At 40.1% G+C, this 72,089-nt stretch overlaps 3 protein-coding genes across 5 annotated transcripts in view; 1 reads left to right on the top strand and 2 right to left on the bottom strand.

The window, feature by feature from the left end:
- Positions 1–24,603: 24,603 nt before the first annotated feature.
- Positions 24,604–43,010, bottom strand: elmod1 (ELMO/CED-12 domain containing 1). Its single transcript, XM_020655805.2, has 11 exons — positions 42,855–43,010; positions 42,404–42,475; positions 36,575–36,720; positions 35,503–35,531; positions 35,273–35,370; positions 34,894–35,023; positions 33,709–33,842; positions 33,359–33,427; positions 30,629–30,679; positions 30,010–30,143; positions 24,604–28,988 (listed from the first exon to the last, which is right to left on the bottom strand). The coding sequence occupies exons 2-11, from the start codon at positions 42,418–42,420 to the stop codon at positions 28,813–28,815; spliced, it is 984 nt and encodes a 327-aa protein (XP_020511461.1). The 5' UTR covers positions 42,421–42,475; positions 42,855–43,010; the 3' UTR covers positions 24,604–28,812.
- Positions 43,011–44,164: 1,154 nt separating this feature from the next.
- Positions 44,165–51,547, bottom strand: LOC110000516 (solute carrier family 35 member F2). The gene is made up of 9 exons (XM_029281614.2): positions 51,211–51,547; positions 49,828–49,934; positions 49,248–49,420; positions 47,828–47,955; positions 47,297–47,456; positions 46,895–47,051; positions 46,709–46,761; positions 46,479–46,633; positions 44,165–44,890 (listed from the first exon to the last, which is right to left on the bottom strand). Exons 1-9 carry the CDS (start codon positions 51,241–51,243, stop codon positions 44,687–44,689), a joined length of 1,170 nt encoding a protein of 389 aa, XP_029137447.2. The 5' UTR covers positions 51,244–51,547; the 3' UTR covers positions 44,165–44,686.
- A 2,997-nt stretch (positions 51,548–54,544) lies between these two features.
- cul5b (cullin 5b) overlaps positions 54,545–72,089 on the top strand; it is a 17,604-nt gene continuing 59 nt past the window's right edge. The window contains exons 1-19 of one of the 3 annotated variants that reach the window (XM_020655812.3): positions 54,545–54,644; positions 56,451–56,560; positions 56,659–56,758; positions 58,176–58,352; positions 58,470–58,611; positions 60,057–60,202; positions 61,934–62,014; positions 62,999–63,092; positions 64,982–65,112; positions 66,006–66,113; positions 66,205–66,269; positions 66,363–66,495; positions 67,304–67,435; positions 67,560–67,683; positions 69,204–69,379; positions 69,496–69,657; positions 70,351–70,469; positions 70,812–70,935; positions 71,113–72,089. The exon at positions 71,113–72,089 is cut by the window's right edge and continues 59 nt beyond it. In XM_020655812.3, coding sequence (XP_020511468.1) covers positions 54,621–54,644; positions 56,451–56,560; positions 56,659–56,758; positions 58,176–58,352; positions 58,470–58,611; positions 60,057–60,202; positions 61,934–62,014; positions 62,999–63,092; positions 64,982–65,112; positions 66,006–66,113; positions 66,205–66,269; positions 66,363–66,495; positions 67,304–67,435; positions 67,560–67,683; positions 69,204–69,379; positions 69,496–69,657; positions 70,351–70,469; positions 70,812–70,935; positions 71,113–71,307 — 2,343 coding nt within the window. In that variant the 5' untranslated portion in view covers positions 54,545–54,620 and the 3' untranslated portion in view covers positions 71,308–72,089. Of the gene's footprint in view, positions 54,645–56,450; positions 56,561–56,658; positions 56,759–58,175; positions 58,353–58,469; positions 58,612–60,056; positions 60,203–61,933; positions 62,015–62,998; positions 63,189–64,981; positions 65,113–66,005; positions 66,114–66,204; positions 66,270–66,362; positions 66,496–67,303; positions 67,436–67,559; positions 67,684–69,203; positions 69,380–69,495; positions 69,658–70,350; positions 70,470–70,811; positions 70,936–71,112 lie in introns of all 3 variants that reach the window. The other 2 variants (XM_020655811.3, XM_020655809.3) reach the window with 2 other exon arrangements.

The raw sequence follows: 72,089 nt of genomic DNA, 5'->3' as shown, positions 1-72,089 counted from the left end.
GAATTTGATTGTGGTTCGATGAGAAGTATAAACATATACCATTCCGACACACTATTGGTTTGTACGCGATCCATCGCACCTGCACATGACACAAATCACCTCACACTCCAGCAAGGAAATAGCAGACGTATGTAGCCTAGTACCAAGATGTCCGTGACAGAGACAACCATACAAGGGTAATTGTTACTAAGCCTGCCCTGGGGTACACCAATTTTCTAGTCCAGTTTTGTTATCTTACATCCGTTGCCCTCACAGATTCCTGCAGCTCAGCTTGGATGTACATTTACATTCCAATAAAGACTATTGATAACATGCCTCTGAAGTTTGACTTTTTGCACCATTACAATACTTATAGGCAACTAGTCATGATATCTTCCTCTCCATGAAACACATGTTAATGCTCAGTCGTACACATATATGGTTCTTTAATGTATTTGTACTAAAATGCGTTCATTTTGAAACAGGTGCATAACATTATATTCATTATGGCCTTCCTCTCTTGGTACCCATCTCCTGTACACTCAGCTGTCTTTGTCTGTTTTGTGCTCCCTTAGCCCACCCCCCCCCCCACCCCCACCCCCCCCTCGCCATAAGGTCCTCATTCATGCACACCCTTCTCCCTTACACATTTTTCCTCTTGTGTTAGCTTTCCATTTTCACCTCCATATGCTAAAAAGGGCATTTGTATTCCAGAGTCAGGTTGGCAGGGTGCGCTTATCACTTCAGAGAGGCCTTTGAAAAGTCTCTGATTCTGCATGAGAAAGGAGATTCCAAAGGCAACCTGGGTGACATCCCAGGACTTGTAACAGACGGAAGTTCAGAGCCGGGGCTAACTCGACAGCTCCTGGCGGCAGATCCTCCTCGGGTTCTGATGGCAGATGAAGTCTTCGGGGAGCATCAAAGGACTATTCAGAGTACACAGGGAGAATGAGGAATTTTCTAGTACACCGGGGTCTTTGCTTTCAAACATGTCAGAACATACGGCTGCTCTCATGTTGGGACACCATCAGTCATAGAAGTTAACCGTGTGAAGGTGAAGGTAGGAAGTTTGTGAAGAGTTAAGAAATCAGTTCACACAGTGGGCTACCTTTACGTCCACTCAGCCTGCAAAACTTAAATAAAATTTCATGATATTGTAACATTTCAAAATCTGATAAATCTTTCTAACACAGCTTCCGCACTAATCATCCGCTGATTACAAAAAAGAGATTGATGAGGACATTGGGCCAAATTCCAAGATGGAAAAAAAGGCTCAGCGATGTAATTAGATAAGAAAAATGAATCATGAGAATGTAGAAAAAGAAAAGCAGGGACAGATATGAGCACCTTTTATTTTATGGGAAATAAAAACTGAGTTCCAGACCTCGGTTACCTTAAAGTTGGAAGAAATTAAATGGCAGACCTGCTCAAATGTTTTGCTCGAGGCTGGGGGTGGAGTCCATGGGTGGAGATACCAGGGGATGGGGAGGGATTTTTTTTTAGCAGAATCCCACTGTGACATCACAAGGAGAGCACATTTGAAACGGAGCATTTTTCTCTGTGTTGTAAGACTTATGCAAACCACAAACAAAGGACTGGATGGGTTTATTTCACATGTTGTGGGTCAGTAGACTCTCAGGTTACCCAGATATATGTTCAACAACAATGTAGAAGATTATTTTTCAGAATATGTCCCCTTTAAGACTTCTTTAATTAGTACTCCATATAAAATGCATATGACTCCATACTTGAGCATTCATGGCTGCTGGCCCTCTGTATCCCCTTTTGGCTTGTGTGCGGTGTGTATGTCAGTGTGTGTGTGTGTGTGTGTGCCCGTCCGTCCCTGTGCTGACAGCAGTGTAATGTGTGGACAGACTTCAGGCCTTGGCACATCTCTTCTTTCATGCCCTCCTGCATCATGTTTTCTCAGAGATGTAAAAAGCTGTCAGTGCTTCGCTGCTTACTGAGGGATGTATCATGCAACGCACCGCGCTCTTCTTCTCTTCTTTTAATAGTCCCTGTTCTACTCCCACTCAATCATTCTTTAACTCTTTTAGTCTATTAACACGTGCGCCCTCCTTCTCCCTCTTCTTCTTCCTAATGATCCCCCGTGGGAAATTACTTTCCAGGAAGAGAATAGAATCGGGCTCACTCAGACAAACCAACTCTGATTTTGAACGATTGGTTTGTTAAAGAGTTATTGTTTTTTTGTGTGCGGTGTTGGTTACTGTTTAATTATTGAAGACCTGATCAGTACAGGGTTTAATATTCTTGTGTAGTATGGAGCCACATGCAGCCACACCCCAGGTTTTCATTGTTCAGATTAGTTTAGTTTTGGTTTTGCTAACTGATAGCTTTTTTTTTTTTACCAGTTTGAGAAAACATTCATCCAATTGGAGCATACTAGTGTTGAATAAAATCATATTTTGCACATAAACAAGTCTATCTTCTTTATGCCTTCTGACCTTCATCAGTCAGAAGAGTACAGGGACTTACAATCTTCGATCCCAGGACCTTTTCTTACTGTCTGTTCCAAAAAGCAGAACTGAACCGGAGGAAACGGTGTTATATTTGCTGCTCCCGTTTCTTGGGAAGAATTACAAAAAAGCGCTGAAACTTAATGAGCTGCTCTCATTGGATGCTTTTAAGAGGATGTTAAATGATCTGGCTGCAGATGTGGTGTGTTTGTTGATGACAACTATTTGATGTTGCAATTTGCTATTTGTGTCTGTTAATGTGTAATAATGTATTTTTTTGTATTTGTTTGTTTGGCTGCTCGTTGTTTGTGCGAAACTCTGTTAATTGTTCTGCTGCCTGTCTGTCTCGGCCATGACGCTCCTGAAAAAGAGATTTTTAATCTCAACGAGTTTCAAACCTAAAGACGTGATCTTGGTCGGTTTTTTCATCATACTGATTTATTTTAAGGTTTTGAAGTAGCAATAGCAAGCTAATTTTGTTTCCAGCTCATGCTACAGCTCTAAACTTATTTCATGTCCTGGTTTTTTTTTTTTCTATCAACTCATCTGATTATGTCTGACTGTCATTTGTTAGTGTCTGTCTCTATATTGCTCTCCACTATTTTCCTTTATTTAACAATGATGTGAAAATGAAAAAAATAAATTAAATTAAATTAAATTAAATTAAATTAAATTAAATTAAATTAAATTAAATTAAATTAAATTAAATTAAAATAAAATAAAATAAAAAATATGTATGTATGTATGTTGTATCATCATCCAACACTGTTTTGTAAATGTAAAAGTAAGCATGGCATTAGCTTAGCTTGTGAGATAAAGCAGAGTAACATGTGGTAGCTAGCCATCAAAAAGCATGAATTTTGGGTTTCCCCCTACTTTCCAAAGATGCCCACCAGTATATGGTATCCTATAATATCTATTCATGTAAAAAGGTCAGGAATTTGACAGCAGGACCATTTGGATGTATTCACCCTAAAAAAACATCATTTCATCTGTATTTGAGCTGTAACCTGAAATAAGTGTCATGTCCACTGGATTTGTTAAGTTTCCCTTTTTGTTATCATCAACACAGAAAAATCAACCAATATGAGGTCTGACATTAAAGATTTGGCATATAGGGAATTAAAGCGTGTTCATATTTTGATTATTTGGTTGAGTTGGTTAAGTTTGTTGCTTTGTGGATCTACAGCAAAACCACTTTATCGACTTGTTGTTTTCTATTCCACAACTCATATTTAGATGTGTCCTCATACACAGGTTGATTATTGCAGTTGATGACACATTATGGAGAGAGAAAATTCAGGACTTTCAGGACATAACACAAATTTAATCCATTCATCAAATATGGCCTACAGTATACTGACGTCTCCAGTCCACAAATATCCACCCTGCTGGTGTTTGTCAGTGTTGTGCCCTCCAACAGAGCATGTCAACAAGACATTACCAGGAGGGGAAAGCTGAGTGCTTAATCAAATGAAAAGTGTGAAACTGATGCCAAGAATGTGTCGTATCTGGAGGAGAGGGACGGCGTACACTGCTGTCGTTCCTGCAAACATATTAATCACTGTCAGTATCTTCTTTAAATGTAGGACCAGAGACCTGTGACGGAGAAAATATACCTTAAAGACATGCAGTAAGGGACGCCTGGCATTTGAGTCGGGGGCATATTTATACTCTGATGAAATGAATTTCTACCACATTGTGAGAATTTTCTCTCTCAGCAGAGCGGAGCAGACGTTGCATTTTGAAGCAACATCTTGCCTTCACTTCCTGGTCTTTGCTTAAACAACAATTTGCACCGAACAAAATGCAATTTCTCATTTTTTCTCAAGAGAGATTCAGGTCTGCAGGGATACGTCATTGAAAGAGGCTGCACAGAAACAGAAAAAGTTGTTCTCCCAGGAGAAATCAAAGGACACCCATTTCAAAGGAGCCAACCGCTCATTTTACAAGTGGCTGTTCCCTTTTCCGTATATATAGAAAAGTGGCTGGGCTGGAAGTGAAAGCACACCTTGGTGACCCTGACTGCATGACAAAACATCAAGTCAAAGGAAACCTGTGTGGAAAGGTTAAAAGAAAATGAAAACAGCACATGTACAAGGATAGATATCAGACTTTCAGAACCAGTCGGCGCCTCGTTCTCCCCAGCTGTAAAAGAGCAACACTTTTCTGAATCATATCTGAAAGTGAGTTGGAGAAACATCGATGGAAATTTGAGGTGATGTCACAGTCATACGTGCTTTTAAGGTGTAATATGCAACAGTTCATAGATTATAAATATTACAGATATCAAATACATCCACACTAAATTATATCGTTGAGTAATAAAGCTCTAGCGTGAATTCAGTCAGGGAGACTATAACCTTCACCATTGAGTCTTTCTTAGTCATCCTTTTTTGCACCCTCACTCACTTTTCCACCGTCATCCTCGAGCTGTCATTTTCTCGGGCTGTCATTGGATAATAAGCTGTCTCGTCAGCGGTCTCATCTAACCAATGGCATGGCGTTCCTCCCTATCATCGTTCTGCTCTCCTTTTAAATATGTTTCTTTCTCTGCCTTTAGTTCCTTCATACTGATGTTTCATGAGCCCCTCCACCTCCCCAACACCGCCCGTATTCGCAGAATCATCATCCATCAATTCTCATCCCATATGGTCTCATCAAGTCATCAGCTTCACCACCACCAGGGTCTGGACCCCATGGGGTGGGATTTATTCTGCTGACGCTCCCAAACACATCGCCCAACCCCATAGAGTCCAAGCGCCAAAACTATTTCTGTCAAGACACAGTTCCATGTAATTCAATGTAATAAATGATTTTCTTAACTCACTTGTCTGTCCTGATTGAACTGACTTTCAACAAATAGTTTGAAGTCAAACTCCGTCTGGGTTTGTTGTTCTTAGCTCTGTGTTTACACGAAACGGGACGGCACCTCTTTCAGCTTGTTCATGTGTCACTCAGGCTTAAACACGTTCCATGCATCAAAGAAGGGGAATCCACGCTTCAGCTGACGCGTCTCAGACTCAGGGACTGAAACTCTTCATGTGTTTTTAGTTTTGTGACATTTTTTTCATCAAAAAATTGGAAAAATAAAAAAGCCTTTCTTGGAAGTTTATAGCATTAACCTTTCGTGCATAAAGTTTGTGCTCAAACTCTTTTAAAGAGTGGAGTTATTAGCATGTAGCAGCATGAAAACAAACAAGGCACCTCGAACTCAAGGCTTCAATTCAAAGCAGTTCAAGGGACACTTTAAGGAATGAGTTTAGGGTTTAATCTCGAGGCCCAATTCTCTAAAGCGGCTGTTCGGCTGTGTCCAAAACCACATACATACTGCCTCCTAACTACTCAAAATATATATATATATATATATATATATATATATATATATATATATATATATATATATATATATATATATATGTATACTGCATACTGTACACTAAGCTGACTGTTAGTATGCCGTTGGCAACATACTTAAACAAGAGTCACTTGACGTACAGTACTTTCTGTCAACGAGCTAGCATGAGGCTATCGCAACAGTAGGTCTGAAAAAATATAATTTAACAACAGTATTTAAACATGAATTACTTATACAACTACCTAAAATGTTTTTCAGCACAGAACTTTTATTTAAAAGTTGGCTGGGGAGCTCTGCAAGTCTGAGAGCCGCAGTGCATTGTGGGCCGGCTTAGTAAGCTCCATTTCATACTAAATAATTCTGGCCAATCTAGTAAACATCCGGGTATTTCTCGCATACACAAAATTGCAAACTATGATTTGAGTACATACTCGTCACATTGAGTATGAGGTTTCAGACACAGCCTTCATCTTTTTGTAACTGTGTATTTAACAGATTCACATCCAAACCATATAAGTGTTTCAAATAGGAGTCACTTAATATTGCTCTGGAGAAAATAAAAACTTTTAGGCAAAAGCGTTATGGCATTTTGGGTCCAAACTCCACCCAGAATCATTTTGACCACTCACTGAGATGGAACAGGAAACTCCATCACGTGACGCTGCAGAAACAGGCACCACTTTGTTCTGACTGCCCTCCCTGGCATTACTAAGCGTTAAAGTGCAACCCAGAGACAATCAAAAGCTAATTTCTTTTGACTCCACTCCACTGAAAACTTTACTCACTGAACACTTCCCTCCTTCCCTGTGTTCCCTCTAAATTGGGTTTTGTTGCCTTATTAAGAGGGGCAGGTTGTTTTTGCAGTTTCATCAGTCAGAGGGGAGCAGAGCTCTGAGCGTCCTGGACGTGATGTCAGAGAGCTGACAGCTCCTCTGTGTAGCTGAGTTATTGCTTTGAGCACTCCAGTTGCAGGTGCAGCATTTTTTGACTACACTAAACACTGAGTGGGATTTATAATACCGTGCAGAGGAGGGACTGCTTGATAGAGTCATTTCTGTATTTGGTCACTGTGAGTCCTCTCAGATGTTTCGGCAATGACTCAAAGTTTTCCCATTTGTTTGCAGACTCAAATTATTTCTTTATATCCGTTTGAAGAGTAACTATACAAACATCTAAGTCTCCTAGAAATATGTTGATGACTACAACCATTTAGTGCTTTAGGTGGAATGTAATGTAATAAAAATGACACCAGCTCCCCAAAAGTAATGCAAAAGCTAAGTGCGGGTATGAAATTTAAAAAGCCTTTCCAACATTTGGGTTACTGCTGTGAAATACTCTCAGCAGGAAGGACTGGTCTAAATCTGCTAGCATGGTGAAGCCTGCCCTTTTTTGTAAAATAAAGATGAGACAATGATATCGTTTAGTAGATTGTTTTGAATTTTGGTTGAACCAAGAGGAGCAACTGACCCTGATGGTTCCAGAAAAAACACGCAGTATCTCTAAATAGGCTTGTATTTCACAATCGACGCACTGTAACATCCTCTTCATTTACTCCCGAGGTGTAAATGATTGACAGGTGTTTTGGTACGCCCCCCTGATTTGCAGATCATTTGAGCTAAATTCATTCAGACCACAATCCACCAACTCCTGACCCATGACACATTTGAAGCGTCAGAGACTGTAGATGACTAAGAAGCAGTCTATTTTATCTCATATTGTCAATTAAAATAGATCGTTTCTTAAGTTAAAATTAACGAGATTGTGATGCTAATTCTGTTAGCCTGGTAAGGGAGTAATTGCGCCTCCAGCAGCAACTGAGTCTCAATCTCTTAAGGTTAAGGCATCATAACTGGTTTGTTAATGAAAAAAAGTTTGTAGACTGGGTTAAAATAAGACGCGGTAGATCATGACGTTAATTACCTTTGGTGTTGAAGCCACCGTGTCTTTTGTATATGGGGAAGCTAATCAATCAAGCGGGCTAACAATTTGAAGGCCAAGCCAACAAGCATGCTAACAAGTTGTCGTGGAGTTTTCCGATGAAAGGTGAGCTTACAAACTTGCTAAAACTTACACGCTAGGACTTGTGCTTGTTAAGGAATTCCCATGACATTGAAGCCATAACTGACCTCTGATAAGCAGAAGAATGGATGGATGGGTTGAAGCCATAAGCCTGCCAACTAAACATCGTTTAACAGCTTTATTTATATTGTAACATACTAGCATTTCAACTGCTAGCGTGTCTCTTACATGCTAGCATGTCTCCTAGCTACATTTTCCTTTGCTAAATTGGCAAGAAATGCCTCTGGACGAATATCTGCTTCAACTATTTTTGATGAACAAAAATTTGACAATCTTACAGATATTTCTAAGTGCACAGAGTGGGTCTACTTCTGAGTCCTCTCTACTTCCAATCTTTATGCTAGGCTTGGCGATCTCCTATAACTTTGACATAGCTTTGCCATCATCCAAAGAAAGACATTCAGTATATGTATTTTTCAAAGGTTGAACACTTCACATAAAGAGACAATGCTGTTATTTACACCTCATAGTATTGCTAATGAGTTTTTGGACAGAATTCTACTTTATTATATCTCTCCCTGACTGCACATACAAATAGGCTAACATCAAGGACTTTTCCTTTCACCTATTACCACTTTAAGGAGCTTATCCTCGCCTCTCTGTGCTTGATGAAAGATCACTATGTGTGTCCTGAATGCTAATACGTCCTGACCAGCCAACTGCTCCTTCTTTCATTTAAAACACTTTTGTCAAGGTTCGAATTAAAATCTACTTCATCAATTATATTTTTGCAGTGTGGGTGAAGTGTCTGCTCGAGGTCTCCACGGAAGAGTCTGAAAAGATTTTGATTTTGTAATTTCATAGTTAGCTCCAGACCTCATCGTCCCTCAGCCCCATATCTCATTATTGTGATGTCCCTCAGTTTCAGGCCTTATAATTTTTCATCCCGACCAGACTTATTAAATATGAATTTTACCTAATATTGCAAAAATATTGAATGACTTTATAAAAAGAAGCCTGATTTAATGTTTATAGGCTTTCTCAAAGCTAGACAGTAAAGCTAACAGTATTAAGTCTTAGTCGCAAAAGTCTGAACTTTTTCTGGATTTCCCTGAAGAATTTGTCACTGTAAAACTGCAACAATTAACACAAAATTAAAAAACTTAATAAAAAGAGCCGATATCATACTAATTTTCTCCTTACATGTTGTCAGACTGCGACACTAGAGAACATAGAGAATAGAGAAGCTTTGCATGATTTGCAGACAAAAAAACTCTTTTATCTTATAGTGGTATCTGTAAAAACCAGGCGGCAAACTCTGATGTTGAAAATGAAGCCGATGCAAAAGTGCAAAATCCTGCAGTTTATCTGGTGTCCACTTGAGGCTGGTTGCAGAAGTACCAGAAGTCACATACATATCCATGTAGAACAAAAAGGAGCGGGGGGGGGGCGGTGAAAACTCATCTATTTAATTAACTTATTAAGTTAATTTGCAGTGCGAGCACCACCAGTCTTCGGTCCTCCCTGCAGATGAACATCCACTGGTTTGTGTTAAATGTAGTTACGCATTGCTCCTGCGGATACCCCAGTTTAACCTGACACAGCCTACCTACAACTATATGTCCACATTGCAAATCGAAATGCTGTCAAACTGCGCTGCTCCAACGAGATGCCATCAGTTCCCTGTGTTCGTTTACATCCAGGCAGTAGAGCGAGGAGAGCAGGCTTAATAACTGGAGCTACAGCCAGTCTATGTCTACAGACCCGGCGGGAGGCTACATGACGGCTTGGACACAATGTTTGATCAGCATTGAGGACCAACATGTGAACATATTATTTCAACCGACTTGTGATTCTGGTGATTCACAGTAATGAGCGAGACAATGTTTAAAGGCTTAATGTGATTTTTCACACTTAAATGTAGAAATCAAGTATCTCCTCTGAAAATAACTCTGTGAGTCATGACTGTCTACAATGGGTGTAACACCCTAGTCCCACTGTCTGTGATGTTTTCAGAGTTTTCAGAGTCCTATCTTCAGTTTGTTTACATCGCCCGGACGGCCGGCTGACTCCTCCCCTCGTGTATAAAAGTTGTTTAATTGAGGGACTAGAGAAAAGAAGAATAACATACTGTACTCACTGCTTAACTGTGTTTCTAGATCACGCTCATTTCAGGTAAATTTACATGCAGTGTGAAGATACGAGCATAATAAAGATCGCTAGCATTAGCATGCTAACACAACAATGCAGCGCGAGTTGTTTTGGTTTCATGCTGGTGCTCAAGGGCTAACATGCTTCTAATGAATATGCAAACACACTTGTGATACTAAGCAGGTTTGAGTTTAAACACCTTTAATTAGCCTGTTAACACGTTAATTTTGCCAACTATTTAGCCCTTAACATAAAGTACACCTGGGGCTCATCTGCAGATGAATATTCATGCAGATACTGGATTATAAAGCATTTGGACAAATTCAACTTTTGCCTTGATCGTGGTCTGTGATGCATACCAAATGGATCGCCAACATCAGTAAAATAATACAGGAAATACTATCTGCACAGTTGTAATATTTGTGCTCTAGTGTTGGACTGTCCACTTGACTGACCTTGTAATGAGGCTGAACTGCCGCCATAGCCCCGAAACCATCTGGCTGATTAAACCCTCCCCTTTCTGCCGCGCTCATCCACCACATCTTTAACCTCTGACCTCCAGCACCATGCCCTCTCCTTTGAGTCCGGTGCTATTATGTCCACCTGAGTTTGTGGTTTGAGACATCCTCATAATGTCAGGTGACCGCAGTTCCTGTTGTGGTTTCTGCAAACCTTCACCTGCTCGACATTGTGTTTTCCGCTGACTCAGCTGTTCCCCCCTCACTCCTGCTTTGATGAAAGCATTGCTTGCCGGGTGACGGGATTACAGTATCTTTCATGTGATGCCTCAGCACTAAAGCCTGCTGTACCTGGTTGTGGTTGTCCTGATAGGGGCTCTTCTCCTCCAGCTTTCAGACACAAACGGATGTGTTTTTCTGACGAGTGCGGAGGCTACTGCGGCATCAAAACATGCCGCCTTTTTTAACGAAGATATATTAACCAAATACCAAATCTTATCTTTATATAATAAAGACATTAAACCTCCCTCCTGAGTACGAACATGAGCCTCCTGAAAATTCACCAAAATGGGAATCTGTGGTCTCATTAATATTTTCTACTGCTGCCTCATTAAGGTGAATACATACTTGTGTGTCTTGGTGTACAAATGCCTCCAGCATAGGAATACATTTACAGTTCAGCAGCTGATTTTCACTTATTTTCTTCCTATTAAAACTTCACAAAAGTTTTCCAAAAAGAATGAGAGAACACTCTTTTTGAAACTTTAAAACAAACTAATTTGCAAGATGTAAAGAATCTGAAGTCTTGGTGAAGTCCTTTGAAAGTGAAACAAACAAATTGTAAGTCTTTGAAGCACAACTTCATTCAGATTTTGTTTTTTTCAGTACACAGTAGAATCCCTAAAATATGTAAATTACAGATGAAACTCTAAGTAGGAATTGTTCTTAAATTTAGCTCAAGGTTGAAGGAATGAACAGCTGGTTTACACAGGACTGTAACCCGTATGTTTATGTCAAGCAGCAACCTCCAGTGTTAAAAAATGAAGCCAATGTGGAAGTTCAATAAACTGCAGTTCCTTAAGTATCCACTTGAGGCTGGCCCCTAAAATCCCGACAAGTCACATACACCCCATGTTAAAATGCCTATTTTGACAGCAAAAACAAACATGATTACAACCTCTGTGTTTACATTTTTTGAAGAATAAGATTTCTGCATAATTGTATGACAGGTAGTTTAGACCAAGCATTCTGATTGGACAAGAGGCATGCCATGAATGATGGGAACAACATCACTGAGACTTTTAACAATATGTATCACTCTGCCTCATGAATTAATTTACACTTCAGGGACTTTCAGATAGAACGCGGTGCGTTCATTATCTGTGTTGCTCTGGGCAAGAGCGCATCTGCGACCTTCTGAGCTTGCCGTTCTTGTGTGCTGCGCTGAAGTTAAAAAAAGTAAAACTTGACGCAGCGCTCCGCGACGCAACCTCCACATTGTTTTGGTAACCTAGCAACGTGCACCGTTGCTTTTTTGGTCGTGTGCGTTCCCCTTCTGCTCTGCACACAACGCTCACGGCGTCCTAGCTGAGAGGCCCTTTACAGCTCACAGTGTTTGTCTTTATTAATCTAATCTCACTGATTTCGTTATAACATTTATTTTAACATACACGTAAATGTTCATGTTAAAAAGTAGCTGGTCTGTGGTAACATTGGAAACGAACAGACAAACAGGAGAATATTTGGGTTGCTCGGCAGCAGAATAGTTCCAGTTAAATTGTTGAAACTATTTGAGTTGCTGGAGTTAAAAAAAATATCTGTTGTTTTTTACTTTATTCTGCTTGTATAACTGTTCCAGTGTTAATCTTCACACCATTTTCTAATTTAGTCATTTCTAAATGTCCTTTTATATTTAGTCAGATATTAGTCATTTGTTATTGATTTAATTTAGTCAATTAGTCACTGACTAAAATTGCACATCATTTTAGTTCAATAAAATCAGACGCAAGCTTTTTTTTCGATCATCAGAAGCTGCAAACACTTCTTTATCAAGTGATAATCCTCACTTGTAATGTAGTTTTCATTTCGTCACATTTTCATCAATTAGATGATGAATTAATATTATTCATCAAATCGTCAAATAGTGGAGTTTCGTCTCGTCATCGTCATAGTTGATTAATTTAAAAAAAAACCTTCGTCAACGAATATTTTCATCATTTATTTAGTTGACGAGATTAACTCTGAACTGTTCACACTCGAGGTTGAGATGTTTTACTTTTAGTACAACATTACTCCCTCTTGTGTTATATTCCTTAATTAGGGATGTGTAACCGAGATGCTGCAAGTGGGCGCATTAAAGCTTGAGGCTCCACCCCTTTAACAACCAATGAGTGACATCACTGAGCTTACGTCCATGTTTTATACAGTCTATGGTTAATGTCAAACATGGTCAGTGTTTCTTCAAAGACGACTGCAGTGATTAATAACCACATCAGGTCCCCTCAGCTAACACTTCTGCATATCGGGCCTCACTGATGATATTCTGTTTGAGACGCTGACAGGATGTTCTTGCCATCCCTGAATAACTGTCATGGCTGCTCACCAAACGTTGCTGACTCATGGATTAGAAAAAACACAAAGCCAATCCTTTTGTTTATGAAACCCTGAATGTTATAATTTCCTCTCATCTTGTTGTTATTTTCCTCCTCCCAAGGAGCTTTCCATGATGATTATTCAGACATTTAAAGCCGCTCTGTTTTCACACACACCACTTGTGCTGCGCTGCACGAGAGCACACAGACCTCTTGAATCACTGCGGCGCCTCGACATCCGACGTGAGAATTACCCACACTGCACTGCTCGGGCAGATAATGAATCACATAGCATTTGCTCATGCTAATTACTAATTATGATAAGGAGCGCAAAATGAACCCAGAGTGATGAGGTAGTGGGTCGTAACAATGATGACATTGTGACGGCGATAAAGAGAGCGATCCATTGATCCCAGATGGCAACAGTGATGAAGAAAAGCGACGCTACTAGACACGACTGGATTATTATAATGCCAATATGCAGCTCCATCCAGCATATTAGCTCATCCTCCACTCTGATGAGCATGTATAAGTGCAGTGGTGGGATTATGCAAATGGAAAAATTGAAGAAGCTGGCGGTTTCCCTGGCAGTCGACTTCAAAGCTTCCAGGACTGGAGATGGAATTAGTGCTCTGCCTAATCCCACTGGAGGAGGGCTGGGAGGGGGGGAGCTGCACTTTATTAATGCACCAGCAAGTTTAATCAGAGAGAAGAAGAAGAAGAAGAAGAAGAAGGGGAAGAGGAAGGAGCGGCGGGTGGAAAAAGAAAAAAGGTAGAAAATTGAGAGAAAATGGGAAAGTAGCGGAGTGGATGCTGGTGTGTTTCTGAACAGGGGGGGAGGGGGAGTAAAAGTTCAACACAACATGGATCAAAGGGAATTTTTAAGGCAGACCTGCTACCCTATATGATTCACGATGCCCAAACACAGATCCTTCTCCTGCCAAACCATCACACCTTCAGACATTCACTCTTAATAGCTGCAGCAAAAAAAACCCATCAGGACCGAAACAGAAGCTTAAGGGCAGATCGATACACACACATACACAGCTGAAGCTTGTACTGTATGTTCGCCCCGATGTTAGGAAGTGGCTCTCTGTGTATTTGCAGAAACTCTAGATAACATACACACAGCAAACTAGTCCTGGATCTTCCAAGCGGCTCCTCAGTGAATTATAGAGCATGACTTTTATTATTATCAGGATCTCTGTGCAGCATTTCAATGAATCAGGGATTCTGTAGGATGAAATATTGGCCGTTTAAGATCTCATAATTCAGAAATCTTAATAATAATAATAATAATAATAATAAATTAGAGTGATATAGCACTTTTCTAAATACTCAAAGACACTTTAACAGGAAACAACAAAAAACAAAGCAAAAACTAAGAGAACAATACAACATAGAAGCAGTGTAGAGGGAAGAGGATGAGAGTCAGTGGTTGTAGGCGGTGATGAAAAGATGAGTTTTGAGGGATTTCTTGTAGGAAGTGAGTGTGGGGGATTCTCTGATGTTTTTAGGGGGAGAGTTCCAGAGGGTGGGAGCGGCAATGGAGAAGGCCCTGTCCCCCCAGGACCAAAGGTTGGTCCTGCAAGGGGGGGGGGGGGGGGGGGGGGACCTGAGAGATATCTTAAAAGTCTGAAAAATGTCCCAACAGACAGAAATCTCATTTGTAGGACAGGACAGCCTATTGTACAAAAAAAAACATTCTGTAGCCCCAATAGTTCGATAAATGATCCAGTAATGAAGACTAACTGATCCCAAATTTTACTCTCCCTGTTGTTAGTTTAGTGACTGGTGGCGCTGTCCATGGTGCTGAATTAGCACAGCTCGCCCCAGTACTTAAACATGTTGGAATTCCTTTGGTTAATGGTTTTATTAATACTAACTTTATTTATATAGCACCTTTAAAAACACAAGTTTACAAAGTGATTTGACATACACAGCTAAAGCATCTAAATAAAAAGCAACAACAACAAAACAGAAGAGCCCGTACAACAAACCCAACAAACATATTTATCCAAACTATCATAAGAACACTGTCTCGCCTCCAGCTAGTCCGAAATGCAGCAGCGAGGCTTCTTACTGGTTGTAACAGACGACATCACATCACTCCAATTTTAGCTTCATTACATTGGCTTCCTGTACGTTTTAGAATCGATTTTAAGATTTTACTCATTACTGTTAACGCACGGACGGGGCTGGCTCCAAGCTATATAACAGAGCTACTGACACCATATGAGCCAGCCCGCAGTCTTAGATCCTCAGGTGGGGGCCTCCTGGTCATTCCAAAGTCTGGGCCTTTTCAGTCAGGGCCCCTCGACTTTGGAACGACCTCCGTGAGAAGATAAGACTCGCAGACTCCCTCAATTCATTTAAATCTCTTCTTTAAACATACTTTTCTAGACTTGTCGTCTTCTTAATGTCTTTTCTTACTGGTTTTACTATTTTTAGCTTCTTTTACTTCTTACTGTCCTTTTATTTATACTGTTATTTTAACTCCTCTTATGTTTTAACTTGGTAAAAGCACTTTGTAAACCTGTGTTTTTAAAGGTGCTATATAAATAAAGTTATTATTATTATTATTATTATTATTAGAAGAACCGAACATGAGCTGAGTCCAAATGGACAAAAGACTGAAGATGATTTGGGAACCAAACTTGAGTTGGTCTGGGGGAAGCTTCTTCAGAGATCCACCGTGGTGCCCGGACTTGATGAAACCCCTTGACATATGAAAAAGGACAGAAATAAACGAGAGACAAACTCTCAGTGACATCTCCCATTGGTTACTGATGGGCGCTTTGGAAGCCAATTGGAGTCACCATGCTGCAAATGTTGTCTCTTAGGAGGCTTAAAACAGGCTGTCGTGTTACAGAACATTACGCTCTCCCATCAGTGAGATCAGCCAGGTGTCTTATAATGAATAACTCTTATCCTTCATAAAATCCCCATCATGAAGAGTGTGTATCCACAAAGACAAAACTCTTTAATAGCCTTGTTTTTTTTAACAAGGCTATTAACATGATTAGTGCTGTAATAACGGGTATTTGTGATTGATTGGTCAGCCTCAAGTGGACACTCAAGGAACTGCAGGTTTTTGCACTTCTGCATGGGCTTCATTTTCCAACACCTGAGGTTGCCACTTGGTCATGGTCTGACCTATCAACGTGACCAGACTATTTGGTTTGTTTAGATCAGCATTTGATTTACTTCACTGTCCTGGAATGAAAATATTTTTTATCCCAGGATTAAGACTTATAGTCATCCATTACAATGAGAAAACCAGCTTTGGAAACATACAATGAGAACAAGAAGTCGAGACCTCAAGAAAGCAAAGAGAATTTATTCATCACAGAAAATGGAGCAAATCAAAAAAATCAAAAAATGTATGGTTGCATGTCCGCTTTAGGCTTCCGTATTTTTGAGATTCAACCAGTACATGAGGACTCATCAATGTGTTTCTAATTTTCTGATAACTTCTGTACAGAGAATATTTTGGGGAATTGAGCTTGGCATTTTTCCATTTTTTACAAGTTGCAAGCCTGAAAATCCAACATTCAGATTTAAGCATCTATTTCATTAGCATATGCATCTTTGTTTAATATGTTTCACCAGCAGTTGTACTTCATTTCCTGAGAGGTACGGTTACAATTCATCTCAATTAATTCACATGCTGACAGTGAGTCTCCCGTCAGTCTTGAATAATGCACGACTTGCTTTAGCAGGACTTCACTGAATTTTCATGTAATTAATTGTTGAAGCTTGAGACCATTTATTTATGAAAATTATACAGTAAGTATACATAATATACAGAAGACTATGTCCAGTGCCAAACTTAGCTCATTAATGTCATTGTGAAGAAGAAGAAGAAAAAGAAGACAGGACCATCTTAGACGGAGATATGAGACATGGTCATGCCTCAGAGCGTGAACAGTTCACATGTACTTTATTTATAAAATCCTGGCACGACTCCTGTCTCACACATCAACCCGTTTGGACTCACATATTGACGTATAAATCAGCCGGCCGAGCTGGTGACTCTTTGATATACACAGTTTGATTCATGAATCCGCTGCCTCATACTGCTGTATAACATTATATCTGTATGAGAGCCCTGCAGTGCTCTGGATCATCTGCAGCCTGCCAGAGCTCGATCAATAAGGCAGTGTTGATGAATTTAACATAATTAGAGCTGCAAATATGAAATCTCCCCCTGCTTCTTGGCATAAAATTGATTGTGTGAGAAAACAGCAAAATTGATTTTTCTTGGAAACAAAGTGCTGTGCATTTTAAAATGCCTTTTTAAAAAGCGAGCAGATCAACATTTTTACGAATACGTTTGCATGTTTCTCAAGTTAATCTTTCTTTAAAGAAACAGCAGCGTCAAGACAAACAGTGGTTAAAACTAGTGGACTGCAGACTCATGTACCTGACAGTATGCATCGGATTGTGTGGATGTCTGCAGGATCAGCACGCTGCTGCAGTCAACTGAATCAAGTTATGTTGCACACCAGCACCTTCACATGGACGCTTTAAGGTACTGTGCAAACCACTGGAACAAAAAACTGCAGTAAAGATCAGACGAACTCAACAGAGTCATGTTACATTTTGAAACGCCGAGACTTTTTGAATAAATCCATGAGAGTCAAATATCATTATTTCTGCAGATTTCTTTGGCTGAGGTCGATAAAAAGAGTGATGTCATCGGTTTATATCAAACAGACTTTTTACACCGTGTTTGTAAAATATCCCAAAATGATAGATCCATTGAAGGGTCTAATTTTTTAAGTTATTGCTTCTGTTTATTCTTTTCATTTTTACGGTTCACAACCGAAACGTTGGGATAATTTCTAATAAATTGATGTCATCTTAAATCTCTTATCTCCTTTTATCCTTTTTTATCCTTTTTTTGGTTTCAATCTGCTTCTTTCATTCCTTCTTTCTTTTTGGTGTTTTTATATTGACTTTTACTCTTTCTTCTGTGATTTCTTGCTGCTTTTAATTTGTTCTGTATACTTCCAAAAGGTGCCTATTCAGTGACCAAACCCACCAGTTTGGGTGTGTATGAAAGGCCCGCCTACTGTAGGTGTGTGTGGACGAGGCCTCAGAACAGAACGTCGGATTTGCGCTTAACCAATCATCTCACCTCAGCATTATCACTCAGCATACATTCACGCTTTACAAACGATGTGCCTTTGCTTCCTTCTTTCCTCAGGGAAATGCTAAGTACAACTTAAATACAGCTACAGTTACTGCTAATTAATAAGATGCTTGAAAGAAAACAAACATGTTATTTTATGTTTATTTTTATGTTGCCGGGTAACTTCTTCTTGGACTGAATAAGCTTCTGCAGACTGCGACAAATGTCTTAACTTCAGAAGTATTCACATCGAGTTTTTTACCGCCTTCCAGTTGTCCTAAAAAATAAGTTATCAAAGATTTAACCTTCAGATGCAGTTAATTAAAAGTGACAGTCGCTGGAGGAGACCCACACCCATCACACTCTGACAGAAGGACGCTCACACCCCTGCATTACTTGAATCTTTTCACCATCTTTCCCAGCATGCATTTCATCTGATAGCTCGTCTCCTCAGAAGAAAGGTCACAAGAGAAACGCGGAGAAGCCGTGAAGATGAAGCGAGCCGGCTGCGCTCTTTGAACTGAAATGTCGTTTGCTCGCAACATGTCGAGGTGGCGTCGTGTAACCGAGGCTCCGCCCACGCCGGATCCCCTTCTGCCTGACTTTAGACAGCTGCTTGAGTTCTTCTAAAGCTCATGTTTTTTCTAACCACACAGAAAAAACATCTTGCAGGAATCATCTTTACTTGTGCCAACCATTAGAGGACATATTCTCCTCGTGCTTTTCATGCTTTAGCTCATTAAAAGTGTGAAGCGTGCAGTTTGATCTGCGGTCTTCAGTGAGTTACAAAAATCAGCTTGAAGAAAAATCCATCACGAGAACATTCTGTTTGTTCTTTAGATAAAACTTAGAGAGGTGAAGGGATTGTAAAAGTGGTTTTATAAAACAACATTCTTTCATTGACAAACTTTGGTTTTCACAGAAATAATGCATGCGGAACAGCAGCACAACTAGAGTGAGTGCTGTCAGATGGCGCCCCCTTAGGGAGGCTTCCTACTGTCATTGCAAAATTTGCACATTTGGAGCTGCTGCTTTGGTTTAAAGGGGATATATCATGAAAAAAACACTTTTACAGTGTTTTTGAACATTTATTTGGGTAACCTGAGTGTCTACTGACCCACAACATGTGAAATAAACCCACCCAGTCCTTTGTTTGTGGTCTGCATAAGTCTTAGAACACAGAGAAAAAAGCTCAGTTTCATATGTGCTCTCCTTGTGATGTCACAGTGGGATTCTGGTAAAAAGCAAAAAAAAAACTCCCCTCCCCTGGTATCTCCACCCATGGACTCCACCCCCAGCCTAGAATAAAACTTTTGCACAGGTCGGCCATTTTTATTCTCGCTAGCAAAGGAGTGATGTCTACCGGGAAAACTCAGGGGGCGGGGTCATTACATTTAAAGAGACACACACACCAAAACGGAGCGTTCTGAGAGAGCTGGTTTATACAGGGTCACAAACCTCCTCTGGTGCTTGATTCATGTTATATTTTGATCAAAGCACAGCACAGATGTTTCATTTAGACCACAGGGGACTGTTTGAAAATGTGTAAAAGGGGGATGATATGTGCTCTTTAAAAGTTTGTCAGACCTCAGGGGGCCCACTACTGGCCTGGGACCCCAAGCAGTTGCCTGCCTTGCCTATTGACAAGAAGCTCCTCTACTCACACAAGAGACCTAAGCACTGCTCTATGGGGGGACAGAGACTTGTACCCTAACCCAGGACTGATCTTTAAAACAGCTTCTTCTTAACACCACTGCTCTTAGAAGTTGTCCCTATGCTCGTGTTTTTAACTCTGCTTGCTTTCACTTGTTTTATTTTAGATGTTGCCTTTATGCTCTTAATCCAAATTGTAGCACTTTGAGATTTTCTTCACATGTAAAGAGTTCGGTAGAAGGTCATCAGAAAATCACTGGACTTAACAAAAGATGTGTTACTAAAGATGTAGTTGGCACCATCCACACAAGCTGTGACTGTCTGTAAACATCGACATCAACATTTCCAAAGGGTAATAAAACTGTTGTTTCTCTTTATTGGTCGATGTTCATCCTCTGAACACGCTTAGTTGTCTGTTAAATGTCGTTTCTGCACGCAGGAGGCTTAAGAAGTGCTGACTGAAGCGCGGATTGCAAACGCTGACGCTCATGTGTCGAGCTCTAACGCTGCCCTGCAGTTTGACTTGGCGCTCATTACCACAGAGTTCTGCTGCAGCTGATCCGAGCTAATCCACCGCTTTGATGTGATGTTCATGTGCATCATCATTAAGAACACTGACGACACTCTCTCTCTGTGATTCATGGAAGCAAACTGAAGACTGACACTCATGAATTTGGCATCACATCTGTTTGACAAGTTGTCAGACAAAAGGTTTTTGGTGTTAAGTGTGTTTCTACACTTGTGAGGACCGTTACAGTTTATACCCGGCTAAAAGCATCGCTGACGTCTCTCTGGAGAAGGAGAGTTCGATTTATGACTGATTTTATCAGTTTGCATGATAAGAAAACATACAGTTGGCATAAGAGTTGACATTGTACTGTGGTCATCTTTTGTAAACCCCATTCCTGCCTTCTCCCGCCGCCCATCCCAGTTAACCCCAAACCCACCCACCGAGTCAGGAATCCTGTTCCAATCTGAAGGTAGCCTGTTTCCACAGTAGCCTACCCAGGAGTCTCATTCACACTCATGCATACTAGGACAAGGAGCAACAAAAGAGAGGAAATAATAAATTAATAAAGTAAATGAAGAAAAAACCATTGGACAAACAAAATAGACACAAAACAAAACCAACCAATACTTCAAGACAGTTCCTTAAATAATTCCATAAGACATTCAATACAACAAACAGAGGCGCTGCTTGGGGCCCCAGACCAGTAGGGGGCCCCTGAGGGCTCACAAACTTAAACCAAAGCAGTGGACTAAATGTGCAGATTTTGCAATGACTGTCGGAAACCTCCCTAACAGGGCCCCATTTGAAAGCACTCCTGCTAAACGTTGCATTCATTATTGCTTTGAAAACAAAAGTTTGTCAATGATTAATATTGTTTTTTAAACTATTTTAATGTCTTTACTTTAATTTTTATTTTTTATTTAAAGAGCTCATATTCTGCCCTTTTTGGGGTTCGTATATTTAATCTCTGTATCTACTTTTGTACGTTCACAATAGATAAAGTCTGAAAACTGTTAGACACTGTTAGACCCCACGTGGGCCAAGTCTGCTCTGATTGGTCTGCCGATCCGCTCTGTCGTTATTGGTCAGTTGCTCAACACGCTTCTCGGAAATTTCAACATGAGCTGCAGGGCCACAACGAGCCAATGGGCTTAGATCAGTGATCTCACACTATGCGCTTTAGTGTGTTTTCCAAGTGTCCTGTGCATGTTTAGGCACATCTATGTGCAAAAATTCTAAGTACGGGGAAACGCGGCTTCTCCTACGTCCTCCTGTTAGCTGTAGCATTAGCTGCATGTAATGCTCGGTTCTAGCCCTCCTCGAAAAAAATTTGTCAGTGTGACGTCATTGTCAGTGTGAGATCACTGATCTAAGCCCATTGGCTCGTTGTGGCAAGCCCTGCAGCTCATGTTGAAATTTCCGAGACGCGTGTTGAGCAACTGACCAATAACGACAGAGGGGATCGGCAGACCAATCAGAGCAGACTTGGCCCACGTGGGGTCTAACAGTGTGGGCTCAACAGAGTGTAGCTGACGGACTCAGAGCGTAGAGGGAGCAAGGAGGAGCAGTTCATGAAAACAGACACTTTTTTTCAGACTTTATCTATTGTGAACGTACAAAAGTAGATACATAGATTAAATATACGAACCCCAAAAAGGGCAGAATATGAGCTCTTTAACACTTGAAGAGTTACTGAACTCTCCTGATCATAACTGGAAAGAATAAATAAACAAGAAAATCTTTATTGTCCCTGAGGGGCAATTTGGTTAGCGACAGAATTCCATGCAGGAACCACACATCATAAGAACATCACAAAGACATAAATACATAAAATATCATCATGATGGATGAGAATGAGATCAGAGACACAAAGACCAACAGTAAAAACAACAATCTATTTCATGCCCTGTTGCACAGTAAACGGAGCCGACCTAAACGGAGGCAGTTGAGCCTTGTTAAGCAGATAATCAGGACTCTGAATCCAAGCTGTGTGGAACCATTTGGGATTTATTAGCATAGATTGGAAAATTGGTGATAAAAGCAAAGCTATAAACTTTTATTCTAAGCTGCACACGAGCCTCAATAGAAGTGTTAGATGCTATCGACCGCATTGGTTTTCTATCCTGGTATTCTCAAAAACTTGGGATGTGTTAGGTGGGGGTTGTTTCTGTAGTAGATGAACAATGATGAAATTGGAAACAGACTGTGGGTCATCTTAGATTTATTCAGCCATGGTCAGACAACACAGAAACACAACACACATAGCTGACAAAGTGCAGACCATCGCTGTCCCACGCTGACCAAGATCTTACAATCGCTGGCAATCATTTACAAACATTGGCAAAGTGGAAAAGTCTTCATCTTCACAGTGTTGCTTATATTCTGCTAGAAGGTACAGCCCACAAATTCCTGGCTGCTTCGGTTCATCTCTAAAAAGCTGGAAAGAAGACATCACCTTGACTCTTAAATATCAGACATATACATTTCTTCAGTCTCAGAGTCACATTTCCTTTTCAGCTCACAACAGAAACTTCAATCCAAATATAACTCTGCTGCTATGAGGTCTCACACTACAAGAGAAACCACAAACTCTCACTACCTCTAAAGGTGAGATAATGAGCACTGGAGACCCAGAGGCTGTTTTGGAAACCGCGTATTACATACTACTATCTAAATCAGTATGCAGTATATACTGTATACTGAGTTCAACAGTAGTACGTAGTGTGACTGCCATGCTTGGTTTCCGGTCCTGGAATGTGGAAGTAAACAACAGCCCATCTGGAGGTAATTAATTAAAATAAAACAAGTCTACAATCCCTCATATATTCTGTCATTTATACACCTCGCCCTGGGTTGAAATATGATTGGCATGCTATTAAAGTTGTAGAATACTTTTCAGACATTCAGGTTGAACTTTTACTCAGCTGTGAATAATATGAAGAGCAAGCCGAGGACCCTGTAGCTGCAGCTGCTGGTCCAGCTGTGGCACATTCACTGTACAGTCTACAAAGCAGGAAAATCCGAGGCGGTAAGACTTATAAATATATGAACATGTCTTATTTGTTATTGGTTCATAATGTTGCAAGATATTCAGTCACCGCCACCGACGAGTTCAAACAGCTTCGCTCCGTCATTTTGATCTCTGACCTGGCACTTTGCATTGTGGGAAACAGTACAGCGAGGTAGACTGGTCCGATGCATACTGTACATTTTTACCCGAATCAGTATGACATCCTGGTATTTTTGGCATACTGCATAGCCTATATAAGCCCCCCCACATCTGGTTGCAGCAAGTTGATTCTCTTGCCCATCACACTGAGTAGAGAGAGTGAGTGCCCCTCACACAGCAACTTTCAACAGGCACAATAGAGTCTCTCCCGTGCACACATAGCACACTTCATTGTACTGAACTGCCTCTGTTTTTAAAGGTGCTATATAAAAAAAGCTATTATTATTATAGTATTCATAGTAGTAGTAAATGTAGTGGACCTATCGTATCATTGTAATGCTGCATTGTATGAAATGTCTCAACAGGAATCACTTCAACTGTTTCACATTTTTTAACATCATCATGTGCCTCAATTTTTAAACAGATCATGTCAGTGCTATGTCTTGTGACAAATGATTTTAATTACATTTTGCAGCATTCATTGATGTTTAAAATCACCATTCCTACCATGGAGATTTATTTCCCTTCACTGATCATCTCTGTCGTCTCTGCTGTGATGGCTGACTGCCCTCTGCTGTTCACTGAAGATTATTGGACTGTCATATTTTTACTTCTGATAAGTGAAGTGTCATGATTTGGTCTGTTTTTGTTTTGTATCTCAGAGTTTAGAGTTCTTTATTGTTTCAGTTTTCATTCTTCCCCGGTGCTCGTTTCCCTTCTGTGTTAATGTTTCCTAGTGTTGATGGTTTCATAGTTTAGTCTTCAGTGTTTCCTGTTATTTTGTCATTTCATATCCTTGTGTCCCTCTATGTTCTAGGGGTGTCTTGATGTTACACTCTTGAGTTTCTTTGTGTCTTCAGTGTTTCATGTATGCATGTTGTATGTTAGTTGTCAGTCTCCCTGTGATTCCTCGTGGCTACCTTTGTTACATTTTGATTTTGCCTTTTTGTTTAATTAAATCATTTTTCAGTTCTGCACCTGGGTCCTTCTCTTAGTTTTTCTCATTCCATGACATGAAGGATCTGAATACTTACTTTCACAGAGCAGACACAAAAGCTCTTCTGAGGTGCAGCTGGAAACATTTTAAGAAAGACATAGTCGACCTTTGTTTGTTTTTTATTGACTTGTAGTTTTTTTATTGTGGTCTCAAAAAGTCCAGCACACGTAAATGAAGCACACAGATACAATATCTAGAAGTTTACTTGAGGCTTTACTGCAGAACACAGAGTGCTGAACCAGTGACAATGAAAATATCTTCATGCAGATTGTGTCATCTTAAGAGGCAGTTTCAAAAGCAGAATTTACAGCAGCTTGTACTTTACTTCATCTACAGTATCGTCGGACACACTAGTCCTCGTAGCTCTAATACCACAAATCACTGATTTACTACCTTAAAAACAAACCGTGTTATTTTTTTATTTTTACGTTAGTGCAAAGCTGAACAAAAGCAGAGCAAATCAAAACGCAAGCAGGGAGATGGAACCAGCAGGTGACATTCACCGAACGGAAACATCTGCATAATACTGACAGAAAGCATCACTTCTAAACGGGGTCAAAGTTATAATACTCTTAAAAACACAATCAACAGTGCAAGCATGGCTGGGAAATCATTATCGTACATTTCCAGTTTGGTGATGAGAACATTTGTCCGAGCTGTCAGCATCACACACCGTTAATGTGAGCGCTAATGAATTTTTAAAAAATACAGCAGTCACCAGTTGAAGTGAGTAAACAAAGCTTTGAAGAAGAACACGTGTGTGAGTCACATTTGGGATTTTTTGTGAATTCATCATTCAGTGAAAATGAAAAAATGTGACTCAGAGCTGGGATGAAAATCAAACTGATGCTCCGTAGACCGTGACGATGATTTGACTTTTCTCTCTACTCATGTGGCGCTAATCTGAGCCGTCACATGATGATAAGCAGGAGAAAGAAATCTCAAGTCATAACTTATGATTTACATATTGTTATGTTGGGGGCATCCTTATATGTATAGAAATGGACGTAGAATCAGTGACGTCACCCATTGGTTTCTAAAGAGCTGTTTTGAAGCCAAATGTTGGTGGCCGCCATTGAGGAAATGCCGTCGTCACCTAACTTTTGGTCAATTAAGAAACAAAGAGGTGGAGTTAAAACAGGTCTTAAGCCTCATTGCAGACAGCGCCCACCTGTCAGTCAAATGTGCGCATCAAGGCTGTCGAAATGTTCAATACCAAAGATTGAGACGTGTTGGGACTGATGTTTCTTTTGCCGTCTCATAAACACAACACACAGCTTGTGTTGTGTTTATTTCTTTCACAAACAGACACAGGGCAGCAGAAGTGACAGCAGTGTACAGGAGTTTTCTTGCAATTTTTGGTTAAAAACAAAACAAAAATGTACCTAATATTTGCCGCCTAGAACTGCTAATATTGTTGCCGTGGTAACCAAACAGGTATTGATATAATTTCAATTCGACTAATATGGTGTCAAAGTTGAAAATACTGGTATTGTGACATCCCTGGGATGCATAACTCTTAGCCTTATTATCATCAAAGCAGGCGAGTTATAAAAATAAAATCCAAACAGTACAGTTAAAAAAAAAAAAAAGTTTTAGAGACCAACAACGTTTTTTTCTTGCCATACTGTGAACACGTTTATTTCTGTAAAAAATAGCTTTTTTAAATGGGACCTAATGGGGACTTACTCACTTTTGCAGCCACCTTCAAGTGGACACTAGAGGTACTGCAGTGAGGGATCATGGGAGTCGTTGTTTTTTTTATTTATTTTAAACCAGCACCGTTTCCATTCTGGATAAAGAAACAATAGTATGAAGAATTTAGTGGCAATTGAATATTTGAAAGACGTGGTCACAGTTTGAAGTTCTTTTCAGCGGGGGGCAATGACTGGACGATCAACGCCTCCCGTTTAAGAGTTCCAAATGATCCTTTTAGCTTTCTACTTTATCAGTTTGTGTCAACTGACTCATCCTCTATCTATTGGGTAATTCTACATTTAATGTCATATTATCTTATTTCTTTGTTGTTGCTTTTGGAGTAAAAAAAAAATGTGTAGCATTACTTGTTAAGAGTGCTGTATAAAGACTACATTCTCCATAAACTCCACCACAAACCTGTCAGTCGTCCTCATCCTTTGTCTTTGGATACACTGAGAAGGACGAACATATTTTCACTGCCGGCAAATTTCCTGCCAACCTTGGAGATTGTGAAACGCTGCGCACCGCCTGCCAGATACACAAGTGTTTACAGTAATTACACCGCTGTCTGGTTGTAAATTACCTCTATTAAACGCTTAACATGGCGGCGACAAATTGATAAGCATTCCAGCTCTGAGTTAAAAACAAACACAATCTGGCACGCACGGTGCAAATCCTTACTTTGAAAAAGAAAATGAATGTAAATTATTGCTTTGGCTGAAACAACGGTGGACACAGTGTCACATTCAATGGATTCAAAATAGAAGCAAACAATCGTGAACGTGAGCGAGTGGGAAACATTCAGAACTGAATCTTTGTGATGGTTTGAAATTTAAAGGCAAAAAAATAAAATGTTTGTAAACCTGTGAAGCATGTTCATTTTTTAAAATTTTAATTAGTCTGGTTTTAAACGAGCGTCAAGACATAAAAAGGCTTGTCAGAGTATTAACACTCAGTGTCAGGGCTCCTTTGGGATCCAAACGGGGAACAACACTGCTCAAACAAATCATTCATTGAGTGTAACTTCACAGTAAACGTCCTGACACACCAAGCAGACGGCAAAGAACTAGTCCTACTTTTGTCTTGGCCAAAAAGTTGTACTTGAACACACCGCAAAGACTACGGCCGACGACCAACCACCACGTACGTTCTGAGCATGTGTGAGAGGAAATAACTCTCCATGCCAGCAGGGGGCGGTAGTCCATTCATGATACGAGAAGACCATTTTCACACCGAGAATAATGTCTGATAAAAAGTAGAAAATGGCACCGGCGTTGTCAGCCCTTGGTCTTTTAGTGAACAAAGAAAATTGTAAAATGGCGCTTTCCTAGTCTTCTGACTACTCAAAGCGCTTTTACACCGCATGTCACACCTACACATTCACACACTGATGGTAGAGGTCGCTATGTAGTGAGTCCATCAGAAGTAACTAATCCTATTCATACACCGCCACAGAAGCAGCGGGAGCAATTCGGGGTTAAGTGTCTTGCCCAAGGACACATCAGACATGTTGCTCAGCTAGGGATCGAACCCTCTACTTTCCGGTTGAGAGACGACGACTGTACCAACTGAGAAAAAAAGATACTACAAGATACTACAGCGGCATGATCAAGGGGCTTTCCTGAAGCTGTGTCGAGAGCTGGAGAGAAATGAAACCTCCAAACAGCCAATCAGAGAGAGCCTTCTCATCGACCATTTCAACATTTCCAATCGTCCAAATAAAGGTCGATGGGTAGCACCGGAGTCAGACACGCTGGGGTGACGACCGCTCACTGACGGCCGACGATCTCCTTGGTGTGTCAGAGACTTTAAACTATTTTTTTGAACTCGTATGAACATCAATTCACAGGTTTACAAAACACACATTTAATCTTACAAGACTCAAACCGCTGCTGCGATTGTAAGCTCTCCACATTCGATACATTTGGCAAAGAGAAGTCTCGAGAGTTAACCTCACAATAGAACGGTACAATCTATAGTAATGACCTAATACAGACAGAGTTAAGAAATGAACTGGTCCAGAATATTGTTTCATCACTTTTGATTGAATCTGCGCCAGAAACATTTCTTTTTCATGCTCCAACAAATCACATTAAATATCTGTAGCTCTTCATTTGGAATACAAAATATTATCTTATTTTTAACACATATTTCGGACTTTAAGGTCACGACGCTGCAATCTAAGACGGGATTTATTTTTTGGCTGAGAAAGTAAATTTTGGTTTTGTTGTGAGAAGATAAAACTGAGGTGTAACGGCTGTGATACAATCGTCATGAATCATTAAAGCAAACGGTAAAGATGAGCGTGTGACGGTGTGGTGCGGCCTCCTCATGCACAGCTACAATCGCTATGGTCGTCTCTGATGCTGGTGGTCTGACGCTGCAGTGAGGGCGCAGAGGCAGTGTGTGTATAAGTGTGTGTGTGTGTGTGTGTGTGTGTGTGTGTGGGGCTGTATGAGCTTTTGGCAGTGACGCAACATGACGTTAGCTGAGCACGAGAACGGAGCAGAGTCTCCCCAGACGTGAGGGTAAAGGGGTTTTCTGATTTTTTTAATGGCCTACCAGACACCCGAGGGGAGACTCTGTGAGGGTGTGAGGGAGGGGGGGCAGGTGTTTAAAGGTTGACCAGGTGGAGGTCGGAGGCGGAGAAGTGGGGGCACAGAGCCATGTCCGGGTTCTTCAGCTGCCGCAGGATCCTCCGGTGGAACTTGGAGCGGACCCGGCTGAACTCCATGATGTCGCTGGGATCCTCCTCGATCCAGAAGCGGTGGAACTCCTGCATCAGGTAACCTGCAACGAGGAAAAAAAAAAATGAAAAGTTCATCCTACATGTTGACGATTACTTTAAAGGCTTTAGATGTGATTTTTTTGATCCAGCAGATGTCGCCCTTGAGCACCAGCATGAAACCAAAACAACTCACGCTGCATTGTTGTGTTAGCATGCTAATGCTAGCGATCTTTATTATGCTGGTATCTTCACACTGCATGTAAATTTACCTGAAATGAGCGTGATCTAGAAACACAGTTAAGCAGTGAGTACAGTATGTTATTCTTCTTTTCTCTAGTCCCTCAATTAAACAACTTTTATACACGAGGGGGAGGAGTCAGCCGGCCGTCCGGGCGATGTAAACAAAGTGAAGATAGGACTCTGAAAACATCACAGACAGTGGGACTCGGGTGTTACACCCATTGTAGACAGTCATGACTCACAGAGTTATTTTCAGAGGATATACTTGATTTATATTACATGTAAGTGTGAAAAAGTTGTGTTCTTTTTGTCTGTGCTTCTGGCAAACAGGACACAACTAAACAGTTTGACTGCAGAGCTCAAACTGGATCTGGACTGGGACTCAGGGACTCAAGTCTTGTAATCATGTATGATCTTGTTCTTCTCTTTTACTTCTTTACGTCTTATTGTTTGATAGTTTGTATCCTGTACTGTTTTTGGGCTTTTAATGGAGAGCTAGGACAGTGCATCGAGCTGGAAATCAGGGAGAGAGAGAGAGTGAGGAATGACATGCGGGAAAGGAAACACAGGCTGGATTCGAACCTGGGCCGCCCGCTTGGAGGACTACAGCCTCCATACATGGGGCGCGCACACAAACCACTGTTCTGTCTTTTACTGTTGTGCTTGTTTGGTTCTGCAGCATCCTGACTTTTTCACTCTTGGTCCTGTGGCTCAGTGGTAGGGGTTAGGTCGAGGTAAACCCCTAATTTGGTCGGCGGCGTTTGAACGTGTATGAATGGGCTCGTTTAATAACAGATGGACACTTCACATGGCAGCTGATGGATACAAATCAACTGAACTCACAGAAGGTCTGCTGGAAGTGCAGCAGGCTCGGCATCTCTGGGGCCACGTTGTACAGGTGGGTCTTCAGAGCGCCGCTCACCAGCAGAGAGTAGGTCAGGTCTGTGATGTTGATGCCCACAATGGCAAAAGAGAATCTAGAGGAAGCAAACGGACAAAAACAGAAACATGTTTTGCTTTGGGAATTTTTTTTTTTTACTGACTATAAGAAGATCATTTTACGTTTGTCTGAGCTACAGAGGCTTTTGTGTGAGTGTGTGTGTTTTTAGAGTCCTTGGTCCTTATCAGCACAGATACAGACGTGGCAGAACACACACACACACATACACACACACACACACACACACACACACACACACACACACACACACACACACACAGTCTCTCCTGCTGCTGCATACACACACTCAACGACTACATCACAACTCAGAGCCTCTCTGCTGTTCAAACTGCTCCATATCCATATTGAGGCCAAAACTAACAGGAGCTCCAGCAGCAGTAGCCCAGTTTCTCCTCAACACACACACACACACACACACACACACACACACACACACACACACACACATACACACACACACACACACGCATGCTATCAGACAGAACATGTGCAGACTCTTACCCAATAGCCTTGTCGAGGTTCTTCTGTTCCCATTCAGGCTTGTTTATCTCACTGTGGAGGACAAACACTTCATAAAAAACAAAACTGAGCGAGACAAAAGGAGCCTTCAAAATAAAATTACATGGCCCTTTCTTTTCTCTTTTGCACTCATAGCAAAAAACAAATACCATAACTCCTAAACAGAGTCTAAAAGTACTTGAATGTAAATGATTTCAGTTCACTTTGCCGCTTGTGCCACTTCTTTTGTGTCTGTTTTAGACACATTCATAATGTAAATATTGCTTTATCTTGTTTATATCCTATTATTGTAGCCCTACTTGGTATTTATTACTTATTTTATGATCTCTATTCTATTTTATTTCCACCGAATTTCCCTCAGGGATTAAAAAAGTATTTCTGATTCTGATTCTGATGACAACGATCATTAAGTTAGAGTTAATTTCTGTTGAATCAAAGTCTTTAAATATGAAGTCAAGGTGCATTCTCCAGAGGTTTGACACCATATGTTTTAAAACAATACAATTGCCATTATTTTAAATAATCGATAAATGGAAATGGTGCTCAGAGCAGCTTTTAATGCATGAAACGACTTTGCATGACACATCGAGCGCACAGGAAAAAAAAAAGCAGTGAATGCAGTGAAAAGAATGAAAGTGAGTACCTTTGCTTTCTGTGCGTGCTCCTACAGTGCGTGTGAGAGTCAGAGAGGAGGGGATGGGAAGAGAGAGAGAGAGAGAGGTGGAGGCGGTGGGGGGTGAAGGAGAAAAGAAGAAGAAGAATCTTCATTGGTGAAATGAGACGCCGATGACAAACAATACAAGCAGCAGGAGTCAATAAAAGATAAAGCAGTGGATGATATCAAGCTGTTGCAATGAGTATAGTAAAGAAGAATGTGTTAGGAGCAGAGAGTCGGGTGACTGAGTGCAGTTTAAAGATGTGGAGAGATGCACCACGAGTCTGGGAGAAAGATTGTCTCGGGTAACTGGTTTTATCTTGGACTTCAGAAGTGAAGCAGCAAATCAATAAACTGCTTCATGTTGTTTCACTTTTAATTATCAGTAGAAGAGTGATCTGATGCACTTTGCTAATTTGCAATTTGTAGGAATGTAACGATACTGTCATGATTTGGTCTGTTTTAGTTCTGTTTAGATGTATTTATCTCTTAGTTCTCAGTCTTCCCTGGTGTTTGTTTCCCTTGTGTGTTTTCTAGTTCAGTCTTTAGTGTTTCCTGTGTTATTCTGTATCCTCGTGTCCCTCTATGTTCTACTCTGTATTGTTGTTGTTTCTTTAGTTCTCTGTGATTTGTGTTCCTTGATTCATGTTGTAGTTCTCCTCGTGTTTCTTGTCTTGTATTTATTCCTGCCTCTGTGTGTTTACCTCCAGTGTTGATTACCCTCATTGTCTTCACCTGTGTCATTAGTCTCACCTGTGTCTGATTACCCCTGTGTCTATTTAGTCTCTGTGTTCCTTCCCTCGTGTTGTTAATTCATTGTTGTAAGTTGCCAGTGATGATTGTTGGTGTGTCAGTGTTTCCCAGTTTAGACATTTTGATAGAAAGTTTTAGTTTTTGCCTTTTTTGTTTAAATACTGTTTCTATTTATTCATTCTGCACTTGGGTCCAGTTCCTGATATTCCACACCCGTGACAGATACCTTACAATACAATTAGAAATTGCTTCAGATTTGGACCATTTTAAAACAATTTGACACAACCATACACTCAGCGGCCACTTTATTAGGTACGGCTGTTCAACTGCTTGTTTTTGCAAATATCTAATCAGCTGATCACATGGCAGCAACTCAATGCATTTAGGGCATGTAGACATGGCCAAGACGATCTGCTGAAGTTCAAACCGAGCACCAGAGTGAGGAAGAAAGGTGATTTAAGTGACTTTGAACATGGCATGGTTGTTGGTACGGGAGAGACGGGATGGTTTTAGTATTTCAATAACTGCTAATCTACAAACGCACAACCATCTCAAGGGTTTACAGAGAATAGTGAGAAAAAGAGAAAATATCCAGTGAGCGTCAGTTCTCTGGGTTGAAACCAGAGGTCAGTGTGCAGATGTTTTTATTGCAATTGTTTAAAATACTATAAATTGTGACTTTGGACGTACATATCATTTTTAATCCTTGAAGAGTTAAGATATGTGTTGTTATTAAAAAAACAAACTGAAAAACTGTAACCTCCACCATAACTCATGATTTATTAAAACTGCATTATAATAATAATGAATAATATGTCCATGATAACAAACAGTGCAATAATCTTGAAAATGTGTATATATTCCATCTGACTCTTATTTCTTGTACCTATTATTGATATCTTACTTACTTATTTTTATATTTATATTTCTACTGTTATATTGTATCTTTTGGAGCAACTGTAACGATCGAATTTCCGTCTGGGATTAATAAAGTACTTCTGATACTGATTCTGATCTTGTGTTACTTAAAAGTCGATGTGATAAGTGCAGAAAGAAGGGGGCAATAAATGCTCTTCAGTCGTGTGTGTGTGCACAAAAACTTCAGGCCACCCCTGCACAAGTCAAGCCCCCCAGTTGGGCCACTCCCCCCCCCCCCCCCCCCCCCGTCCATAAAGTCTGGACACGCCGCCTTGCACTTGAGTCCCAGTGCTCACCCAGAGAGACTTTCTACCCAAACACTTGGTGCATTTCTTCAGTTTGATCATGCTTCGGTAAAAATGTGAGAAAAATGGGGGCTGCCATACTTGTGCTTTGGTTGCAGAGAGTCGTGAAGCATCTGCAGAGCGGTGGCCTTGTCATGCTCTGCAAAATACCTGCAAAGAAAAAAATGAGAAATTAGGAAAACGCAAAGCCCTACAACTGTGACTGTAGGAGTAATCCTTTATATATAATCAAATCTATTTATGTGGCACTGCAAGGTTATGAATCTGTGCATTAATAACTTAAAGTTTTCAAAAACAGTGTGCATGCAAAACTACAAAATGTAACCATTCATCTCTCCTGTCTCATTAAAGTGTTAAAATGTCTGGCTGTTCTTTATATTGTAAACTATAATGGATATTTAACAGGACGTGTGAAGTGACTGAGCACTCACAGCAGGTTGTGCAGACCCAGCAGGCCCATGCCTCGGAAATCAGTCTTGGGATCGCTGCCTTGGAAACCAATTTCACACCACTGTTTGGAGATGCGGCTGGTGAGAGGAGTGTCAGGACGCAGCTCCTTCCAGAGCTGCAACACAGAAAAAACACAGCACAGTATAGTACAAGAGATTCAAAACTAAGAACTGAGGCTTGAATGCTAAAATGATCTAACAGATAGAGGACTCTATTTATTCATTTATATTTACTTCTATTAATATTATTAATATTTTAGTTATTATATCTCTCTTTTTTTTACTCATGAAGCTCAAACTGCTGTTGAATCCCACTTCTACCACTTTCTCCTCCTAGTTATCTTCAAACCTTCATTCTTCATTCAAACAAACAAACAGGGCCCTTCAACACCCTCAACATACAAAGTTGATAAACGTTATTATTACTCCCTGCTTGCTTGTTTTGTCTCTGTCTATGCTGTGCATTGTGTCGTCGTGTCTCCTACGTACTATTGCTCATGTCCCTCACTCGTCTTATATTGTTCTGCATCACCTAATAAAAAATTAATTAATTAAATAAAATTAGATAAAATTTAATAAAATGTAATAAATTAAAATGTAATTTAATTTAATTTAATTTAATTTAATTTAATTTAATTTAATTTAATTAAAATAAAATAAAATAAAATAAAATAAAATAAAATGAAATGAAATGAAATGAAATAAAATGAAATTAGAATAAAATAAAATGATTTAACATCCTCTTCATAATATAACATCTAGATCCAGAGCTTTCTGTGTATTTTCATATTTAAATCCAGACCAAGGGGAAGGATTAATAATGATAATAATAATAATTATTATTTTTTATTTATTTATTTATTTTTATTTAATAAATTTGTTTAAATGAAGAGAGAAAAACAAGAGGATCAAAACAAATTGACAATCAATATGACGGAGCAGCAGATAAACAGCTAAAAGCTTTAATTAAAGGATACATCATTAAAACGATAAGCTACACTGTGGCGCCAGATAGCCTGGTGGTTATGCTGCTCGCCCCGGAGGCTTAAGTCCTCATCGCAGCGAAGGGTTCAGATCTCAGTTCTCTCTCCTCCCAACGTTTCCTGTCTCTCTTCAGCTGTTCCTCTCCAATAAATGTGAAAAAGCCACAGCTAACTGTTTATTTACCTTCATCAGCATTTTCTCGTTCTCAGGGTTTTCACAGTCGTACGGTTCCCTGCGCAGCTTCTCCACCTCGGCCACCAGACTCCTGTAGCCCACGATCTGCAGCAGGCTGGCCTGAAGGGAGATGCCCAGCCTGTGGGGGAAACACACAGGGAGAGGACAAGCTGTTTGCATGTGTGTGTATTAATCAGCCTTTAATCAGAGGCATTTATCTGCTTAGTTTACAAGAATACATTATTTATTTATTATTTACCCTCTGTCACATCTCACAGCTAGACTGAGGAGTGTTGACAGTCTGTGAAAGTCTCTAATTCACCAGCAACACCCCTCGACATGAGTGATAAAGCAACATAAAATGTGATATGAAATGTGGGCGTCTCACTGTGGGTTGGTGTCAGGGTTAATCCTCTTCAAGGCCATGATGTTGTCGATGGTTTTCTCCACTTTATCCGGGTGGACGCTGAGGGAAGACTGAAGCAGCTGGAAGGAGACGAGTGCAGAAAACAAACAAGGACAAGTGGGAATTCAGGGAAACAGATACAATGAAACAATAAACCTTGAAGCTATATTGGGCAAATAGTCAACTCGTTCTTTTTATTTAGAGACCCGTACCTCATTCTTGGAGTATCTCAGGGAGGACTCTGCAAAGAGAAGGTTGAAAATGTAAGGCGAATGCATACAGCTACATTTAAAACATGGGGCTTTAAGATCTTTCAAAATGTTACAAATATTTAGATTTGGAGTTTAAGCTGTCGAAATATGCTCGAGGTGTCCGAGTCATCTCCCTGAGGCCCTTAAGCTAAATCCAGGTGGTCAGAAAACTATGACTGAAAACCAATGACTGCCGTTTAACGCAAGGAAACTAATAATTAAATTTAATCACAAATATGCTCTTAATTTGAAACTGTCAACACTATAATAGTAGTTAATATGTAGATAATATTCTGAAGATGAATGAGACTGAAAAAATGCAACACTATATTTAAACTAAAAAAAACTCTGTGAGCTGGAGCAGTGATTTTCTGTTCTTCTGTTTTCCATTTGGTTATTTCTTGTCTGTTGGTTTTTGGTTAATCTGTTCCCATTATTTTGTTGTTGTTTTGTCCAAAAACTGAATTTGTTTTGGCCAACAAGTCCAACATCATACAGTGATTGATGAAAACATTTGTATTTTTCTGTGAATAATGCACAAAAATAAGAAAAAGTGTTTAACTTCTTCCTATCCCTTTTGAACATGAACTATATTATTTGAGTTATTTATTTGTTGCTATGGATGCTGAGGATCCAGTTTTTTTTTCCTTTTTATTTTGTGTTTGTATTATCTTAACATGTTCAATAAATTGACCAATTGAAAAAAATAAAAAGGCCAATGTAAAAAACTTTTTTTGGTTGTAAAAACGTTGAGAAGAAAGAAATCGTGCACACTGCTCTCGCTCTGCATCACCAATTTATTACAAAAATCGGAACATTTTGGTCCCAAACAATCGTTTCAGGACAGAAACAAATCGATTAGCCAGCCAGAGTTTGTGCAGGATGTTTTTCTTTTCAATATGAGGGTTTTATGTCCTACACACCGACTTTATGAGATGTGCAAACCTCCTTTTCAAACAGTTCTTTAAGTCACTTCATAAACTAAATAAAATGTAATATGTTTGAAATCATGTCAGGCAGTGTGCGGCTCTACCTATCTTGAGGGTCCTGCGGGCTCCGTGCTTGTTGTTGTAGCAGATCCGCTGCAGCTCGCAGCGTCCCGTGAACTTCCTGGCGACAAACTTGAGGCCCCGCCACAAAAGTTTACAGTAGAGGAAGACGAAGAACTGGGTGACCACTCTGGAGAGGAGAGGACGGGACGGATTAGACAGATTTCATGTGTGTGTGTGGCACTTATCTAAGATTCTTTGGTTTGTGGTGTTTAAAGGTGAGAACCACAGAGTGTAAATATTTATGTTTGAAGCCTGAGTGAAGTCAGCCATCTGTTCCTGCAGAGGGCGCCGGAGGCTCATCAGCAGCAGACGCCATGCTGGAAATCCTGTCTCAGTCTAACTTTCAGTCAACCTGACGACAGGCTGAGAGCTGAGGCGGGTTTTAAGCCTCCATTCCTTCGCGCCCACCTGTCAATCATGTCAGCTACAGGCCTAACTATGGATAACACTTATCTTTATGAAATCAAATCACCTGTAGAGTGTGTGCCAGTGATGACAATAACTAATCAGACCTCTTTTGTTTATTGTACCAGGCTGTAAACATGTTTATTTATGCTGTAAAAACTGCTTTTTTTTATGTGACTTCCTGTGTTCCTGGAGCCAGCCTCTAGTGGACACTCGACGAACTGCAGGATTTCTGCACTTCCTCATTGGCATTTTTCAGCACCAGAGGTTGAAGCATGAAGTGTGAGTTTCTAATTTCCTGTCCTTCTTATGGTGTTTTATTTTCACTTCTGAGACCTTTAAGGTGGTGTTGCTAAATCATCAGTGTCGAGATACAAAAATACTCGACACTTAATCAAAGAATAAAGAAGAAGATCTGAAGGAAAGAGACGATCGTGGTGAGCTATTTTTACAGCTGACACTGAGAATGAAAATGAAGACTGAGTGTCTTGGGGAATGCAAAGTGACCCATTATGAAAGTACTGAAAGATTTCCAGCCTTGACTCTGCACACATGTAGAAACCTGAAAATCACCTGGTTCAACGCCCCCTGTATGTTTAACATCCAGGACAGAACATAGTGTGTGCAGCATGTCAGAAATACTGCTGCATTTTTTTTCTTGCACAGAAATGTGAATGTAGGACCCATTCCTCATGTTTTCTCAGAGCCAATATTGGTACTCTGCACTCTGAATAACCTACAAACCTCCCGCTGTGTTTGTTTTCCAGGAAATGGAGTTTACAACCTTCCTCGTGCAGAAAACAAATCCTCCTGATTCTGAGCGATCACGGGCTTAACATCATCTTCAATGTCAACAAAAAAGAGAGAGAAAGGTATGCGTGGAGCCTGGCTGATTAATTCCTCCTGCTATAGGCCCCCGGGATGAGAGTGGCATGTTAAACAGCTCGTATGGACGCTCTGTCATTTCCTTCACCTTCAAGGAAGTGAGCGCCGAGGCAGAGCGATGAAAGCAGGATTTAGTCTGAAACAAAGCAGGTTGGATACAAAGAGAAGGTGACAATGAACCTGCAGCCTCCTTTTTTAAGGGACACTTCTTCAAATGCTTCACATTTAATTTACCTCTGATTATTTTCTGCTTTTAGGTCATTTTATCTGTGGATTGTTTGTCTCACAGCAGGATAATGGAGGAGGAATTCAATTATTTTCCACATCCTATTTACAAAGAAGCAATAGTTGAATGATTATATGTGTTTGTTCTTTTAATGCGCCTGCAATCATTGCATTAATAATTAAGGGGAAGCTCGACGTCCTTGTGAGAATAAACACAGATTTAAAATGAAACGATATGCTGTAGTAGTGGATCTTTGTCCCCTAAAATCAACGATAAGGACTAAATGGAAGATCAGAACTCAAACATGGATTAAAAGATAAACTGACTCAAGAATCAGAAATCACAGCAGATGCGACCAAAGCCTGTCCCACACTAAAAGATTTTAAAATCTAAATAGATTTTTAAGTGTGAGAGACTCCACACACACTCAAAATAACCATAGATTTAAACGTTTAGTTCCTTTAGAGCGGTGGATTTCAAATGCAAATCAGAAAGCACAGTTTATAAATCAATTTCCACAGATTGCAAAACTTTTGGAAAAGTTTTAGGAAATCGATTCACCGCATTGCAAATCCTTGCGGACTGATATGCAAACCCTGAGTACTAGGGTTGTAATTGAGCACACTAACCGAGAACAAGACATACCCCAGACCAGAGTGCTCCAAGACCGAGACAACATCAAGACCAAGACCATAAATATCCAATATATTGGAGTGGAATGCGGGTGCCTACATGACCCGTTCTTCTGATTGGCTCGTTTCTTAAAGTCCCTCAAGCTTTTACTGAACTCGGTAAATCTGCATTTTCTTTTGATGCCCCATATTGGTGGAACGCCCTCCAGCAAACTCTAAGGATCGGAGTTCTTCCCTCTCTTCCAGAGTTTCCACTTTGTTTCAAATTGTAACTGTTTTAAATGATCTCAGTGGTTTTTGTCACTGACTCTGAGTGTTTGATGTGTTTTTGCTTGTTTTACTGTGCTTGTAATCTCGACGGCGTTGGAAATGAGGGAAACCTCAGTGTCTTTTCGAGAATAAATAAAGGTTTGAAATATCAATGAAAAAAATCTTCATCTTGTGAGCAGGGGGCGTGTCACTCGGAAGGTTGCAGTCGTAACCGGTTGATAAAAATCTAATTATGAATGAATGGCAGTCTTTTGTTCTTTTATAAAGTCCTGTTTTTTCTTCTAATCGCAGTGATGACGTGGAGAATAGAAGTGGAGTTCCCCCAGTCTGAGACCGAGGCAGGGCCCAGTAAAAATGTTTTGGATTCCAAGATGAGACCTTCAAAAAGTGGTCTTGAGACCGATTTAGAGTACTACAACAGCTTTTTTATTTTTTCATAACTCAGCCTTCGGGGGCTCCCTGAAAAATTCTGTTTTAAAAATCACAAAATCACATCGGCAGCAAGCAGCTGCAAGAAACCAAAAAAGAACAGCAATTTAAGTTTTGTAAAAAGTTTGTGAGGAGAGCAACGATGGTCACAGCATACCACACACTAAATGATTCATTCACAAACAACCAGAGTCCAGACTCTCAAAACTGGAAATCTCTGGCAGTCAAGTCGAACGTGGCTTCAGAGGAAGGTAAAATAAATAAACAGAGCAGAGAACAATTTGAGATAAATCTTGAACTGCTTGTGAGTGAAAATTCATGTAGAAAAATGTAAAACTATTCATAAAGACGCCGAGATGCCGTACATGTCACAGTGCAAACTGGGGGTGAGTAAATAAAGATTTTCTGCGGTTGTTGTGCTTCCATCTCCAGCTATCATCACACTTCCCTCCACAGGACGGGTTATGATATCATAAATATTAATCATGTTTAATATTTACTATATGAAATCTGGGCGGCTCTAACCTCCTCAACGATCACTCTCACACCTCAAACCAGATGAAAATCATACAGGATAATCTGCAGAACCATTAATAAATCAGGACTTTGTTTAGGATTGCAGGAACCGTATGATGTCGTAATTATTTTCAGTTTGGGAAATATATCCAAAGAAAGTTTTATGGCCTCAATATCTGCATTTCATAGAAGACTTAACTATATGGCTTTAGTGGACATTTGCACTGAATGCACTCAGAGCTTCAAATTTTGATCGAGTTTATCAAATGCAAGATGGTGTTGATAACAGCAAACAAACTTTAGCACTCAGAGATTAAAAGTCTGTAGCGCCTATTATGTAATTCAATTCAAATTCAAATTCAAATTCAAATAACTTTATTTATCCGTACTTCATTTGTGTAAAAGAGCATCAGTGCGCATACAGCTAGAAACAAAAACAACAACAGAAACACACGCATGCAAGTGGTTCTATTAAAAGCGTGATAAATAGGTCATAAATAATTGTTATAAGCGGTTAAAAGAGTGGTGTTAAAAAATAAATAAGAAATAGATCATTTGTTGGATGTGGGAGCAAAGCTTGACATGGCTCGATTAGTCCGGAAAGTGAGAGATCTGTATCTCTTCATCTGTTTCCTGAACCCACTATACCCACAATGTGTTTATGTTACTTCTTCTCATAAGTAAGAAATGTTTGTTCATGCCAACAACAACAAGCAGACTCTTTAATGTGAGGTGTTTAGTAGTGAAACACTAAATCACAGCAGTTTCTCTTTAAATCCTTCTGAATCGCTCTGATCAGCCAAAGACCATTAAAGACGCTACATGACTCACTTTTACAACAGTAAACTATTACCACTTTAATTTCTAGCACATTACTATAATTACCCTAAACAGGCAGAGCCATCTGTGAAAAAGGGATTTGGCAGACTGTACTGGGCTCCGCTGTTCATTAAACGTAGATTTAAACGAAAGTCTCGCAGACAAAAAACAAAAAGGAGCAAAAAGTCAGCTTTTAAAAACGTGTTCGAACAGATTTAGTATTTTAGAGGGCAGGAAACACTGGGCGCTCATGGGAAATGTGGGGGGAGAGAGAGAGTGGGGAATGACAGCCACAGGACGGATTCAAACCCGGGCTGCACGCCTGGAGGACAACGGCCTCCGCACCTGTGGCACCCACAAACTGTTACGCTACAGGTGCCCCAAAAGATGAACTATTCAGTGGACTTTTGACAGTATTGGATGTGCAGTGTGATAAATAATTTACAGTATATATGTTTAAAAATGAATGTACAAGTACCAACAGCACACTGAATTGAATGATAAAGGTATCTTACTATCTGATCAGACATTCAGGAACATGCTATGTTGAAGTGCTGGCTTCTCTGACAACAATGCAGCAGCCAGTATGTCCTCCTTCTAACTTTAGATTCTGCTCCTGAATGCTCTGGATTTGCTTGGACCAGAGAAGGTAGGCGCTTTTAAGACCCCCCCACACACGGCCGTTTTGGACCCTCCTCGGTTTGCCAGATATGAGAGCAGTTGGAAGCGGGTCAAGAGAAGTGGTTCAGATAGAAGTGATTGTACCCGACCTAAAAAGCCTCTGCATGTTTCTAATAAGCTCCACGAGCAGAAACGTGCTCAAACTAGGATCAATATTGGAGATGCTTTTGAAAAATGGAGAGAGGTTAGAACACAGAAAGGTTTACAGACCCATGCAGAGCTGGATAAACACTGAAGCTTCAGAGTCCACCACATGGTGACCTGAGTGAGCATCCACTCTAGAGAGGAGGAGGGGGGGACAGCTCTCTACAATGTTTAGAATTTGGACTGCAGTACCCATTTTGAACACTAGGTGTCAGAGTTACATACTGCTCCTTTAAACTTTCTGTCTACCTTAAACTGAATGATATTAAGGACAATAAATGTATACATTATATTGCTGACATTTATTCTTTCTGCTTATATTTCTTTAACACATTTGAACACCTGATATTATCACTTATTAGTGAAGGATGAAACCAATAACAAGCATCAGTAACAAAGATAAAAGCCTCCCGAGCATTGCATTCTTATATAACATGTCAGATGTATCCAGCCCTCACACAGAAATATCCAGAAAGCTGCAGATCTATTAATAGAGACATCAGGGGGAACCACTTCCTTTACTTCCTTTCCATAATTAAAAGGCCTTTTTTACCCACTCAAACCAATTCACACCTCAACATAACCACTTCCTGCCCACACTGTAGCTAACCTAATCGATTAGGAAACGCTTCAGTGGGGAGATCTGGGAATAATAGCCTACATGGTGCGTTGAATTATGTATAAACAAGGCAGTTCAGTACCATGCACAAAAAAAGATAAACACTAGAAAGAGAGGCTCTGGTTTGAATTCCTCCAAATGCAAATGAAGCCCTGCATGAAGTGCATACATTGAGTTTATTTACCTCAGAAAATGCTTCATCTTGGCTGCTGTCCTCCCTCACGTGTTTTCAGAGCTGTTTCAGTGCAGTGATCACCTGGGAAAAAAAAGAAGGACGGGATGAGGTGTTTGCAGGAGGACCGGATCAGATCAGGCCCCGCAGCTCCGGAGCTGTCCGCGGTGCTTAGCGACGAAGGCGGCGTGCAGTCTGCGGGCTTTACCTATCCTGTACCCGGCATGCAGCTGCATCTATTCGGCGTAATAACACACAAATATACCTGCACACCTATTCTCAGAGCATGCGTACGCGTATTCCCCACTTCAAAGAGTCGTAATCCTGCAAAATGAGGCTCTTAATGCTCCATCGATTAGCACAAGCAACCTGCATAATCTGCGGGCAATGCAACGTCGCCTTTTCACGCAACACAAGCGACACAATCGATGCAATCATCATGGGCAATAATTCCTTCTCTTACCGGTTTTGGAGTAATTTCAGTGCGGGAACAAAGATGGGGGTGCAGCGTTTAAGTCCTCTTCACTCGGCTCCAGTCGTCAGCTCTTCCTCCATGATGATGATGATGATGATGATGATGACAGTCACTGCGCGTCTAAAAGCTACAGCGCAGCAATGCAGTGCAGAATACTAATCAATGGATCCATTTAGAGAGCATTTGTCTCCCAAATGAAAACCTCTGCATGAACAATGTTGGTTTTTTATATAGCAGTAGCCTACATCAGGGGTTTTGCTTACACTCGTTTTTATTTACTAAAACATATCAAGCTATCCAGGTCATTGGCATTTCAGTTCACGCTGCTTAAAATGTTAATGTGGACAGAAATATGTTCCCTGCAGGGGAGATGCTAAGAGTTTCAAAAATTAAGTGAAAACAATGCTACCAGTTTTTTTTAATACATGCACTAACCTTTTTAGCCACTTGGGGGCAGTGTAAGTAAATAAATTATAAATTATAAAAGGCTAGTTACTAACTAAGTAAAAACAATACAAATTAATCACAGTACCTAACGCTACTATGAGGAGTTTCATGTAGTTATGAAACAGGCAGCCTGAAATAAATAAAGATGTTTCTATATGATGAACAGAAGTATCAGCAGCAAGACTGAACATTTGTTTAGTAATGCTTGTAACCACTGCCTCCACAAAGTGAGTGAGGACCTGAGGGGAGAGAGGAGGCGTGTCTCTGGAGAGAGGAGGCGTGGCCAAACAGCAGTTTGTTTTGGTTTCATGCTGGTGCTCAAGGGCGACATCTACTGGATCAAAACTTCAAAGGCTTTATATGTGATTTTTTGATCCAGCAGATGTCGCCCTTGAGCACCAGCATGAAACCAAAACAACTCGCGCTGCATTGTTGTGTTAGCATGCTAATGCTAGCGATCTTTATTATGCTGGTATCTTCACACTGCATGTAAATTTACCTGAAATGAGCGTGATCTAGAAACACAGTTAAGCAGTGAGTACAGTATGTTATTCTTCTTTTCTCTAGTCCCTCAATTAAACAACTTTTATACACGAGGGGAGGAGTCAGCCGGCCGTCCCGACGATGTAAACAAAGTGAAGATAGGACTCTGAAAACTCTGAAAACATCACAGACAGTGGGACTCGGGTGTTACACCCATTGTAGACAGTCATGACTCACAGAGTTATTTTCAGAGGATATACTTGATTTATATTATATTTCAGTGTGAAAAATCACATATAAAGAATTTAAAACTGATAATTTATTACACGGATATGCCGTCAAACGAGTGTGAAAGGATGTAGAAAAAATGAGCATATAAAAATGTCTTTAATATAAAATAGGTAAAACTCTGTCTGCATGTCACATGCTGTACATTTTGGCAACACAAGGTAAACAAAAACATGATTGACAGTAAACTTGACAGATTACCAAATGACGATTGTAACAGCATCAAAGGCAACAAAAGTGAATTGTGATTGGACCGTGTTCACCTCAAAACATTATTATTTTTTTTTAAAAGAAGTTTAAAAAAAGACATCGCTGACAGAAAACAGTTCAGACTAATTTAAAGCAGCCATAATGGTGCATTGTTTAAGTTCAACACAATGTAAGTGCAGTAACAGATGATTTTTGTAAAATATCCATGAAGAAATATCTTTAAAAGTAACCTCATGTAAAAAGGAATGGAAAGTTATTTATAAATAATCAAAAGCAGCTGCGTTTTCTGTGATTATGAAAACGCTAAAAACCAACCATGAGTACTTCAGTAACATTGTAATGACCTCCTCTTACAGCAGAAAGACCTTCCTCCCCCCCTCGGTCAGTGTCAGTCACATGGCAGCCACAGCCGTGACCGTCTCAGTCCTCTGATATTCTCCGTTCAGGGACAGCAGATGGCTTGACGTGGCGTCGGCGGGCGGGTCTCCATTTTCACTGGAGCCGGAGTCCGGGAGCGCCGAGTACGTGGGAACAGCGTTGAACATGATGAAGCCCATGGTGATGATGACGAAAGAGATGATGTACAGGGTAGAAAACTGAAGAGGAGAGAAGAGACGTCACAACAGCTCCCATTCTCAGGAAGTGAAAATCAAATATTCAAACTTGACAAACTGGCCGGGAAAAAGCTTAAAGAAGCTTACAGTGGGTCTTAAATAAACATGGTGAGGATGAAGGATTACACACTTTTCCATGTTACAAATTAAGAAATGGATTAAGACACACAAAAATGTTGATTACGCAGCGAAGCTTTTGTCCTTCTTCTAAGAACCTGACGTTTTAATATGTTGCACATTTCTCTAAATCTCCCCGTGAGTTCTGTGACTGAAAACAACAAGTCCATTCAGTGACCAGAATCAGCATGCTGATGACATCCGTTAAAGTGCGTTTTGCACTTTCATGTGGACGAAGATGTTTTTGAGAACTTGGAGTGTGTGAACAAATTATTATTTTTTTTTTTTAAAACGCGCTTACCACAGCACCACCGTGCAGCCTCAGTCTTCATCTAAAGCAACAAGAACATAATAACTATTTGCATACTCATATTTATTTATTTATATTTATTCATTTATAAATACTCTTAATCCCATTTTGCATACTGGATACTTTTGCACACTAGAGGTTAATTAACATTTTAGTATATCTTATATTTATAACCTCAAAGTGTTAGTTTTAGTCAAGTTTTTAAAAACCTGATCTTAGTGTTTATGTGTCTAAATGGTATTTGTTAGTTTATTTTTGTTTACTTTGTTTTCTGTGTGGTGTCTTGAATGTGATTGCAGTTGCTGCTGTGACGATGTGATTACCTGCAAAGGATTAATAACGTACCTATCTATCTATCTATCTATCTATCTATCTATCTATCTATATCATGGTGCTTTCTTTACTGTTTAAACTTTCTGCAAAGTAACCCCTTACTAATGATCGACTATATCACTTCCTACAGCACAATATGACCTGAGTCCTGCGGTGAAGAGACAAAGACACAGCTGTTAAAAGTTTGGTGTTTTGGTGCAAATGTAGTCAACGGCACTTTAAGCACATTTTAAAGGGGACATATAAAAAAATCCATTTCTTCAGTGTTTGTGAACATATATGTGTGTAACCTGAGTGTCTACTGACCCACAACATGTGAAATAAACCCATCCAGTCCTTTGTTTGTGGTCTGCATAAGTCTTACAACACAGAGAGAAATGCTCTGTTTCAAATGTGCTCTCCTTGTGATGTCACAGTGGGATTCTGGTAAAAAAAAATCCCCTCCCCTCCCCTGGTATCTCCACCCATGGACTCCACCCCCAGCCTAGAACAAAACTTTTGTGCAGGTCCGCCATTTTTATTCTTGCTACAGAGGAGTGATGTCTACTGGGAAAACTCAGGAGGGGGTCATTACATTTAAAGAGACACACACACCAAAACGGAGCGTTCTGAGAGAGCTGGTTTATACAGGGTCACATACCTCCTCTGGTGCTTGATTCATGTTATATTTTGACCAAAGCACAGGACAGATGTTTCATTTAGACCACAGGGGACTGTTTGAAAAGGTGGAGGAGGGGGGAGAATATGTCCTCTTTAAAGCCCATAAACATTAGCTTGTTTTATTAGCATTAGTTTTGCATTGATACTCACTATGTAGTGAAAGAGGAAGATCCCGCAGAAGAGGCTGAAGAGGTCAGCGGTGAGCATGGAGAGGTTGACGGCAGTAGCGCTGGTCATCTTCACCACCACAGGCATGAAGCTGTACAGAGCGTACATGCACAGCGCGTACAGCGCAAACAGCATCGCTGCAGAACACAAAGACTGGACTTTAGAGGGTTTTTTACCTCCTCTAATTTAAAAATGACAGAAGCATAACTTACAAATGTGAAGGTCCCACTGTATCGCTGCTACGGCTTTACTTTCAAGTACAACTCTGCAATGACAGGAAAGTTAGCATGGTCAGAAAAACACCTTTCATCAAGCTCCCCTCATCCTTAAAAACACAAACAATGCTTTTTGTATCACAAACAGAATATAACACATGAAGGATTAAAACATGAACCCACAGCTGTATGCCACTGATGACCGTCCCAAACAGCCCCATCATGCCCAGAAACTCGACCCGGCTCAAGTTCTTCACCGTGTACTCCTGACACACGTTGGATACGGCATAAAGGACCGCGCTGAGCAGGACCAAACCATCTCCCAGCACCACGTCACTCCCTGCACAGACAGAGCAGCATTTATACTTTAAATCGGCTTTTTAGACATTTTCTATATTAATAATTGATGTGAAAACGTCTGGAGAAGGGGCAAAATGTTTCACAAAGAGAGAGGGGAAAAACAACACAGTATTTAGGGGACACTTCTTACACGAGTGGGAGAAGAAGAAGAAGAAGTTGTACAGAAAAGAAGAAGAGATGAAGGGTTTGAGTTTAATACACAGGTAAGATGAAAAGTGTCCTTACTGGATCCCTGGTCTCTGCCTGCCAGGATGTCGGCTCCCACCATGGCCCCCACCCCCAACAAACACACGCCCACAGCTAAAAAGTGGACCAGCCTGTAGCGGGTCTTCAACAAGAACCAGGACAGTAACATCAGCACGGGGATCACAAAACAGTCGAGCAGCTGGAAAACACAAATAAAACACAATGAATTACTGAATCACACACAAGATATTATCGGTTCCTTAAAAAGCTTTAAAAAATCATTTAAAGACAAAAAACACTAATGCCCATTTAGTCCAACCTGTGAGGCGTTACTCTCTGCTGTGATACTAAAATAAAAAAATCCAGTTTTAGAGTGTTTTTTGCCTTTATTAGAAAAGACAGCTGAGAGACAGGAAATTGAATAATACGTTTAATTATCTTAGTCTGCATTTGTCTTTTAAAATGACAAAGAGGTTAATTTAGACATTTATAAACCATATCTTAAATAAAATGGAACTGGTCCTCGTTCTGTCAGTGTGTAAAGTAACAACCATCACTGTTGTTTCTTACCTGTATACTGGTCAGCGTGGTGAACTGGTAGGCCTTCACGACTGCATAGTTTGCCTCCACATCTGCCAAACCCATCACCAAATACTTCCACCACTTGGTTTTTAAAATCTCTATGATGTTCCTTTCACCTGTAGAAACACAAACGTTTGATTTATAGCAGAAATGTAGAAATTTAAGAACATAATATAACCGTCAGTGTGTTGATTTGCATTTTCATTTGTGTCAGTTCTCCTCTCTCTTCTGACTCCAAGACAAAAAAATCCTGGAGCAACTTGTTGATGAGAAATATTTATCTTTCTTCTGTTGTGCAACATTTTACTCACAAATAAATCAGAAATCAAGTCTGTCCTGTGTAAATGTGTCTCTGAGTCATGACTGTCTACAATGAATGAGAAGCTCGAGTCCCGCTGGCTGTGTTGTTGTCAGAGCCGTGTTTACATCATGTTTACATCATGTTTACATCATGTTTACATCATGTTTACATGGACGGGACGGCCTTGTGTATAAAGATGTTTTAGTCGAGGACTAGAGAAAAGAAGAAGATACTCCCATATATGTGCACTGCACTCTCCTTGGATTTATTTTAAGGGGGGGAGTAAGAAGAGGAGAAAATAATTGAACTAATCTTATTATTATTGTTATTTTATTTAGTGTATAATTTTTACTCTATTATTATTTATGTTATTATTTCTTGTCTGTTTTGTTGATTTTGCACCAATGTAACTCTTATTATTTTATTATTTTATTTGTATTGATTTTAATTGTTGAGTCTTTTGGTGGAATTGTCATTGTGGGGGTGGAGTGGCAGGGGGGGGGGGGGGGGTTGGATGAATTGATTAACAGGAAACTTGTAGGATTTCAGTGTATTGTTGACAATTCTGTCCACAGCCTGTGCTCGACTCCTTCGTGTGAGCTGGGGGGTTTCAGGTATTTTTCTAAACTGATAGTTGGACACTTTAACAATCAATAATCAATGAATCATTAATAATTAGATTAACATTAGTAAACAGAAAACACTCTCTTGGGTGACCACTTCTTCCTTAAGTAAAAATAACAGCAGTTTTTCTGAGTTGCAAAAGTGAAGGACGCCCTCTGTTGGTGTAAAATGGTATCTAATGAGATTGTGGGTTAATGAAATTTACAGTGATTAACAGTGATTATTCGATTAATGGATTAATCTTTAATATATCTAGTGCGAACGCAAGAGGAGGGGGGTGAGAGGTTGTCACTAGAGCGGAGGCTTCAGTATCAATCAATCAATCAAGCTTTATTTAAATAGCAACGATTCAAAGTGCTTTACAGCGACTGAGAAACATGACAAATTGTTTTGGTTTCATGCTGGCGCTGAAGGCCACATCTACTGGATCAAAAAGTCGCACATTCCCTCTTTAACAACAACCAGGAGCTCAGACGTGCTGACCTTTGCGGAAGCAGAGGATGGTGGTGTAGACGAGCAGCAGCAGGGCGTAGTTGAGGAAGCTCTGCAGCATGGGTGTCTCCACCTTGGCGTCGGCCAGGTACTGACAGCTCACCGCTGTCCCACAGATCAGCAGGGACAACACCTGGCCCATCACTATGGTCTTCAGCAGACTCCTGCAGAGCCAGCAGGAACAGTGCATCAATGACAGAGCTGGAAACCTACATGACCTCATATATATATATATATATGAAGCAAAACGACTGATTCGACTCTTAATGAGGCTCATGGAAGAGCAATAAGAGCCTAAAGGAAGAGCTTGTTTTATAAATTAATCTACATTCCAAAACCTAAACACAACCAAGTGGATAAAGTGGATTTTCCAACACTGGATACTAAAACGCATGATGGTGTTTTCTCAGAATACGTTTTCACAACCTCAATCTCTAAAAACATTTAGGCAGCGAAAAAGGTAAAAAGAAAGCATGAACGATGTTATTGTTTACACGCATCCTTCTTCTAATGAGTAATTTAAATGATCAACTACGTCTTTAACTAGAACGCCAGATAACGTGCCGCTCACCATGTGCAGACATCCCTCAGGTTGTAACTGTGCAAACCACAAGCGAGCCTCCATTTCGCACACGGTCTGTCCTCCTCGAGCCCCTCCATGGTCTCTGACTGATACACCTCCAATGAAAAAAAAAAGAAAAGAAAAGAAAGCATGAGAGAATTAGTGTCTTTAGGGCTTAATGTCTTCATCAGATTACCCGAGAGAACAAGGCGCCAAATCTCCACAGGAATGTGATGTAACACATGTGGCTATGACGATTAACAACCCACAACTGTTTGAACATTTTTTATCAGTAATAACCGAAAATAAAACGTCAGATTCTGAATCTGCTTTATCGTCTGATCTGCAATTTCACTTCAATAGACTTTCCTCTCTATGACGTGAGTATCATTTGATTTCAATTTTGATTCTGAACATGTAACATAAGACAAAGGGGAACATAAAAAAAACAGACAGAAAATAAATAATAAATACAAACAGAGTAAATATTAATTCAGAAAAAATTGTCGGACTAAGTTATTTAAGTGACATGTCGGATAAGGAGTGGGAAGAAGTAAAAGCAAATTAAACCCCCCTCCATAATCCCATCGTCTCTTTAGCTATAGCTTCCTATTTGTAACATCATTAGATATTTTTTAAATTTGTATATTTATATTACAACTGACAAGTTCTATATTTATATGACCTACAGAAAATAAAAGAAAACAGCAACATGTAAACAATAATCCCTTCAGACACTTTGTGAATGTCAAAACCGTCTTCCACTTTGTAACCATAAACATGAATATACACAAAAAAAAAACTAAATAAAGACAACAGTGCAGAGGTGAGCAGTGCAAAAGATGCTGAAAAAAAAGTGACAATTAATTGTGTAACAGATGAGGTTCAAAGTTATTCTAAAGTTTTGACATTAAGGTAAGCTTGATGAAAGTTGGAGAAGTGCACAGATTTGGTGGTATATGTTCATAACTCTTAAGAAAGTCTACCTCTTGAGAAACTAGCTGTTTAGCTCCAAACAGTGTCCAGGGATCCATGATTTCCTTTGAATAAAGCTTTTGTATTCAGTTCAGAAAGTAAAGCATAGAATTGTTTCACTTTCACCACCAAATCTACATAATTTAAAACACAATATAACGTGCAATATATTTATCTGTATAGTATTTTTACTCATAGTTTTTCTTTTTATATCTGCACCTTATTTTTATTTTTTATATGTAAATACATGCTGCTGTTTTTATCCTGCACTACAACGAGCCAAATGCAACGAAATTTGGTTCTTATGAATGAATGACAATAAAGAAAGTCTAAGTCTAATGCACCTTTAAATAATCTGACACTCACACATATAGTAGAATATATTTATTACCATAGTTTGGACAGTTTAAAGCATACCTTGTGGGGCCTCAGGCGAACTTGCTCGGTCATGTGGTGAATTAGGCTCAGACTAGATCCACGTCCTTTCCAGTTATCTCATTTACAGAGAGTGTTTATACTGCAGGCGGTGACGCTGTGCGTAAAACCAGGAAGCACGTTTCCAAAAGTTGTGCCATAATAAGCCAAAGTTAGGGCATTTGATCTACCCCGAAATTAAAAACAGCACCTATATTAATGTACAAGGTGTTGAGATATGTTAAAGTTGATCATTTGAAGTTGTTTAAAGGTCAGAAACGTTAAATTGCCTTTTTTTCCAATGAGGTTTGGTCTACTCGTGAGTGACAGCGTCCTTCATCAGGGTTTCCTTAAACTGCAAATGAAATATCTACTCTAATGATTTATGAATTATGAATAAGTACTTACCTTTTGTTCCTCTGTCATGGCAGGTGTCAGGAAAACCTCCAAAAGACGTCAAAACTCATATTGACAAAATGCCTCCGCACACGCGGGGCAACTACTTCTGACGAGTGAGTCAATCTAACCTCGTGCTATCTAGGACCCGCCCTCCTGCTGGGCTGCGATTGGTCGAGGAAGAAAACAGAGTGACGTCTGAACCGCGCAGTCAAACCTGATGTGGTGCTGATGAGAATCAAACGGGTTTTTAACCTTTACTCGCTGACAGAGGTGCAGAGTAAACACATTTTGGCGACCTAAATTGAGTAGTGGGTTTAGATAATAACAATAATTTAGGTAAAACTTTAATTTAATTCAATTAAAACAATGTAAAAATACTTATGAGTAAGTAAAGTCTTACTGTCTGACTATTTTTAAAAGGCTGTTTCTGCAATGTTCTTGCTTTAACCAACCAGGTATAGGGCTGGTACATTTCAGGCTGAATGATAAAAATCAATCAATAAATTAACGAGCATATATGGTTGTAAACATTTTATAAATCTTCTAATTTTCCAACCATTTCAACCTGCAGGAACTTCTTGAAAACATCCCGTGTTATCCTCACACAAAGGTTAAAATCCTTCTGACCTTGTCTGAGAAAAGCATGAAAACCAAGAGATTCTGCCGGTGAAGGAATGAAAACAAACATCACACTGATAGTAGGAAACACAAACTGTCCTTGAAGCTGTGCAGAGATCGCCTGCAGTTTTACTCTCCACGTGTGAATATGAGAAGTTAATAACACTCGGCCTGCAGTTTGTGTGTGTAGTAAAACTGAGGCGTCAAGAAATCCCCTTTCTCTTCCAACCCCCGTTCTTCATAGGCTACTCAATGTAGGTTTAAAGGAGAGGTGTTATCCCTTCCTTTCTAAGAACAATCAGCTCTAACCCTGTTGTGACTATCCAATGTTCAAATGATCAAATACAACTTTTTTTTTTTAACCGTCTTTATTGACAAATATAAAATATACAAAAAAATGTTTATATTATCATTATAGATGATGAATATACAACAGCAAAATACACAGGAACAAGTTAATTCAAACAACACACAATCAAGACTAGGGGGGATTATATATAAAAATAAATAAATAAAAATCAAACTTTTCCAAAAGAAAACATCAGGCAAATGTAAGCAGACAACAAACTGGAGCAAGGACAAAAAAATTAAACAAGGGCCAGAAATCAAAACAACAAGAATTTTGATAAGTCAGCACTAATCTTTCTAGTAATCCTGCTAGATTTAATACAACTTTTGTTTGTTTACCACTTTTATCAACAACTTCCTGTTCACCTGTGACCTATAAACACCAGACTAAACAACCTGAAAAATTAACCCCAAAGACCTATTATCACCGTGAAGTGTCCAAAATCATTCATTGACCAATAATAAAAAAATTAACAGTTTAAAATGGTTTGAAGCGTCAAACAAAAAACAATTAATGTGTCTTTAAATTAGTAGGCTATGGTCCAATACCCAGTAATAACATAAGATAAGATAAAATAAGATAAGATAATACTTTATTGATCCCCAGAGAGGAAATTGAGACGTTGCAGAAACACAAAATCAAGTAGTAAGTTTAGTACAATTGAAACATTATAAAATAAAACAAGAGGCATTTACAACTGGAATATAAAGTGAACTATACAGGACAATTCAGACATCATGAGCAGTGAGTGCCAACTTAAAATGTTTTTTTTTTTAATCATGATATCATAAAAAAAGATGAATAGAAATAGAGAAATAATTGACCCACAATTCAAGGTAATTAATCGTACCGTTTGATTACGTTTCTCCCTATTTGTCACTTTTGAGTTTCTGCTGTGAGTTCGCCTCCTGGTGTGTAAAAAATATGTTTTATTTATTGCAACATAAGTCAACTAATTCAAAACCATTTGAAAAGTGTAGTCCGTGTACGTGCTGATAATTCAAACTTCAGAGTATGCTCGGGAGACTTTTGTTGGCAACTCCCTTGAAAAAAGAAACATTGCACAATAATGAAAGAAAACGTGAATTAATGTAATGTTTTTGGATATAAAATGCTTCTTGTATTGATAAATGACATCAAACTTCTTAAAATGAACTCAAAATAACTGATTGACTGATTGATTGATTCAATTTATTTCAGACATATCAAATAAAATCAAACATATCAAAAATACAAAACAAAATGAAAAGCACGAAAATACAATAAACAAAAAACAATGTTCAAATTATTTCACGAAAAAAGAAAAAGAAAAAGCTAATTACATATATTCAATTGATATGCCTGAAAAGGAGAAGGAAGAAGTATAAAACTTATTTAATCCTACCCCTTTTCCACAGCTCAATAATTAATATTTATTAAATTAAATTAACTTCCTGTGTTCCTTATAATCTCTCTATATACAATCTATCTATATTACTATATTTATGATACTATATTTGATATTTAAAATCCAATGATTTTCCATACATATATACAACTTGATATACTATGATTTTTTTTATAATTTATATATTTATACAATCCATATATCTATATCTCTATATATATATCTATTTGTACAATTTGATGTACTATATTTATATTTTATATACTTATACAATCCTTATATCTATACAGTTTGGTACAGTATGTTTACGATTATACATTTAATACAATCTATATCTATATCTATCTATCTATCTATATATATATATATATATATATATATATATATATAGATACAATTTGATATAGGCTACTATATGTACAATTTACATATATATAATACATATTAACATACACCTGTGTATACAAAACTTGTAAACCCAATTATTATTATTTTATTATATAATTTTTTCCTTCTTAAATCTCTCCCTCATCCCTGCACCTTTTGAAAATCATTGATTTGTACATTTGTTTTAAACTGCGTTCGACGGAGCCGGTGAATCTTCAGCCTCTGTGGGGGGAAAATCTCGCGAGACTTTACGGGAGGATAAGTTGAGGGAACATGGCGACGTCTAATTTGCTAAAGGTAGGATCCCCTCCAATTCAATTCTTGCTAGTGAACGCTACCTTACCTGCTTGTCACCTGCTTTGTGTGTAGTCGTCGTTTACCTCTTACCTTACGCAGCACCTGAGTGAGACCATGTTGTCAGTTTTGACTCTATCTGAGGGCTGTTAAGTTACATCTGGCTAACATTAGCTGCTTATCACTGATTTAGCTGGCTAAATAAAACAGCGACAACACAAAATATAAGGTTAAAAAAGAAAGGTGCGTGGGGAGCCGGGGATACAGAGACATACATAATACACAGGGCTCGTTATGTAAGCTTTACCTGTGTTTAAATATCACCTTTATCTGTGTGCACGGTCTCATCTGTCAGTTCAGTAACACAGGAACCAGCAGCTGACCAGCCCTTTTAAAAACACATGTTGAAGGCTGCCAGGAGCAACTGTGGGAGTAGTTTCTGTGCATTGAGTCAGTGTTAATCCTCAGCTGCTATCATGCTCACTAAGCTGTGCAGGAAAGACACCTGAAGCAGAGTTTATATGATCAACTATAGTTCACATCGCTGCTGCAGGGACACAGACTTGAGATGTGCACCAGACAGTTATTGGAAAAATCAGTGAAAAACAACTTTGCATTGGGGAAAATAGGAACTGATGTAAAGTATGGGGAAACAAGCAGTGCCAAAACATGCATGTAATCTAATCTGCATTATTAGGTAGCCTTGGGACATTAATAACTATCCTAATAATAGCTTGATGGTTATGCACACATAAATCCTGTTTTGCATGATTACATTTTGCCACAGCCTGTTGACTTTCTCAAACTTGTAAAGCGTGTAATTTCATCTGTGCATAACGTTGCTTGAATGGGAATACTGACATGCATTAATAAAGTACTTCTGATTGTGATTCTGACATCTTTGCACACACAAAAAAAAAAAGAAAAAGCGGTTTAATGTGCTCATCTTAACAATGCTCCCCAAAGAGTGCGTTGTCTTCGGGAGCATTGTTAAGATGAAGAACGTAACACCTGATGAATCAGAATCAGGAGGATTTCATCTCGTTTACTTGCTGTCAATCTTCTTAAACGTGGAGTAATGTCAGGAAAAAATACTGTTGGAGCTAAAACAAGGAACAGACGATGAGTTAGATCTTACGCAGATACAGCTGGTGGGAATTTGATGAAGGTGTAAACAAAAACAATAACGACAAGTGGGGTTTAATATGTTCAAAAAAATCCTATTTGGACAGATATTAGTATTCCATTATGATTTATTAGAGCTGTACAATACATCACAGTGTCTCACTTATTGCTGAAGAAATCATCACACTTCAAGAAACGAAATCTAAGCAAGTGTGTCTGTCTAATATCTAGTCACAAATATCTATTTACACTTATTTTAAGCCACATTAACCAAAAGTCCAGATACACATTGTATTTCAAGATATGGAAAACAAAACATGAGGTCTACATTTTTTATAATAAGAACAGAAAATTCTGCCAATGAGGCAAGAAAATGTTACTTGTTGAGTGTGTTGAACTGAGATGTCCGATGTGTTCTTGGGCAAGACACTGAACCCCAAGATGCTCCCTCTGCTTCACCTGCAGTGTATGAATGTGTATGAATAGGATGAGATAATACTGATGGTCTCTTTACACAGCAATCTCTACCATCAGTGTGTGAATGTGTAGGTGTGACCTGCGGTGTAAAAGTGCTTTGAGTAGTCAGAAGACTAGAAAAGAAATATACAAGCTCAAGTCCATTTAACATTTACAGTTTGCCTAAAGGCTCATGTTTAGATCCTGATGTTTGCTTCCTGTTTCCAGAACAAAGGCTCCCTTCAGTTTGAGGATAAATGGGACCTGATGCGTCCCATCGTGCTGAAGCTGCTACGGCAGGAGTCCGTCACCAAACAGCAGTGGTTTGACCTTTTCTCGTAAGTTCACCTCACTGCATCTCCTTTTCAGCGTAGAAGTCATCATTTTTAAATGAATCTAATCCCTCCAATGCTGTTTCTCCTCCTCGTTTCCATAGAGACGTCCACGCTGTGTGTCTGTGGGATGACAAAGGTCCAGCTAAGATCCACCAAGCCCTCAAAGAGGACATCTTAGATTTCATCAAACAAGCACAAGCAGTAAGACTAAGAGCAGGAGGAGATTTATGTGCCAGCATCGTGATAATGATTCTGTTTTATGTCTTCAGTGAAGTTCTGACTAATCCAACAATTCCTTTTTAGTCTACTGCATTTACATCATAGAAGATAATCACCTAGAAAATAATTTGAGGTTTGTTACTTCCACTTACGAGAAGGTGAACCTGTGTTTAAAGGAGCAGCATGTATCTCTGACACCTAGTGTTTAAAATGGGTACTGCAGTCTAAATTCTAAACATTGTAGAGAGCTGTCTCCCCCCCCTCCTCTCTAGAGTGGATGCTCACACATGTCACCATGTGGTGGACTCTGAAGCTTCAGTGTTTATCCAGCTCTGCATGGGTCTGTAAACCTTTCTGTGTTCTAACCTCTCTCCATTTTTCAAAAGCATCTCCAATATTGATCCTAGTTTGAGCACGTTTCTGCTCGTGGAGCTTATTAGAAACATGCAGAGGCTTTTTAGGTCGGGTACAATCACTTCTATCTGAACCACTTCTCTTGACCGCTTCCATCGCTGCAACACCTGTTGACCTGATAACTGCTCTCATATCTGACAAACCGAGGGGCGTCCAGAACGGCCGTGTAACCTACCTTCTCTGGTCCAAACAAATCCAGAGCATTCAGGAGCAGAATCTAAAGTTAGAAGGAGGACATACTGGCTGCTGCATTGTTGTCAGAGAAGCCAGCACTTCAACATAGCATGTTTCCTTAATGTCTGATCAGATAGTAAGGTTTAGTTCAGTAGATATCTTACAGATCGCTCCTTTAAATATTTGCCTGTCCGCTTGTTAGTAAAGTACACTTCACTTAGCCTTCACTGAGACATGGAAATATCCGGTAGTTGCTTTGTCTGGCTTCTGTTGATAAAGATCTGTGATATATTTACCTCAGTCCCTGACGTCCTATGGCAGAAAATAATAAGAAAATGTGTAGTAATTAATAAGCAGGCAGAGTAAACAGATATTTAACACACTCCACTGTACAAAGTAATACATTGTAAAAGGAAAAAATATGAATTCTCATTTATGGGAAGTTTAAGAAGCTGAAGCCAGCAACTTGATTCAACAAGTTTATAAGAACAAATTTGAGAAAGTCATTCAATCAGCTTTTTCTCCGGCTTAACACCAAATATGATATTCACTCGTATTACTTTAAATCAAGTTCTCTCATCCTGGAATTAATCAAAGAAAAAAGCACATTTTTAACTTTGGAGCATCGTGTTTTCACTTGATCTTCCTTTTCAAACCTTGTTTTTTGTATTGATGTTGCAGGTTTATCCCAGTGGCCTGTCTTCAAACTGTCTCCTTCATAATCTATTATTTTACGCTTCACATCTGTCAATGTGTCGGTTAGATTCTGCAGCTGTCAATCACCCCCTGTCCCTGTGTTTCTCTACTTAAGCGGGTGTTGAGTCACCAGGACGACACGGCGTTGCTGAAGGCCTACATCGTGGAGTGGAGGAAGTTCTTCACACAGTGTGACATCTTACCCAAACCTTTCTGTCAGCTGGAGATCACGCTGATGGGCAAACAGGGGAGCAACAAGAAGTCCAACGTGGAGGACAGCATCGTCCGCAAGGTGAGGAGGAGGAGGAGGAGGAGGAGGAGGAGGAACACGAGTAGAACTAAATCAGCATGTTGTTGTTATTCTGAGTGACTCTACATCTCGTCTCTGTTCTCCCTCTGGTGACGGCAGCTGATGCTGGACACGTGGAACGAGTCCATATTCTCCAACATCAAAAACAGGCTGCAGGACAGCGCCATGAAGCTCGTCCACGCGGAGAGGCTGGGGGAGGCCTTCGACTCCCAGCTGGTCATCGGAGTGCGAGAGTCCTACGGTGAGAATCACAGGTCACCTTACACGCTCCAGTATCCGCACTCCGCAAGGCTCATACAGTGCTGTAGGAATTCATCCCATAATGCCACATTCATTAAAGGGATTATTATTATTTCTTTTAAGTGGGGTTGTTTGACGTCCTTGTCGAGTAAGATAGTAAGTGTATAAATAACAGGAGACCGGTTGTATGTGGTTCCCCCTGAAGTAGTGCTAAAACAAAGAGGCTTGCTGACAGCAAAGTAAAGGGCTGAAATATATTTTTAAACATAGCATACACTTTAGACAGACCCGGGCGGCTGTGAATCAGTTTGTAGAGTCGGTCGTCTCTCAACTGGAAGTTCGAGGTTTCGATCCCCAGCTCCTGCAGCTACATGTCCGATGTGTCCTCTGGCAAGGCACTTCACCCCAAGTTGCTCCCTCTGCTCCGTCTGCGTTATATGAATTGTACAATTCACTTATCCAAAGCGACGTACGTCACAAGCAAGGATCTAGAAAAAAGGGAACAATGTGAGTAAGAGCAAACGATCAGCTTTGAGTCTGATTGGACACACAGGTGCTGACAGGAAGTGACCAGAGGTAAAGCACAACATTGAGGACAGTTCTTGAGAGCTCTAATCAGTATAGAAACCATCTTATAAGTCGTCGTTATCAAACAAAAACCATCGTCATTACCATCATCATCATCAATAATATGGAGACCATCATCATTAAGTTAGTAGGTGTTCATGAAAGAGCTGGGTCTGTATGAATGCATATGAATGGGATTAGTTACTTCTCATGGTCTCACTACATCAGTGTGTGAATGTTTACCCTTTACCTTTTACCCTTTACTTTCTTTATCTTTGATTTTCATTTCTGTTTTTCCAAAATGTGTTAAATTACTTTGTGAAACTGATCTGATCTGCAGCGATGTGTTCCCTACTGTAGCTCTGGTGGTGGCAGTCCGACCGGTTTCTTAATAAAGGGGTCGAGCTGACCGGAGTCTTCTGTGCCTCGTTCACTTAATATTGACCTGAAGTACCATGATTGAATTCACTATTACAACCTCAGCTTTTTATATGTGGTTTGAGTTCAATGATTGATAGAAAATGTTCTTTTTAAGACGAGCTTGACAGATTTTCATCTCCTCTTCTTTCACTTTTGATACGACAGTTAACATACCACTTGTACATTTTGAGTCTCTTGATTGTTAAGTGTCTTAAAGAGCTCAAAGGGTGTCAGGAACATGAAACATAATTTGCTGCACAGTCTTTGTGCTCATGGGAGTTTGTTTTAGCTTGTAGGATACTCACACCAAAAAAAGGAACCTTAAAGCTGCTTGTTGTTTCAAAACCTCCCTCAGATCTTTTCTCTTTCTTTTCTGATGATTGATGTCTCTTATCGTATATTGAACTCTAACATGACACTTGTTTCCCCACCTCCATATCTCTGTGTTGTCCCGATCAGTGAACCTGTGCTCCAACCCTGACGACAAGCTGCAGATCTACAGAGACAACTTTGAGAAGGCTTACATGGACTCTACAGAGAGGTTCTACAGAACGCAGGCACCGGCCTACCTGCAGCAAAATGGCGTCCAAAACTACATGAAATATGTGAGTGTGACTCACGCATGGTATTAAATCTCTGAGCGACAACAACAACATGAGGTTAACCTTTATGCAATCACTAATTTGTGTAAATCTGGACACGTGCAATGAATGATCTTCCACCGCTGCCACTGGGATGTTTTTGCACGTTATGATTTACAGTCAGGGCGACTTATGAGGGGTTTTTGGCTGTTTATGAAAACAGACTGAATTTAATACCGTGTCCTACAAAAGCGAAATAGTCCATCAGCAACAAGATTTCTGATTTCCATATTTCAAATTTTAGTGTCTGAAACCGCTGACAGGGGTTAAAGCACTGCTAGTTTGCAGCAACTGGAAGGAGTTCAAAGTACCTTAAGACATTTCTTTTTGCTAATTCTTGTATTTTGATGGTATGCTTTTATTGCCCGTCTTCACCAATTTTTTCCTTGGTCACTTCGGCTCATATACATATTTAGATATTTGGAATTTACAGACGTTGCAAAGCATTAAATCAATGGACTATGCAAGAAAAACATTGTCTTTATGACGGACTGTTCTGGACATCTTTGTTCCACTGGCACAGTATGCAGAAAACAGAATCTATATGAAGCATGCTCATCATGTTTTATTTTATATATTTTACCTGGCTGTGTTTTTAATGTCTCCAGTTTAGTTCTCTACCCATACTCAGGAAGGATTTAAAACCTTGAGATCAAACTGTTTAGTTTTCTCTCTACTCTCGAGTTTCTTTGTTGCTGCTCACAACTTGCCCTCTGCTCAAAGAAAACTGTCTTCCCATAGCAAAGATAAAAGCCGCTGTCATAGGGTCGCTTTTTTTAAAACACGAGGCAGAGACCCGACTCCTCTAGTGAGGCTCCTGTTCCACATTTTGATGTTTTTGGCAATACGCCAGCTGATGAATAAAAAGAGAAAACAGTCAGACGAACAAAATGATCCACTGCTCCGACTGATCTCTTGCTTGTCCTCTTTTTACACCTTCAAACCTAAAACCAACATGAAGGCTGAAGCACAGAAATGTTCATCCTCGGTCACAGTTTGGTCAGGCATTAATACTTCATGTGAGTCAGTGTAGATCAAGCTTGTGACTTCAAGGGGAACTCAACTCGCTGAGAGATTTTTTAAGGACTTTTCTGCAGTTAATCCTTTCATCTTAACTCCAAAAACAGAATATTTTTCAGATTAGTCGGGGGGAAATAAGATCGTTCTTTGAGGAGGGATCTTGGACTGGGTGTTTGCAGCAGTATCATATATCTTTGGATCCAAGCACATGTTGAAATCTGTTTTAGATTATTCTTCAGTTCAAAAACTATACAAAGTTAGAGCTGCACGATCCACTTTTTCATCTGATTCTGATCCCACATATGTACCGATACTGATTCTGATATTTTTACATCATAACTAATAGTGTTATTGTTGTTGTTGGTATTTTCTGTGAGGCTACACAAAGCTGTAGTAAACATTTCTTCACATGGCTTCACAAACAAACAGGAAGCAGCAACAACTGTCAGGTTTTTCAAACATAAGTGTAAGAATTTTACTTTTGGACAGGAAAGGCAAAAAGGTCAAGAAAGTTTTTTTTAATTATTTATTTCTTGATCATTTCCTGGTTGAGAGGTACTTGCGTTATCTCTTGAATTTCTTCTGAACAGATGACTATTTAATCTAAACTGAATGTTTATTAGCATAACTTTGATAAACTAATGTTTATTTGTTCATGTGTTATTTTGTCTCCAGGCTGATTCAAAGCTGAGGGAAGAGGAGAAACGTGCTCTGCGATACCTGGAGACCAGACGTGACTGCAACTCTGTACAAGCAGTGAGTGTTACACCAGAGCATGGTGGAGTGAATGTTTTCATGACGATCTTACTGTTGAGTTGTTATAAAGAAGCCTTGATATCAGAAAGTTAGTACTACAAAGTAAAGAACCAGTGTTTGATTGATTGGTTGGATTTTAAATACCAATCTCTTTTGTGACTTTTGTTTTTAAAGGTAAAGTGTGCAACAGCTGTAGTATGAAATATCTAAAAACAGCTTGACCAGCTTAAAATGTCTATCGAGTTGTGTACACTTTTAAAACAATCTTTAAAGGTCACATGTTAATCAAAATACACTTTACGATGGTTTCAAACACTAATATACAGTATATCTCTAGTCTGTCTACAAACCCCCCAATGATGAGAAAAGTCCATCTTCTCCGTCTTCTGCCTGCTCCACTTTTCAGAAAATGTGTGCTCAAACAGGTCGTTTGGAGATTTTCCCTTCATGACATCACAAAGGGCAGTAGCCCCTCCCCCAGGTGGGTGACACTCCCACAGCTAGGTGTTTGTTCTGCCCTCTGAGTCTGCCTTCTCACCGTAAACAATAGGACATGGAGCGAGAAAGCACAGAGTAAACCCGAGCCCTTCCAGAGAGGGGGGCGTGGTCAGACACAGCTCATTTACATATTTAAAGGTACAGACACAGAAACAGCCTGTTCTGAGCAGGGCTGAAATAGAGGGGTTTATAGACATGATCAAATACAGGATCAGAGTGCATTTAGAACAAGAAACTTCACACACATGTTTTGAGGAGCTCTGAGACTTTAATAGAGCAGAGTTTAATATGTGACCTTTAAACCCAGAGAAATCACTGATTGTAGTGTGTTTCATTTGGTCACCTGGTTGATATCTTCTTCAAACAAAACTATAAAGTGCGTTTTCCCCAAATACTAAATGTTATAATATCTGTATATATGTGTTATTTAGGTTTTGCATGTGTATCATGTGCTGTATGAATTGTTTTCCCTGTGTGTCTTTCCAGTTAATGGAGTGTTGCGTCAATGCTCTGGTAACATCATTCAAGGAGACCATCTTAGCCGAGTGTCCAGGCATGATCAAACGAAATGAGACAGAGAGTGAGTACGGCAGGACTGCTCCCACCAAAGGCTCAGCAAGCTCAGGTTTGCACCAGGAAATAGCCCTGACCAAACCTTCTTGTGCAGAATCTGTAGGTACATCCATCTGTGATCCCACTACCGTTGTCAAAATGTTCTCTGCTGTGCTATTCTGTGTTTACCACCTGTTTTATATTTGTACAATCTCCAGGTTTTAGATAGTCGATAGCACTGAAAAGTAACTGGAAGTCAGCAGGGGTTCCTCTCACACTCACCACACTGATGTTTTTCCATTCCTTTTGGCTTCTCATTAAGACGCAGAAGGTTTTTCTCTTACAAACAGACAGAGAGCAGAAGTGGTGACGCTACCTAAAATACATCTGGGACATTTTGCTTCAATACTAAAATGTTGCCAATATATTTTAGAGAATGTTTGGGAGTTTGCTTGCAGTTTAAAATAATAATAAACAAAAAAATTCCCGGGGGCGTAGATGGCCTAGCGGTAAGGCCGCACCTTATGTACGTAGGCTGTAGTCCTACTAACAGGGTTCGAATCCTTCCTGCGGTTTCTTTCTCTATTTACCGTCCTTAAAATAAAATAAGGTGCAAAAAGTCCCAGAATAAATCTAACAAGGAGTTCCCCAGGATTATATTTGTGTTGCCATGGTAACAAACCCGGTCTCAATATAGTTTTATTTTAACTGGTGTAGTCGTGTAAAATTCTGAAATTGTGACGACCCTAGTTCCATTTCGCTCTTCTGAAATGAAAGTGTTTTTAAAGTTTGAGAGATTTGGGGGCATGTACAGAGGTAGTGGTCCTCAGAGGGGGCGGCCCAGGTTCGAATCCGGCCTGTGGTTAAGAAAAAGTGTGAGCGTTAAATGTGTGAAATCATCAGGTGCTCAAAATCCACTCTTAGACTTCTAAAACGATTTCCTGCAACTTTTTTCTGGGTCCTGAAATCTCTTACTGGTGATTAGGATGTAAAAATGCTCTGATGAATGATCTGGAGGTTATATAATTGAAGCTTCTGCTCAGATTCTTGGCTGCATAACCTCAGATCATTATGTTTGAATCTTTCTGTGTGTGAGCGCTCAGGTCTGTGTTCATGCGCTTTGATAGAACAAAAGGACAAAGGGCATCCGCAGTAATGGATTTTAAAGCAGCTCATTTTAAGTGCAGCGTCTAAATTAGAGCTTAGTGCTGAATATATCAGATCAAGATGATGATTATTCCATGTTTAATATCTTTCTTCTTTATGTAAAACTAAAACTATTTCACGCAATGCCAAGATGTCGTCTTTCACACGTGCACAAAACTCCTTAAAACTTCCTGAGCTGCGTGTGTGAACGCATAAAGCTGCATTCACACATGTACGTAAAATCTCTGCATGAAGTCAGGGTGAGCTGAAGTGTAAATTCAGCAGGAAATGATCAGAAAAATTCACCTTACACGAGCGGGCGAGGTTAATGACGTTGTATCCAAACAACACTTTTTCAACCAGTGCAATCTTTGCCGACGTAATGAATCAGCTTCATACTCTTTTCTGATCGTCAGTGTGATATTTTCCACAAGTCTTTGTTACCATGGTAACGTCCATTCACATGCAGCATTGATATAAAGGTGAAAAACTCTTTTATTATAGCGTCAACACGGACGCTTCATTTGCCGTCTCGGTTTTCTGCAGCATCTTTTTTAACGCCGCGTCTTGCCTTGAGACTGAGTGCAGCTCAGGGAGATTTCAGAGGCAGGAGTGCATGTGTGAAAACAGATTTACAGTTTCTTTCTGCATGTTGTTTCATCTTTGCTGTCTCTACAGGTTTCCAATCTCGTCAGCAGTAACAAAAAACTACTTTTTTAATATTTTACATTCTAGAGTTGAACCATAAAAGTCTTCATGTTTCCATCACAGAGCTGCATCTGATGTTCTCGCTCATGGACAAAGTGCCCAGCGGCATTGAGCCCATGCTGAAGGACCTGGAGGACCACATCATGAACGCCGGCCTGGCTGACATGGTGGCGTCGGCAGAGACCATCACCTCTGTGAGTGTCACATACACACACAAGTACTGATCAGGCTGGGAGATAGAAGTTGGAAAATGCATCTAAGGCCCCGTGTCCACCTCGCCGTTTTTTTTTCCAGGCAGTAAAGCGCTGGCTGTGCGCTCAGGAGTGATTGCATGAAGCGTTTGTGCAGAGAAGAAAAGCGTCCGTCCTGTCGCTATGACAACAGTCTGTTGACAACGGCCACTGTATGATCAACGCTGCTCCGTTACTTTTTAATGCATGTTTTATATTTGAGATGGTTTATTTCCTGATCAGACACGGAGCAAAGAGGATGCAAGTACAAGATAAAATCCGTAGGAGGTTAAAATACGGGGAATATCAAACATTTTGAAAAGAGCGCCGGTGATGTCAACAGCGGCAGAGTGCTTGTAAAAAGGGCTGGGCGCTGCGCTTTTCATCTAGACGGCTGCTTTCTGCTGCGAACATGCTCTACCCATTGAAAACAATTTAAAGACGCTAGGTGGATACAGGGCCTAAGTGTATTAAAGGATGAAACCAGTTTATGAAAACTTGGGTTATTGGGACCTGGAAATACGATTTCATCTCTACAATAACGTTCACCAGGGCAAGAAGGATGAGCAGTTAATTTACAAGCTGTCTGATCATCTAACGTTTGTTGTTTTGCCTGAATAAGACGCTTCTTATAATTAAAATTACAAAATTTTAAATGTAGAGGGAAAGCCTTGCTCATTGACATAAAATATTTTCTTATTTGTTGCAATAAATCCAGACTTTTGGGATGTATCTGTCGTCTTAGTAAGTTAGTAAGTAGATCTTCAGCTGCAGACGACTCTTCTCCCATGTGAAGAAGTTACCTTGTTGTCATTGGTCGCTTTTCATCTTTTTGTTTGTTGTTGTTGTCGTTGCAGGACTCTGAGAAATACGTAGAGCAGCTGCTCACCTTGTTTAACCGCTTCAGTCGACTCGTGAAAGAGGCGTTCCAGGACGACCCTCGCTTCCTGACAGCCAGAGACAAAGTGAGCTCCCCCTTTTCACCCCACTACACAATTATTATATAAAGAATGAAACTTCCTTAACTGATCACTCTTCTGTTTTACTTTCCTTCAGGCTTATAAAGCTGTTGTGAATGATGCCACTATATTTAAATTAGAACTTCCTCTGAAACAGAAAGGGTAAGAGACGCTCTGCTCTGAGTTCAGCATGTCGTTTGAATGATGAACATGATTACATCTGATTGGTCTCCTTGCTCTCTCGTGTGTTTACAGGGTCGGTCTGAAAACTCAACCAGAGTCAAAGTGTCCGGAGCTGCTGGCCAACTACTGCGACATGTTGTTAAGGAAGACGCCACTGAGCAAGAAGCTCACGTCCGAGGAGATCGAGGCCAAGCTCAAGGAAGTGGTACGTCTCAGGGAATCTACATGTTTTTTAATAGACCTGTGATTAGCATTGAAACAGGTATCGTCTTTTAAATCACTTTTAAAAGCACGTTTTTATCGTAAGGCCTTCTTCTAATCCTCGTTTCATCCATGATGTTTTATTTGTTTTACTGTTAACTTTAGTCAATCTTTGTCTCGGTTGTTTCTCTTTTCTCTGTTCATTGGATGATTGCTGCACTGTTGTTTTATTATTGATTTTATTGTTGTGTATTTGACTGTTGGGATTTTTTATTTTTCCTGTAAAGCACTTTGTGACTTTAGTTTTGATGAGTGCTTTATAAATAAACTTTATTATTATTATATTATTATAATAACATGAGCTGACATGTTGGCTGGGATATTGTTCCAAACACATTTTGCTCATGAAGCTTTCTTCAAATGTTGGTCAGTAAATACAAACCTGTGATGAATCATTAAAGACGTCGTTGACTGAAGTAGAACCGCAGTGGAACGAGAGTCGGTTTCATAATGTATCTCTCCTCAAAGTCTAAAGTTTTTCATTATTTCAGGATTAACAAAAATGAGTTTTTAATCGCTGGGGATCCTCGTTTGTTTTGGGCTTAAATCCACTGCTCGTTCAACGTTGTTTTTTGAAAAAGAAAACGAGGCCTGACCACAGAAGAAGCTCCATTAACTCTGGCTCTTATGCACACAGACCGTGTGGGAGTCTCCACCACCAGCTGCTATTTTTTGTTGACGTAGGCGCAGCAGCTAACTTTACTTTTTCATGTGGGCTGCAGCCATAATCTGTGTGTGTGCTTTGTGTGCAGCTGTTAGTGCTGAAGTACGTCCAGAACAAAGACGTGTTCATGCGCTACCACAAAGCTCACCTGACGCGTCGACTCATCCTGGACATCTCGGCGGACAGCGAGATCGAGGAGAACATGGTGGAGTGGCTCAGGGTGAGAGCTGGCTGGATTTACCGTTCACTGTTTTTTTATTCTGCATCACAAACACTACCCCCCCCTCCCCACACAAAAAAAAAAAAATACATTAAGTGACCTGTGATGTCATGTGTCCTAACAGGAAGTAGGAATGCCAGCGGACTATGTCAACAAGCTGGCGCGGATGTTTCAAGACATCAAGGTGTCAGAGGACCTCAATCAGTCTTTCAAAGAGATGCATAAACATAACAAGCTGGCTCTACCAGGTAAGAGGTCGAGGCGCCTGACACTCACACACACAGAGCTCCTGTTTTTCTTTAAATGAATAGTTTAACATGATGCTCTGTTGCTTCTTGATAAGAAGATCTCTTCTACTCTAGAGGGGCAACGCAATGAGTCATAATCATAAAAACTGACAGTAGGAGAAAGAACTAAAAATGTCCTTAGTTTTTTATAGTTTACCTCTTTCTTTTAGTCCTTTACAGATCCCATATTCTGCCCTTTTTGGGGTTCATATATTTAATCTATGTTCCTACTTTTGTACGTTCACAATAGATAAAGTCTGAAAAAAGTGTCTGTTTTCATGAACTGCTCCTCCTTGCTCCCTCTCCACTCTGAGTCCGTCAGCTACACTCTGTTGAGCCCACACTGTTAGACCCCACGTGGGCCAAGTCTGCTCTGATTGGTCTGCTGATCCGCTCTGTCGTTATTGGTCAGTTGCTCAACACGCTTCTCGGAAATTTCCACATGAGCTGCTCGGCCACAACGAGCCAATGGGCTTAGATCAGTGATCTCACACTGACAATGACGTCACACTGACAAAGTTTTATCGAGGGGGGCTAGAACCGAGCGTTACATGCAGCTAATGCTACAGCTAACAGGAGGACGTAGGAGAAGCCGCGTTTCCGCCACCAAAGTGTTACATTCTTAGGCGCCGTGTCCACCGAGCGTCTTTTTTCAGTTGTTGTCAATGAGGAGAGAGTGTTCTCAGCATCCTGCGTCTTTTTTTTTCAGAGCGCTCCAAGCGAGCAAGTTGAATATCTTTCAACTTTTCAGAAAGGTGTTGTTGACATCACCGGCGCTCTTTTGCAAATGTATGATATTCCTGACAGTGTAGTTTTGCCGCCTACAGATCGTGTGTTGTACCCTCATCCTCCGTGTCTGATCGGGAAATAAACAATCTCAAATATAAAACATGCAGTAAAAAGTGCGGAGCAGTTTCGGTCGTACAGCGGCCGTTGTCAACAGACTGTTGTCATGGAGACAGGACAGACATCCAGCGCTTTTTCTTCTCAGTGCAAAAAATGCTTCATACATTCACTGTACAAAGTTAATTTTTTAAAACAAAGAAAAAACTCCCTTTTGCACTATTTAAGACGAGAGGAAATATGAAGTCAGGCTGTGCAATATGTCGCATTGAAGGCAGCGAGCAGCGTTGAACTGCTAGTCTAACAACCATGATTTTAAATGTAAAATAAATCCTTTTTTTGCATTCCCGAGCGTACAGCCGGCGCTTTTCTGCTCTGAAAAAACGCTAGGTGTTCACGGGGCCTTACACACTTTAGTTAATAATGATTAAATCAGTGAGTCTTTGACCTCCTGTTTCAACACAAAGCTAAGCCGACCATCGTTTCAAATTGACTTCATAGATGAGAGTAGTAAGGCTGTTCTCTACAGTTTCATACAGGCAGAGTAACAACAAAACTTAAGCTTTGCTTCCTGCTGTGCTAACTCGAAAGAGTTTGTCGCTCACTCATCAAGATGTCTCTGTGTTTCTCTCCTGCAGCCGACTCGGTCAATATAAAGATCCTGAATGCCGGAGCGTGGTCGAGGAGCAGCGAGAAGGTTTTCGTCTCTCTCCCCACAGAGCTGGAAGATTTAATACCAGAGGTAGAAGATTTCTATAAGAAGAACCACAGCGGCAGGAAGCTCCACTGGCATCACCTCATGTCTAATGGCATCGTAAGTGACACCCGGAGAAACACACACAACGTGGAAACATGTGATTAAGTCTACAAACTACATCAACGCTCTCTCTTTGACCGGGAAAGAAGCTTTATTAAATGTCTTTTCTACAGATAACCTTTAAGAACGAGGTGGGCCAGTACGACCTGGAGGTGACCACCTTCCAGCTGGCTGTTCTGTTCGCCTGGAACCAGAGGCCGAGGGAGAGGATCAGCTTTGAAAACCTTAAGCTAGCAACTGAGCTGCCTGACGCTGAGCTGAGACGCACTCTCTGGGTAAAGAGATAAAAAAAAAAAAAAAAAAAAATTGTGAAAGAGATTTATCAGCAGGTTTGCATTTCTCAAAGACGGACTAAGCACACTGTAGTGGTATCAAGTTAAAGGTGAAATATTCTCTTCTTCAACCGGTTTAAATAATTCTCAGAGCTCCCTAAAACATGTGTGTGAAGTTTCTTGTTCTAAATCCACTCTGATCCTGTATTTGATCATGTCTATAAACCCCTCTATTTCAGCCCTGCTCAGAACAGGCTGTTTCTGTGTCTGTACCTTTAAATATGTAAATGAGCTGTGTCTGACCACGCCCCCTCTCTGGAAGGGCTTGGGTGTACTCAGTGCTTTCTCGCTCCATGCCCTATTGTTTACGGTGAGAAGGAAGACTCAGAGGGCAGAACAAACACCTAGCTGTGGGAGTGTCACCCACCTGGGGGAGGGGCTACTGCCCTTTGTGATGTCATGAAGGGAAAATCTCCAAACGACCTGTTTGAGCACACATTTTCTGAAAAGTGGAGCAGGCTAAAGACGCAGAGGATGGACTTTTCTCATCATTGGGGGGTTTGTAGACGGACTAGAGACACATGTTAGTGTTAGAGAAACATGGTGAAGAGTATTTTGCAGAATATGTGACCTTTAGATTACAGTTCAAGTAGTTTTTCCACTATCTCAAACATTATGCGTTCATTTCTCTCCAAGTCTCTGGTGGCGTTTCCTAAACTGAAGCGGCAGGTGTTGTCGTACGACCCTGTGGTGTCTTCGCCCAAAGACTTTGCAGAAGGAACACTATTCTACGTCAACCAGGAGTTCTCCATCATGTAAGGAAAACATCTGCCTCTCTCTTCTTACTCACTCTGTCTGATGCAATTTGAATCTCAAATCCATAGACTTTGTTTTGTTTTTCATCCCAAAGGTGATACCATTTATTCATTCCTATTTTTGATAATACTCTTGCCTTCATTTTTTCAAAATCTGTATTTCATGGTTGGAAAAACTCACCAAATTCTCAACTCAAATTTGAGCGTTGTTTTTTTTTTTTTACAGATTAGATATCCGTCTAATTATTGTTGAGACTTCTGTCAGGTTCACTGAACATTTTACCATGAATACTGAAGTCCCTGATACTCAGTAATCTCGACTCTTTTGAATCAAACTCTCAGAAAAAACTCCAAGGTTCAGAAAAGGGGGAAGATCAACCTGATTGGTCGGCTGCAACTCACCACGGAGCGAATGAGAGAGGAGGAGAACGAGGGCATCGTCCAGCTCCGGATACTAAGAACGCAGGTGAGTAGATGTTCTCACAGCGTGGGGGTGAAAGATACCCTCGTTATGTAACACAACCTGCTGTGAGGAAATAGTTTCACCTTCCATTTCCTGTGGTTATGTTTGCATAAACTTCCCAGGCTCCGATTAAAAACCCGTCCGTCTCCTGTGTCTGTTTTTTTTTTTTCCCTCTCCCAGGAGGCCATCATCCAGATCATGAAGATGAGGAAGCGCATCAACAACGCCCAGCTGCAGACGGAGCTGGTGGAGATCCTAAAGAACATGTTTTTACCACAGAAGAAGATGATAAAGGAGCAGATCGAGTGGCTGATAGATCACAAGTACATAAAGCGAGACGAGACCGACATAAACACCTTCATCTACATGGCATAGCAATAGCACAACAAAAAAAAAAACACTCGCTGTTGTTGACTTTCAGTGGATCAGGCCTGATGAACACTAGGATACTTCCAGGCTCCCCCCGTCCTCTATTTAAAAAAAAAAAAGAAAAAAAAGAAGTTGAGCAGGGAGGCATGAGTTAAAGACAGAGACCTACCTATTTAAAAAAAACAAAAAACAAAGTGGAACTTCCTGCCTTAAAGTTGTACAAAGAAAATGAAAATGGGAGTCTGCACCAAGTGGTTCTAAATGTTTTTTAGTCAGAGGGAGTTTCTTGCTGTCCAGGTGAGGCCGTCATCGGTCGTTTTTTGATGTAATCTGCAACCACTACAACACTCCTTCCTGCTCAACGCTCGTGCGAGTTTTAAAAGGAAGCGCTGAGGAACCTCGGATCTCAAAATATCTGCAGCCAAGTTTAAACCCACGACAAAAACCCCAGACCATCTGAACCTTGACGAAAAACCTCTTCAGTCAAAAGGTGACGCTGCTTTAACCCGGCTGGTTGGGGAGGCCCGATGCTGTGGTGACTCTCTCTCTGCAGTCGTAGATAAAGCGATCAAACACTCAAATCTGGACATTCAGTGTGTATAAAGAGCCAGAAAAGCACTTCACAGTTTGCAGGACTGAACCATGCAGCAGCAGCAGCGCAGAGCGGGTGGTGTGGGAGTCACACCAAGGAGCTCAGCTCGTGTTTGTGTCAGCTGGACGCCTGAAGGAAGAGGCTGAGGTCAGTATTACACATGGTTAATGCTACAATTCAAAGCTATAGGAGAGTG

The sequence above is a fragment of the Labrus bergylta genome, chromosome 14 (assembly GCF_963930695.1).
Source record: "Labrus bergylta chromosome 14, fLabBer1.1, whole genome shotgun sequence".
In the NCBI taxonomy this organism is placed as follows: domain Eukaryota; kingdom Metazoa; phylum Chordata; class Actinopteri; order Labriformes; family Labridae; genus Labrus; species Labrus bergylta.
This window is presented reverse-complemented; position numbering and strand designations above follow the sequence as displayed.

Bases quoted from the DNA above. Each gene is read 5' to 3' on its own strand.
- elmod1 (XM_020655805.2), bottom strand. The intron at 33,843-34,893 runs GTAAATAAACAG...TCTGTGTTGCAG, and splicing joins ACGAGAAAATGCTGATGAAG to CTCTGGAAGGAGCTGCGTCC. The intron at 30,144-30,628 runs GTAAGAGTCTGC...TGCTTCCTCTAG, and splicing joins AACCTCGACAAGGCTATTGG to ATTCTCTTTTGCCATTGTGG.
- LOC110000516 (XM_029281614.2), bottom strand. From the start codon at position 51,243: ATGACCGAGCAAGTTCGCCTGAGGCCCCACAAG. The intron at 47,052-47,296 runs GTAAGGACACTT...CTGTCTGTGCAG, and splicing joins AGGCAGAGACCAGGGATCCA to GGAGTGACGTGGTGCTGGGA. The intron at 46,762-46,894 runs GTGGGTTCATGT...CTGTCATTGCAG, and splicing joins GTCATCAGTGGCATACAGCT to AGTTGTACTTGAAAGTAAAG.